Consider the following 72,089-nt stretch of genomic DNA (forward strand, 5'->3'; position numbering starts at 1 on the left):
AATCAGACTAAATAGAGATGCACTCTGCAATTCTGCAAAGTGTGGACAATAGGTTTCTTGTAACATATTATCCTAGTTTGTAGGATAACGAATAAATATTATAAATAAAGAAATAATTGTGTGCTTGTTTACTTCGAGTTGTCAGTGTCATGCCTCACGAGCAATTAAAATATTATGATTATGGTATCGAAAAATCGATATCATGGTGTCCTCAGAAAATAACCATAGGTTTTAACTAGTTAAGCCAGTTGACTTACATTGTGAATTACTGTTTGCTTTCCCCGTTCCATAGCGCTGGAAGACTTCAGATCGAAAAACATCCAGGAAATGCAATGAACCAACACACGATTCTTCTTCCAGTTCTACAGAATCCATCTCCAAGGCACATGAGAATTTTGCTAATGATTATCTTGACTCTGAGTTTTGTAATAAACATACTCCAGCCACATGCAGGACGAGATGCTGTGAGAGGTTAAAACTTCATCACATAACTGGCCCAGAGGTAAATGGAAAAGTGAGGTACAGAGCCAGCCTTGCTAGTCTCCGGTGTGTGTGTGTGTGTGTGTGTGTGTGTGTGTGTGTGTGTGTGTGTGTGTGTGTGTGTGTGTGTGTGTGTGTGTGTGTGTGTGTGTGTGTGTGTGTGTGTGTGCGTGTGTGTGCGCGCGCACTTTTGTAGAGCGCTTGGGTGTGTAAATCCTCGTCATGCATACACATGCCCTCATAATTAAATAATACTTAAATATGGGAGGAATATTTTCCTTTTTGATATTAATCTAACTCGACTATAAGACCTATTTCAGCTTGCAAGAAACAAAGACTTAATGAACATTGAGCCCTGTCCATGGTACCAATATTTTACTCTTCTAGGGTTTCTTAGTACTGGCCCAGTAGTACCTTGAGACAGTAATGCGACCGGAAAATGTATTTTATGAGGGTTGCTCTATTATGCCTTTTACAATCTAATTTATTTCAACCACCATTACTGAAGACATGTAGGCTATAACTTTGCTCAGCAATTTATAAAGAAAGACTTCTCTATCCGGCCTGTAGACTGTAGTGAACGGGGTCACGCTTAGTGACGTAGTCAGTCTTATTTGCTAAATGCAGCCATATTTAGATACAAGACGCAGTAAATTAGTGAATCACATTAGGCAATGCAGATGATAACATGATAACATTAAACCCCAAACCGGGATGTGTTATGAATGTTGATCGAGCTTTTTGTGTTGTGGTTGTTTTCAATTTTGTATTTTTTATTTTTTATTTTTAAGGTTTACGAGCATGTGCTTTGACGCATGCATATTTAAATGAAGAAGATCATCACATAATAATGCTAATACAATGTTTCGATTCCATGTAAATTAATGAATTCACCAAACATGCTGTAACATTTTGCCTAAACGATTTAGGTTATAGTATATATATATATATATATATATATATATATATATATATATATATATATATATATATATATATATATATATATATATATATATATATACATATATATATATATATATATATATATATACACACGAGATTACAGGTATATATATATATATATATAAACTAGTTTTGTGTTTCTGTTTTCTATGGATATCATAAATATTTGACCAACTTTTCCGCATGCCTCATACCTGTAATCTCGTGTTCAGTAGTGATTTTGCTCTATGTGGGCCTGTAGTACTTGCCCTGTTGCTTTCCGCCAGACAGCCGGAGAAAAGCTTATGCGCTCGAGCCTTTTTGTGTGAAACTGATAGAAGAAAACAGGTTTGCTATTAATTAGTGTTTCTTGTTATAGCACGCAGGTATTGTTAAAAGTATGAATAATAACGCTGTGTTTATATTGTTAGATGAGAGAAATGGAAAAACGTTACACGTATTATTAAGAACAGTTTCTGACCGTTATTTCCTGTTAAAATATACTAGAGGCAAGATACATTCATTTAATTATTAGATTTTAATTCAATACGTTCCGAGTTAATATTAGACTTTGTTATAAATTAACTCTTCAGTTGTAGAAAGAAATGATAAAATGCACCCACACACCTGCGCGAGAAAACATCCATTAACCCTCCCTACAAACAGGTGCATTCCAAAGTCTTAAATACTTAAATACCTGGGCTGTAAGAACTGCATAATTTGTAAGACAATATTTTGAATATTGTAAGCTCATAGTCCTTTGTATTCTCAATTAGCTAATAACTGAATGCCCGTGTGTTTAAATCTAGAGTGTTTCTTATCATGTTATATCATTTTTGACTAACGTAAGCCTACACAAATCTAGATATGTCGCTTGCAATACTATTAAATAATATGAAATAAAACAAAGTATATTTAAGATAGTAATGGAAGGTTGCGAAGAATACATTTCAAGAAGATGAGTAGTACGGATAAGGTATAATGTATTGTAATAATGGTGACGTATATGGTGGCGCCTTCAGGTGCTGACTCGCCAACAGCTGGAACGCAGGAACTGTTTCAACTGTCTCAAGTAAGTAAGAGATTAAAGTTGGCAACGTATTTGCGGCTTCTGATTCGTTTGGCTTCTTTATTTATAACATCTTTTTCGCTTATGAAGGCTTGACTGATACGTAGTAGACCTGGTTTTACGATAGTGATTAAACGGTTTGCTACCCTTCTTGCTCAGTTTTAAAACATTGTTTGTAGACTGTGAAATAAAACATTTTAATTTGACCATTCTATATCCACACATTTTACACACAATCTAGCTAAACTCTGTTCTTGATAAGTGGCGTGTTGCCTGACGATGGTGACATCTAGTGGTAAAATATATCCCATACCCCATGAGACAACCCTATAAGGGAAACAAAAAATAATAACTCTATAATCTCGGGCGAAATAAAGAAAAGGCAAAGCTTTCATTTTAATTTGAATAGTGTAGCCTAAATTAGCCACAAGAAGCTAAACGGACATGCGCGTCAGATTTAAAAGCGAAAATTCTTAGACTTTGCAGTACTACTGAAAATTGAAACTTAAGTGGAAAAAGTTTATCGAACAGCATGGAAAAGAGCGGGAGAATTATAAATACACTATTTTCTTTTCAGGATAAAATTGGCTATTTTTTAGTAAAGGTCTATATCGACCTATAGTTTTCATATTAATGTTTATTTTTTGATCAGTGAAAGACTTCAGTGTTTCTGAAATACTAGAGTACAATTTAGGTTAGCTAAAACTGAATTAGTTTACATAAGTAATCAAAAGATTTTCGTGATTACTTACTGGAAATTCTTTATACAAATTCATTTTAATGTCAAACATAACTTTCAAACTGGGGCCCCAATATCTTGAAAATGTTTGGCTATAAACACAGAATTATTTTCAATGTCCCTCCACTCTGAAATACTCTAAAAATGAAACCACACAGATTTAAATTACTGTGTATAATTTATAATCACATTTACTATATAAAGGAAGGCACTTAAATATTATTTTTTAATGACTTGTTTTTGTATTGCCATTTAACATCACATTAACACTACATGCTTCAAAAAGGATTTTGTAGTATATAGAGTTTGTAGTATGTACACTGAATTGGTCATGAGGCCAGAAGTATTTTTGTCCATCATTCGTTTTTAGGTTAGGGTTACAGCACAACACTCTCATTCTACCTCACAAATATACTACCATGCACACAATTTGTCACAATTTGTCCTTCTATATATACATACAGATACTTCAATAATTTAGGGACTGCTTGGAGAAATATTCCCACAGTTGTACAATAAAAAGACACTACAATAAATAAAAACAAAAATGGCAACAAAAAATCTCAAGAACAGCTTGGTAAATTGTTTATATGGCTTTATTATTGGAGCTCATATGGCTTTACCTCTTTGTTCAACATTGGCAAAGCTTAAAATCACATTCTGGCTCATATGGTCAACAGGTTGCAACAAATGCTCTGCATTTCTTATGAAAATATAAGCAAAATGTATTGTACATCTTTTCCACCGGGGAGAGGCAATACATGACCCAGAGTACTTTTAAGTTGTTAATATGGCCCTTTGAACTAAATATTGACAACATTTACAATAGTTGTATAATAAAATGACTTTTTTCCTATTACTTGAAACTGATTAAGGTCCTTTGCACTGGGTCCTGGGGATCTAGTCTTTAAAAGTTGTGTGATATCTGTCCCTCCTTTGTGTAAATAATTCTGCAAATCCTGGCAGGTTATTTACCCCAATCTCAAAACCTTCTATTTACATAAATAGGTTGAACCTGCAACACAACAATATCCGTGACAACATGTATTGAACACTACTGAACGTTGATATGTGAGTCGCCCCGCCCCGGTCTCTACATGTACATTATTTGTACAATTCTAAGCCCTGAGACACATCAATGCGTGCTTTAATAGTTTAATTATGCATAATATATTACTGAACTAAAATTTAGCTTTTACCAAACAGAAGTACCAGGAAACTTCTCTTTTGTCCTGTATGCTTGTATAAATACAAACACACATGTATAAATGTGTGTGTATATACTTATTTACCCCTACACACAGCACAAGCAATGCATGCCCCCCCCCCCCCACAACCCTCCCTCCTCAGAAATGCACTCCTGTGTCTCTTATACCACTTTAATACTTTATGTAGCACTCACACTCAAGAAAAGAAAAATAATACTAAAAGTGAAATCTCCACAATAGAAAATCCCTCCATAAGGCCCGCGGCAGTGGCGTGCGCGATCATGAGGCCCAGCCCTCGGCCAGACGCACGCGTTTCACGGAAGGGCTGTCATGCTCCTCGTGCGAGGGCGGCCGCAACAGTCCCAGCGGTGAGTGAAAATCGCCGCGCTGCTCATCGCGCTCGCTACCCTCGTATGAGCTGCCGCAGCTGCTCAGGCTGTCGCCTGGCGAGCGGCCTGGGTCTTGCCGGAGCAGGGCGGGCACCGGCAGCGGGGGCGGGGCCGGGGGCGGGGCCGGCTGCTGCTGGGGAGGAGGGTTTGGATGCTGGCCGTAGGGAGCACTCCCAGTCCGGTCTCTAGGGGGCGAAACGGGTTCAGACTTGATGTGCAGGCTCTGAGCCGAGGGCAGCGAGAGAGTGGAGCTTGGGCATAACTGAGTGCTACTGCAGTTTCTGTGGAAGGAACGGAATGGTGGTTACCATAGGAGTGATTCACACTTGGGATGCTGGGGATGCTGTAGACAGGTCTCTACCACTTTCTGAAATGGCTGTTTTTGTCCCCACCATTTTTCAAAAGTGAAAATATTAGTGTTTCATCTACAAGCTGTCTTTGCTGCATTCATTCAATAATAATTAGTAATGATTAACTTATTTAGTTTAAAAAAAAACAAATATTTTATTCCCCTAATGACAGAAACATAAAATGTTTGTGCTTGTATTTTGTCACATGATGCCAAGATAACACCGCACGACTGACACTTCATGAAGTGAAACTATTTTTTAAATCAAAATAAATAGAAAACAATTTTAGCCTACTACATATATATTTTAAATCGGATTGCTGATATGTAGTTAGTGCTGATAGGCTTGACAAATGCTACCATAAAGCCTTCCCATGAATTCCTTCCTTTCAGTCCCCGTGCTGATTTCTTTGCATTGAGCGCACGTGCCCGACAACTTGAATTCTCAAAGGAAGTGTGAATATGAGCAGCAACTGAACTGACTGCAACACCTGTTGCACCTTCTTGTCACGCCCATCATGAGTACGCACACAACCACAAACAGTCACACACACAAACTAATGCCAGAAGTTATATTTTGAGGATATATTGTAATTAAAGTTGCTTTAATAGATTTTATAGTTCTTGATCATTTCTCATAGATGTAGAGACCAAAAGGACTAGCCCTATGCTTCAATCCCATACCCTACACTGAAAACATTGTTCTATATCTGTACTGGGAAATGTGACAGACAGAGAGGACCTCTCTCTTGTAGCAAAGTTTCTTTATTAGTTATTAAGCTTGTCTGTAATAAATGTTTAGTTTGACCTTTTTCTCAAAGGAGCTATATTAATAATGATTTAATGATAATATAAAGAAGTGTTTAACCTAACTATTCTTAAAAATCTGTTCACAAGATATTAAAATTCCCATTCAAACTACAACATATACCATATGCTAGCCCCATTCAAACTAGAACATATATCATATGCTAGCCCCATTCAAACTAGAACAATAACATCCCATTACTTACAACAGGCCTACAAGCTTAAAGGTTTCATTCCATCAGGTAGGATGTGTGTGGAGCTCACCCCAGGTGCCCGAGGGCCGGCTGCTGCATGTTTGGAAGATGCTGTTGTTGCCAGCCTGTCATGGAACCCAGGTGGAGAGAGCTGGAGCTGCTGAAACCTGACAGAGAGGTCAGGTCTGCACTGCTGAGAGAATACTCTGCAGACAGAGAGAGAGCCAATAAGTTTTATTGGAGTCACTGGCAGGAACAAGTTACTATTACTAGTTTCAACCCAATGGTGCCCTCCTGTGGTGACAGCTAGTGCCAAGTGCTTTAGCTGAGCATGTTTGCAAGATCTAATCACTTGCTCACTTTGCCCATTGTATTTATATATATCTTTTGCAGATATTCTAAAGGATAACATATTTTTGTAAATGCATAGAATTAGACTTCAAATTAACAGAGTTAGTCATCAATATTATTAAGATTCAATAACAGTGATTGTTGGGCATATTACTGTGTTGACAACATAAACTCCATCCTCACCTGTACCATATGAGGCAGAGATGGCTGAAGGGTATCCTCCCATGCCCTGCCCAGGCAGGGTTGGGGTTGCTACAGACACCACTGGGGTGGTCAAAGACTGTGCGGACTGCGAGTTGGTTATTCTCTGATTCTGTGGAACAACACATGAGTTTAGGCATAAAAAGAACACTGAAGATATACAAGTGCATGTGCAAACAGAACCACAGACATCCCTTCCTAAATACCTAATAGACAACATGATGCAAATAGCTACTAATTATTACTCTACTGTGTGATCATGTACCATCCGACCAACTCTATCATCTGCCACCCACTCAGAGGTCTCATTGTTACCATGGGAACACCTAAAGCAGTCCCCTTAGCAATAGAGTGAAAATGAGGTTGCTTCAGGACATAAAGGGTAGCAGAAATTTTACACTTTTGTCTAATAAAATGAATAGTGACTCCCATTACAATGCATTTTCAGAATCACTGATACTTATCACAATGTTCAGTTTGCCCCAAAATTTACTGACAAGTTGCAATAGACAAAACATTATATATAAAACTATAACAATCTCTCTCTCTCTTTCTCTCTCTCTCTCTCTCTCTCTCTCTCTCTAGAGATATATATATATATATATATATATATATATAAACAAAAGATGTTACAGTGAACTAACATCTCATTAGTATTAGCACGACAACACCGATAGTTTACACAATAATAATGACATCTTATTATGTCACCCTACAGCTGGCTGCATTCTGCTGAAAGATGCAGCCAAAACCACCACAACTAAGTAGGTAGATGCAATCTTTTAAAGGTAAAACGTAATGTACATGTCTATTTTTGGTGAAGTATCACTTTAAAAACAGGGCCTCAGTCCAACTAGCGATAGACTGGTTTGTGAGATCCACTGGTAAAGAGAAGCACTGGAGTCTGAGACTTTATCTGTGTCATCAGGGAAGTCAATAATTATTCCACAACTTACCAATAACATGTCAACATCCTCTGACTGGCCGCAGTTAAAGGAAAAGGACTATCATTAATGCAGGTGATGTCACAGAACCACTGTACAGCACGTCCACAATGGACTTAACCCTAAACCCTTGACAAGTCCCAAGATGGAATATTTAATGAAACTTCCTTTCCATCAGCCAGTTGAGGAATGTGTGGATGATTCCTTACGATAGAGGGCATGGTGTTCTTGGAGCCAGGAGGGATGAGCACCCGGAGGTCAGGCTTGCGGTTGCTCATGGACATGGGTGGGGGAGACTTGGCCTGCATGCCCTTGCTCATGCTCCCTGGAGAAGCCAGCAGACCAGGGGAGTTGCCATGGTTCCCATATCCATTTCCTAGGGAGCAAGCACAGTGAGGGGGGAAAATGGTCAAATCTACATGAGATGAGTTGGACGAGACTTTAATCACCAATTACCTGAACATATGAGATGTTAGACTGAAATTAAATGAATCTGCTTTCTTTCCACCATGGTATGTGTAGCAAGAGATACAGTCAGTGTATCTTCTGGGAAAGATCTTCACATCCTTCTGCCTTAAATACTCCTTTGTAAAGATTAATTTGTAATTTAAATATTAACAATCTCCAGCATTGTATTAAATTTAATTATTTACTACACTTTACAAAAAAGCATTTAACTATAGTAGTGCAAAGTTCTGCTTGCTGAATATGCTTTGTTTTGCCATTCTAAGGTGTAAATAGAGATGTCAAAAGATTCAGGATATTAGAATTAATTTTAGAATTCTTCTTGAAAAGCATCTTTAAATTTAATGTTTGAGGTCCTTTACCACAATACCTTACACCAGTGTTAAGTAAAGATACAGAGAGGAACTGTATATTGAGATTGCAAACATGCATGTATGGTAATACGCATGGGTCTTACCAGCACTGGTGCCCACGCTACTGGTTAGATCTGGACCCAAGAGGCCACCTGAGGTTAAGACACAGCGGACATTAAACAAAACTGGCATGGAAACACAATTGGTGGACAGCCGCCTCCTTCCTGCTTTGCCCCTTTAAGAAAAATCTAGACAGAGTCATTCAGCACCCGAGTCTCCAGCCTGCCCCTCCTGTGCTATATCTGCTGGAGATGGTGAAAAAACACCTTCCACAGTAAGCCTACCATGCCCACAATCCCTTCCTTGGCCCCATGGAGAGCATAGTACCATCCAAGAAAAACTTTTCAAAGTTGGCGTGGTTTATGGCACCTCAGGTCATGCCAAGACTCATATTTAGTTTCGCTCCTGTAATATGAAGCAAATTGTATGAGCAGGGCCAAGGATAATGACAGGGTCCTCCATGTCTCTGACCAGGGCAGAAAATAGATCTTTTTGACAATAACACCAAGGCTGCATAGAGATTAAACACCCCACACATGTGCCACAGCAGTCTTTCTGTCACTCCCTCGTGCTTCCCTTATATACACACCAGCCCTATGGAAAAGTAAAGGAATACTGTGGTTTGATAGATCCTGAGCTGACCACATTTCCTTTCAATGAGACCAAACTATGAGCAAAATCTAAATAGGCATGAAAAAGAAAAAAAAAGTCATCTTTTTAATTGATTGACTGATTGATTGATTAATAGGTAGCTCCAGTAGAGATTATTCAGCACAGGGGCAACTTTAAAAATTGCACAGTGCACAGTGTTTGAATTAAACCTCACTTCCACATGTAATTACACACAGTGTAATTACATGTGGTAATTACACACAACACAGTAATAATTACAACTGTCCATTTGAGCAACTTGCGGTGGTACATACATACATTTGAGCAACTTGTATTGGTACGCACCTGTGTTCCCAGCACTGGGAGGCCTGTGCGTGACTCCGGGAGACATGCTGTTCCTCTGGAGGGAGGGGTGGGCCAGTGGTAGCAGGTTGGGGTTCCCCAGAGAGCCCCCTGGGTGGCTGTAGATCATGTTGTTGGGGTTGCTTACTGGGATGGACACTGGTATATCATAGTTGGAAGGCGGGATGGTCTGCAGGTAAGTCACAGAGAGGAAACAAACAGGCATATAAGTATGTTTAAGTTGAGACAGACTGGACTATTATGTTTAAAACGGACTGGACCTTTATGTTTGAGATGGACTGGACTGTTATGTGTACATTTACATTTTATGGCATTTAGCTGATGCTTTTAACCAAAAAAAAAATACAACTTACAATTATGACTGAGCACAGCTCAAGCAATTGAGGGTTAAGGGCCTTGACCCAGCAACCTTCTGATGAAAAGTCAAGTACCATATCCACTGAGCTACCACTACATGTTTGACATGGACTGGACTGTTGAGGAATGAGGGATATGCATCCCTAAATAACACAAGCTACTTAGCTAGACTACCCTACTGGTACCTGTCACCATTATGCATGTTAGCCACAAATGTTATCTGACTAGTCACAACTAAGCTAGAATACTAACAAAATACTCTAATTGAGATATGTCTGCCAAGTTATCAAATATTTCTCATCATCTTTACATTGCACATATTCTGCTCAGTATATTCTGCTGAGCAGAAGCATCTCAGGCCGGCACTGCAGACGTGAGTAGTGAGAGCAGCAGACTTACACACAGCCTCTGCCTGCTGATCATGAGATCAATGTCCTCGTTGATTTTGCGATATTTTTCTTCTGACTCTGGACTATGGCCTGAATCATCAGCATCAATATCAGGACTGTCACAGCCATTCAGACCTTTCTTCCTCAGAGTCTGGAACAAAAAATAAACATCAAAATTCTAGGATCTAATACAGAACTGATTTAAGTATGATGGAGTAAAATTGAATGTTAATAAAAGGGCAGGTTTAAATGCACCTCAAATGAAAAGGAAACGCTTGATTTTGGAATGAACGATCTATATCTGGTGTATAAAACAGCACTGAAACTCAAGAGGATCTGGCAGGTAATGTCAATACATTACCCAGCAGCAATGTCCTGTCCTACTACATGAGGGCTATACTGGTGTACAAACACAAGGGCTTGTGTAGCATGAATGTCTGACTCCAGACTAGAGCATTTAGCTTTTGATCAGTCACTTAACCTGGTTTTGTTGTATTTCCGTGTCATAATAAGCAAATATCTTAGATTAACACTGTATTAAGGCATTCATGGAGAAATTTAAGAATCTTCTTAAGAATTTAAGAGGGTAATTTAATGTAATTAAGATTTAATAAGCAGATCGGAATGTGAAAATCTTACTTGTCAGAATAAGAAATGTTAACATTTACAAAACAATCTCTGTGCGTTAACAGCTCTGTGAGCTTTCACTTATATAAGATGCTCCACTAGGGAGCGCACTGAGGCTGCTCTACATATGCGAATGAAGGCTCCCAATGCAAACGACACACCGCAGGGTATAGCTATCCCCGTGGCCTCAGCCCTGTGGGGGTTGCTTGTGGCCATGTTGCTGGCTGACAGCTATCTGACTCATTCAAGACATTCCCATGCACCTGTCAGTGGTTTTGCACCTGTCCTTTCAACCTCACTGGCCTTGACGGGGGAGAGTGCTCAATGGCAGCCAATCGCAGTCTCGGACCACGGGGATGCCCGTAGAAGGTTATTTTTGCCTGCTGGGTGCCACCCAGTGTCCCAGAAACCCTACACCTCATGTCCCTCCTGCCCACATCAACCCCACCGTCATGCCATTTACAGGGCTCCGGCACCACAGCACAAACTCCACTCCATCTTGTCTGCCCTCTTCCATCACCAATACTAACAGACTAAACATCGCAGCTGGCGGAGTGGTCGGTCCAGGCTTCAGGACATGTTCAGCTGAGCATTCATCATCACTCACAGAAGACAAGCAGCAGATGACCAAAGCATGAGAACTGCATCCACTCAACACAGGCCTTGAGTAACTCGCACAGCATGATCAAGACCCATGAGATTTTTAGACAGTTTATATTAGGTTATATAAAAAACAAACTAAGAGAGAAAAAAACCCTCAGAACTACATTTTATCAGCTTCGGCAGATGAGCTAAAAGACAAGACAAGTGCTTGTGTGGTGAGAAATGAGGAAGAGAGAGACAGAGAGACAGCCCTCCGATCCTCCTTTCAGTCCCAGTCGGCTCAATTCCATGGTGGCTTGCTCCTAATTAAACCAGCTCTGTAGCCCTCTCCCACTTGGCACAGACAGCCCCCAGACTGTCAGCATGTAGACACGGCGTCCTATATAGCCTGCTAGCTGGTAACCTTCAGCCGAGAAACTGTTCTGTCCTGCATGTGTACTGGCAGGTGGTAGAGTTGGGGGGACAGCTGAGGCTCTGGCTGCCGGCAGCTGAGTGGGTGCCCGCCTGCCACACCTCATGCAAGCTTCTGCTCCCCCTAATATGCGTGCATGGGTGGTCTCCACACCTCCATCTGACAGCCAGCGTTGTCACGCCGTGTATCAAGGGACACTTTTAACAAGGACACAGCTAGAGTGGCGGGAGTCAGTGTCTTTGTGGCCTGAATGACAGCATGAAGGCATGTGCACAGACATGAAAATGCACAGACACACACACACACATATATACATACAAACACACACACACACACACACACACACATACACAGACGCACGCACAGGCATATACATACACTGATAAACATGCACACAAACATACACATAGGCATATCCACACTCTGATGCACACACAGGCATATATACACACACTGATAAACGTACACACACATACATGCACGCACAAATACACATACACACACAGGCATATACACACACTGTTACACGTACACACACACACACACACACACAGCCATATACGCACAAATACACACATACATATACACACAGAGATGCACATACACAGGCATATACATGTACAGATGCATACATACATACATACATACATACATACACACACACACACACACGCATATGGAGGCATAGCATTCTGGCCTTCTTTGCAGAATGCACCACATCTAAGACGCCCACTTCAAGACCAACATGAGACGCACTGACCACATAGAGACTGAGTTCAAGAGAATGCCACTTCATTGTCTTGTGTGTCAAAAAAAGATATGTTTGTAAGAGTTTATTCCACCACTTATATGCAGCGCTGACACATTTGCTGATGTGGAACATTTTGTGATTTTGACCATAGCCAAAGAGTCTACTGTGAGTCACAACCCAGAGGAGTGTCTGGCAGCCCTTCACCCTGGTACACTATGTTTTCATATGGAAAGAGACCTTTTTCAACACAACACAAGGCAGCTTGGACCACTGTGTATTCTAAAGAAAAAAGCATACTCCCATGAACACAAAAAAGTCAGAGAATGTCAGTGTCAGAGAATGTCAATGTCAGAGAAAACACACAACTTGGGTACAGGGGGTTTGAGGGAGTGGTTTTAAACACTATTGCAGTGGATCTGGGATTGAGTTTCATTAGAAACAGAATGGAGTGGGAGGGGCCACCCAAGCAGGCCAGAGCAGAGTCAGGATCCTATTAGTGTCACGTAGCCAGACACATGGGTGGAGGCCCCCATCCTGAAGGTCACATGACCGTAGCATGGCACACCCTGGCCTGCCTCCAGGGCTCCGTATCCACCCCACCAAGGCTGACCACAGCAGCTGGGCAGCGTCTGTAACTACAGCACCACAGGGGGCTTTTCAGGGTAATTCACCAGACTTTGATGCTCCAAGGCCCCTGTAATAGTAAATCAAAGGCGGTCTCTTCCAGAGCCACAAGCCATGCGCCTCTGTATTAAATGCACTTGAGGATGCAATTATGAGTGTGTAAGGATCCCAGGAGATGGACTCTTCCCAAAGCAGACCCAGTGAATACCCAATCCAGCCACAAAACTATGGATGGGAGCCCAAAAAATTGAGTTAAGCTCACCCAAGGAGAATGCCCTGTATGACCTGAGTGGCATCAACCTGGTTTGACTGTCAGTTGGTGAAAAATGACATTCCTTTCCTGTGCGTGCTTCATTGCTCATCTGATGCAGTTGTCAAACAATTTCTTAACCGTTTTGTAAATCCCACATTCATTCACACTTTGTGAATTTTTAGGAGCCAGCATCAAGTGCCTTCTGGTAAGATATCACACACTGAAAAAGAGCCATGTCCATTTTAATTCTGTGGGCCATTCAACTGCCTATTAAACAGGCCTCTGTGCCTAATTTTTCCATTACAGCTTCTCTAGTGGAGAGGACAGTATGGTTATTCATGTTAAAGTATTACTGATAATGCCTTTCAAATCACAATGTGGCTCACTGTCATCTTGTATAGGGCCCCTAGAACTGGACTTGACTAATCACATAGTTCTTACAGACAACTTTCTCTGTCTGTCTCGCTCTATGTTTCTTTTGGTGTGTCACTTAATAGTTTTTCTCTTGCACTCCTTATCAAGGGCAGTATAGCAGAAAAGAGGTCATGACATATTAATAGCCTAGGCTGTTCACACACTTTTGTTAAACAGAATTGTTTACAATATGATGACTTCATTTTGAAGTTGTGAAGGACATCTGATTCATATAACACATATACATAATAATTAATGGACTCTATAACTAAAACCAACCCTTGTTACTGTTCAGTAGTGTTGTTGGGGGAGGGGCCATATAGGCTGATAAATGCACCAACTCGAAAAACAGGAGTAAGTTTTCTTAACAGTATCTGAAACGTGAGCGTGTAACTGCCAACTCGGGTTTCTCTTCAGTTTTTTTTCAGCTACATAGCTGAGCAGATGGTAGATATGAATAGAGGCAAACAACTTGGAAAAGATGAGGGAGTGAGAGAAGGAGAAAGATCACATGGACAACAGAAGCTTTTATTTCCTCTGTCGAAAGTGTGAAAAAATACACGTCCTAATACACGTCCCTAAGCTGTTGGGTGTTTTATAGCGCTTTTGATCAGCTATAACATTTCTCCAAGGAAGAGTGGGTGGGGGCGAGTGGGTCTCCACACTCCCGCTCCATGCCTGTTCCTCTCCCTTCCCCTTGGCATGACGGCAAGCCAGTTCTATTCTTAGCTGTGCTGCTTTCTATTTTTAGAAAACTACCGGTTTTCAGGCATTTAATGGGGGAGAGACTATGGAAAAAAACACAGACACACATGCAATGGGACTTAGAGAGGAACAGAAGGATGGGCTCATGGGCTGGGCATCTGTGTGTCATTTGTGCGTGTCTCTGTGAGATGTTCGGCTGATCTCTGCCTGAGACAGAGCATGGAAAAGAGGCAAAGGGGAGTAGGCTGAAGAACGCAAAACGTCTTCCATCTTAGAAATACCCATGGGTCCTTGGCCAAGAGCACAAAATACAACAAGCTGTTACCAAGTGCAGCAGTAAACCCCTTTAACCCTCCCACCCCCGTCAAAAAGGAGGGGGGGGAACAAAGATGACTTTCTTTGGTGAAATTCTTGCTGAGCACAACTTTGTAACATACTGCTCTCTTTTCACAGTCATGTAATATTTTACAGTTTATTTTTCCACCGCACTCTCGAATACACACAGGTTTGCTGTCGTCCTTTTGTTTGTTTTATGAGATTATCCTTGACTAACCCTGAACAACATTTTCACAACCATGTTCGATTTTCCATCACCATTACTCTGTGCTGTATGGTTCTCCCAAATCACTTCAAATAAATATTTTATGTATAAAATTTTGAAATGTGATATTTTATTAAACAGATGAATATGAGCTCAGTGGGTATGCTTTCACATAGCAGGCTTTAGTATCGGCAGGATGTAGTGCTCCCTGTCATACTTGCTGTAACAACAATATGACAACGTAAAGGCAGACTGGCAAGCTCAACAAAACTGCATCTTTAATTGTCCATTGACCATCAAGCTACAGGAAAGGAGTAGTGTGTTGAACAGTTACATGAACAACCCACAACTAATAAACTAATACACCACAATTGCTACTAAAATGGCCTACAACTGTAGTAGGAAATTTGAATATGTTGAACACAGTTTGAACACACAGTCTCATCTATTGATTGGAAGAAAAACATTTACTTTTGCATTACATGAGTAGATAAGTCTTTTTGTGGGAGGACTAAGAAGGAAAATATGAAAGTAAAATAACAGAAGTTTCTCACTGCTTAAGAATGTGTTGGCATGCAAGTACATGAAGACAAATTATCTAATTAATGAGAGAGGTAAATAGTTGGAGGCAAATGTGCCTGAAATTCAGCCAGCGCATTAAGCAGGTAAAGGAGTTCATTTGAAATAATATCAATGTGCCAAATGCTTAAGGGAAGGTTTTCCATGGCATATGTGAGTGTTTGACAGCTACACTTGAAGAGCTGGATTCAGTCACCTCCAGAAGCTTCTAGCACATACCAAAACACAAGAGGTCAACCATCATATAAGCAATGAAGCTTTTCTGAATATTATTAGCCAGGCAGGTAGTCATTTACACTGTGACCTTAGGAAATAATTAACAGACCTTTCGCTTTCCCACTGTATCCCACTCTCCTGGGTGTCTGTGTGTGCTGAACATGTAGCACGGCACCAGTTTTAAAGATTAAAAAGAGCATTTTCAGATTACACTAATCGATGAAACAGGATTATCCTGGCCTGTGGAAACTTGACACTGTGAGCGGCACTCAGCATGCCGTGCTGTTTTCTTTAGCAGGTGACCTCACGCCAATCCCTCATTCTTATCAAAAAAAAGAAAAGAAACTAAGTGTGATTACCTCACCCTCAGGGCAGGCAGGGACCACCTTTGTTCATGGCCTATCAAACAGTTAACAACAGCCTGAACAGTTTACCTGTAGTAATTGAGCTGAACTGGCCCAGACAAAGTGCAAAGCAAAATTTAGCATAACTACCACAAATAGATTACTCACTCTAACCCATCTGCATACCTATGTATGTTCATAAAGACAATGTCTCTTAAGCACATACGTATTGGGTTGTCTAGTTGTCTAAAGCATCTACAAGCCACTTTTTCTACTTTAGAGCCTTAGGCTATTGGAAGGGTATGGCAATTCTCTTCACCAACATCTAATGTTCATCTGTAGTAGAAAAGGCTGGTTTTCCTAAAACCTCTACTCGGGTTACTCTTAAGATGCACTGAGAACCTGGGCGTTCTTTCTTATTCAAGAAAGAAAAAGCCTGCCAGGTCTGACAGGTGTTCATAGAAGTCGACTTCTCTTGCAGACCAGTTTTTCAGTATTTTGTAAAGTTGTAGCAAACTCAGAGAGGGAAACAGCAAGCTCTTTGTCAACCTGACCCCCAACCTGTGACCTTTACAAGAGCTCATATGTCACAAAAAGCAGCAGTAATGAGTGAGGGATAATAAATCCCATTGCAGACTACGTTGTTTGGGTGGTGGACCCTGCTTGTCCCCTTAAACCTGTTACATAAGAAGGCTGTGAAGGAATCAAAGTCTTCCTGCCATCCTTTAATGAGCCTTGAGCCCAGCTAATTCACCAGGCTGCTACGAGCCACACTTCTTCTGCAAGGCCCATATTACAACAACTCCCACCAGATTCAAGCTAAGCAGATGAGAAGCCCACCAGCCAGCAGCTTATGTTCATTGGCTGTACTTTTAAAAAAGCAATTAGACAAAATGCTAACCTAGTCTACAAGACCTTTCTGAATATACCTATGTGCTGAAAAGGCATTTTAAATTGTGGTGACTGTGCTCTCAGTTCAATAAACACGCAATCTCAAACTTTTCAGCACTATAAGACCTCATACAAGTGGCCAGCACTCCGAGAGCTCAACTAGCAGGGGAACCCACCTCCACGATGTCTGAATTGGTCCGACTCTCATGGGGCTCGTTGTACTCGGTGTATTTCAGCAGAACCTTGTCCATGTCGGTGCTGGCGTATTGGAACAGCTTGTTGGTGCTGTTGAAAATGATCAGGGCGATCTCGCAGTCACACAGCACACTCAGCTCGTAGGCTTTTTTCATCAGGCCAAACTTCCTCTTCGTGAAAGTAACCTGAAGGAAAAGGTGCAACTGCTGGGTTACATTATGTAACTTACCACTCCATAAATGTCATTCACAGGTACTAAAATCAACAAGGTGACCAAATTCAGTCAAATTATACACATGACTGAAATTCTACTCCAAACTAGCACCATTTTACTTTGTGTTTGCATCATCTTAAACAAAGCATTTGACAACAGGCTGTAGTTAACTAAAGCTATCAATGCATCACATGCCGTGCTAAATATAGCACGGTGAGTCCAAGGTGAAATTCTGCCCAGCAGCCTTCATAAATTGACTGCCCCTGGGTGGCAGGGTTCATAGGACAGTACTGGACAATGATAACATCACCCAGGCACACAGACAGCCGAGAGCTTCTATTTACATACTGTAGCACAATTACAAAAAGGTGCATCTCTGACCTTCATTCTTCCTTGTAAGGTATGTGGGCTTTTTTGAGAAGGCACCCTATTACTGAGAATATGCTGTCAAAAGCTTCTCTCTCTTGGGTAAAGAAGATATTGATTATGTGAATACATATAAATAATTTAATTATTTCAATGTATCTACTGTGTGCGTGTGTCCACACCAATGACACATGGTTTTAGTGACTGAGCTGTGATGCAGGCTCTTTGGCTCTTTGGCGGATCAGCAAATAAAGTGTGTGTGTGCGTGTGTGTGTGTGTGTGTGTGTGTGTGTGTGTGTGTGTGTTTAGGTTCTTGATCCCCATGTGTGGACGTCACTGCCTCTGTCACAAACTCCAGCAGGGTGATCTTCACACTCCTACAGCTCTGCTCTCACACACTCTCACCTCCACATGATTTAGATTACAGACACACACCACGCCAGGCCCCAAACACACACGCACTGGGAACGACAGATGACTTACACACGCACACTTGACACATGCCCACACACAGACACACACATAGATTCAGTACAACATGAGGTTTCATGAACTACCATCAACACTTCTTAAAGGCTCAGAAAATGTGATCCGGCTGTCTGGCTACTCAGTTTCTCAAGCATTTTTAATATTTTACACCCAGATAGGTCAGATTTTTTAAAACTTGCTTTGTTTTCAGGGACTTACAAACAATTGGCCATTTAATGTGCTGACACAAACACAAACAGCCCCAAAACCTTTGTTCAGTCATCTGAGTCAAACACACTATAAACTTTTTTCATTCCGCCTCCTTTACTTTTTGGCCCTTTAGTGTTTTACTTTTAAAATCCTCAAACAACGTCTTACATTAGACATACAACTTCACCCACAGACAGTACCATGAGGTCACATGATGGGGTCCGCAAAGGCTGGAAGGCGGTAGACACACTTCACAATCCGTAAGACCACTCATAGCCCTACATTCCCCCCATCAATAAAATGAATAAATCTGTGGGACAAAAAAGAGTGAAGCACAGAGGAGAAAAAACTGAAAAGTTCAGAAACACTGCTCCTGCTCCTTCACTGGGGCTGGTGGGGTTTGGGGGCAGGAAGCACATTTCAGTGCATTTCCTGTCATAACAGGAAGGCTCCAATGCCCCCCTCCCCCCTGCATAATGTATTTGCTTCTGCTTCCGGGTGTGGAGATAGGGAGGGGGAAGGAAAGGTGGAAATGTGCCTGATAGGCACCAATTTACCCTTTCTGGCCTGAGCTGCTGCCATCTTGAACACTGGGGCATTGTTCTGATCCAAATGGCAGCTTCTCGGACCACAGTGTGCTCTGAAGAGCACTTACTTTACGCTTGAATTCTTCATTCAACATGGGTACGAGCATGCTTGTTAAACTGTAAGCACATTGTATTAATATACATACATGCAAACACACACAAAAAGACCTCATGAATTTAGATCTGATTTAAAAGAAGAAATTTATCTCAGGAACAGCAGACAAACATGGTTATCTGATTAGTTAGAATTTATGTTGTCATAGGATGGTAACGTGTGCCATTATGTACAAAAAAGTTTAAAATTATACTTCCATTTGTGGCTTGGCAAATCATGCAACAAGTGAATTTTTCTTTCTCTTTCTCTTTGGTCACAAAGTCTATGACATTTAGAGCCAGATTTCCATTAACCGTGTCTGTCTAAGAAACTCAAAAAGAAGGCAATTACCAAAAGCACAAAAACATGTCTTTACATGTTTGTGTGTGTTACAGTAATACATGAAAAATGTCTTAATAACTGCACACACAGTGTCATCATCTGCCCATAAAATGAAAAAAACTCTGACCTGAATGAAATACAACCCATATGATAGACAATAAATATCTTCAGGCAGAAGCAGAGGCCAAACGCAAAGTTGTGTGTGCTTCCTGCACTGCTCCTCCTTCACATTAATTATTCAAGTTCTCTGGATCAAACCCGGGGACACACATTCCAACTGCTATTAAATCATGGCTCTTCCAAATGCGTAAGAGCATAGCCTAGAGTCATTCACCTATGGATGACAATTACCCTAATATCATTCAGAACACACAAACACAAACAAACACACACATACACATGTACACACATACACACATGCACACTCTAACACATATAGGCAAGCAAGAAACAGCTCTTGCCCAGCATGTGAGAGTCTTGTGACATGGTGACGTCAGCTGTTGGCACTTCCCTACGTGATGCATGTAAAGTGAGTGTCAGTGAAAATGTGGGGGGGGGGGTGAGTTTGTGTGCATGTGTGAGGGACAGAGAATATGTTTGAGTTAGTGTAATAGACAGATAAATAGAGATTGAAACCTCAGCATACTTGGGAATAAGCATGCTCTGTGAGTGTAACTGGCATATATTCATGTTGATGTATTTATGCTATAATCATGTAACCCGCTATCCTTTTTACCTGTCTGTTGCGTTCATCCATAATTCGTGCAATCTGAATTTTCTTCCTCCCCATTGTTCCACTCTGATGGTCGTTCTTTTTGCCCAAGTAAATGCTTTCGTCCTTCTTCCTTCTCACTTTCCACTCCTTAGTCCAGTTCTCCTGCTACTGTAGCTCCTCTCAGTTCAAAGACTCCACCACACACTCCTAAATAGACACAAAAAGAAAGACAAATCACATCAGATAAGAAGTCTGAAAACATGACCCTACTGTGTCAAAAAATGAAAGCAGCAGCTATCCACACAGATGATATGGACCCATGTTGAATTACCTATACCAGATCTGTATTCACCAACTTCTCTAACATTAATTTCTTACTTGTCTGAAAAAAATGTTTTTATTCAAATCATGCAAAGAACATTTTACTTCTTATGGAACTTCTGATACGCAGAATCTGCATTATAACTAAAAACCACAGTGGAGGACCCCAGAGTAACTATTTAAATGCGTTTGGTCATTGCATGAAGTTGCCTGCAACCTGTAAGCTAACAGAGCTATTTGCTGTGAGAACCCCCTCCCCAAGAGCCTGTGTTATTGGCTGTGAGAGCCCCCCCGAGAGCCTGTGATATCAGCTGTGAGAGCCCCCTGACAGCCTATGATATTGGCTGTGAGAGCCCCTCCAAGATCCGATGCTATTGGCTGTGAGAGCCCTTCTGAGACCCTGTGCTATTGGCTGTGAGAGTCCCTCCAAGACCCTGTGCTATTGGCTGTGAGAGCCCCCTGAGAGCCTGGATATTGGCTGTGAGAGCCCCTCCAAGATCCGATGCTACTGGCTGAGATAGCCCCCCCGAGACCCTGTGTCATTGGCTGTGAGAGGCCCTACGAGACCCTGTGCTATTGGCTATGAGAGCCCCTCCAAAACCCTGTGTTATTAGCTGTGAGAACCCCTCCAAGACCCAGTGCTATTGGCTGTGAGAGCCCCTCCAAGACCCTGTGTTATTGGCTATGTGAGCCCCTCCGAGACCCTGTGCTATTGGCTGTGAGAGCTCCCTGAGAGCCTGTGATATTGGCTGTAAAGTACAGCAACATGAGAGGAAAGAGGCTGCAGGAAAGCCTCCGGTGCAAATGCACTGGGGAGATGGTCAGTGGAGATGGGTTGTCCTCCAGTCAGAACAAAGGCAGCGACAAAAAACCCCCAAAAAGTGCTTCTTTTACACATATTGACTGAATCAGTTGTTGTTGGTGCCGGTGCGTACATTTCCACCCTTTAGCCCCCTCTTTGCCCACTTTGAATCAACTCCAAATTGTCTCAAATATGTAAAGGATTTGTAAACAGGAGCCTCATCATGTAGCAGCAATGCCGCTACTGCTAACAAAGTTACAGGAATGTTTTGGCCACAGTTAAGCATTCGAATTTGAAAGGCAATCCGAAATCTATCGGCTTATGAACAGAGTAGATCGGCCAAGCAAGGCTAATAAACACAGTATAGCAAATTCAAGTCGACATACAGCAATTTCAGAATGTTTAATAACTATTTAGGGATATTTGGGGTTTCTAGATTTATATTTTTTTTAGTCCGCATATAGTACTTGATATATATGTAGAAGCTTTACCTACTTAGGAAATTTTGGTACATTTAATTTCAGTACCTTTCAAAAACTTCTTCTCTGCTGGTACATTTGCCTTGTACACCTTCGATAATACCCTACATGGCTGTGACTGAGCAATGTCTTATGTAACTCTAAGCAGCTCAACACAGCTTTTAATTCACTAAATCCAGACTCAGTTTATTCTCTTTAGCTACTGCCTTCATAAGAAACTTAAAGCACTACCGTGGTCCCCCACATAGACCCTGCATGTCCAGCTGAGTACACTAAGCCATAAATTACTTTGACTTTTAGCTGAGAACTCAGGCAGTTATTGTTATTTTCAAAGTTCAATCATTTTATGTAGCTAGAGAGCAAAGTCCCATGAGAATAATGTTTTTGTTAGCTGAAACAGGAGAAATCATCACAGAGTGGTGAGTGCAAGTCTGCGGTGATTTTAATTCACAGTAGCACTCAAGGTACCATTAAAAGTGTTATTGGGAAGGTGTAGGACAGAGGTGTAGAGGTAAATGTTAAGGAGCACTTCACAGTCACAGGTTTTATGAGTTCTTATGCACTAGCATGTTTATTCATAAGATAGACTTACAGACTGGGGGAAACTTGGAGAGTGTTGGCGACTTCTCTGAGTAACGTGTTGGTCAGAATGAAGAAATAAACATAAAAAGGCAGGGCTCAGGAATAGTTCACCCAAAGATGTACCTAAGACCACATAAAATATACTAATGATGGTCAGCAAGGAGGTCTGCCATTTAGGATTAAGAGTCAAACTTTCCTTTGAATCATTTGTTAATTAATGTCTCTACCAGTCGCAGGACAGAAAAGATCTTTCCTGGTGTTGTGAGCAGCACAACAGTTCATTCATGTTAAGATAGTAGCAAGATAACAGTTAGGGCGTTTTAACACTTGTCCCAAATAGTTGAGTCTGAACCCAGGACCGATTCTGGGCTCGTTTGAGGGAGGGGCTCATTATCGCCGGTTTGCTTTCACACACAAGAACTCTATGTGAACCGTGGGTTGATTGTGCAATTCCACATATCACTTTACTGCATGCAGGTTACCAAAATATTAGGAAGAACTTCATCCATTGGCTGTTTTTTAAATTATTTTGCTTGTATACAAATACTCAAGTGGAGAGGAACAGCACTTCTGGGATGCATGGAATTTTCATTTTTGTTGCGTCTATAGATTCCTTTTTTCCTGTAAAATGTACTTGTAGTGCGGTACAAAAATGTTAGGTACCTGAGAAAAATGAATGTAAAATGTTTATCTAGATAATAAGCATTTATTTACAGAAAATACATGAAAATTGAAAAGGGAGTAATACAAGTCAGTGCAGTCACCTTATAGTATGAACCACTCACAAGCGGTGGGTCTTCCACATCTGCTGCAGACCACACCAGAGCCCATTAGAAGCAAACCCCAGACCACTGATTTCACCAAAGATAGTTACACTGGACCGCTGCCGGAATCGAAAACAGCTTTCACACTTGATCAAACATACCGAACTCGCCAAGCAATCGGACATGGGTTCAGAAAAAGCTCTAGTGTGAAAACATCCTTACACAGCACTGACACTGTTTCCTGAGATGAGCCATCAGGTCTCAGATAACTCTCTGTAGGAACTGAAAAGATCTCTTTGCTCCTTCATTATACGCCTGCTGAGAAAAAGAAACAGCATGGGGGTTCTTGACATAAAAATAATTGCAAGCCTTAAACAATGGCCTTCAAAAGTAACTGATTGAGTTTTTATAAGTTTTTAAGCTCTTAAGCAAAAACATATAACCTGGGCATTCTAAAGTATGTGGATTTTAATGTTCATAAATCCTTCAAGTCTGAAGAGACAGACTATGACATTATTTGTTCAAGTCTGCCAACAGCTTTGAGGCTGAGGCATATAACCTCATTAACACCATCTTTCAGGGCATTCAACATACTAAAAAGCCTTGCCAGGCTGAAGAGGACCTTGTCAGTGCATGTTGGAGCACCTCGTCAGGGCTCGAGGCATACCCCAGAGTTGCCAGACGGTGGACTCTCAAACAAGGAAGTGTGTCATCACAAACAACACCCAGCAGTTCACAGAGAGACAAAATGACAGGAAACTTTTGCAGAGATGCTCATGGACGGAAGTGACATCAGAGAGGAAAGACAATAAAAGATCTAAAAGGTGCTTCCTCCCACAAACTGCTTCAAGCTTAAGAATACGAGAGTGTCCACTAAAAATGATGATTGCCCTCAAATCAAATGCTGTTTATGCAGATAACCCAAATTTATCCTTGTATAATAAAGACCAAGGACATTGAGCTTGATTACCTTTTAACTTTATTAAAACTTAATTTCATGTCTCAAAAGTTTGTCAAAGTATATATTGTGACAGAAATAAATGTCATAATTTCTAAACTGTGACTGTGAAGATGCAAAATTTCAAACAAACCTAACTTCTCTTTACATATTAATAAGTTACACTGTTGAAGTGTAACCACAAATTTAAATATGTACCTTTTCTTAATAGGGTATCCTGATATAGCATGACTAAGACTGTTGGCAAACAATGAGGTAATTACTGTATATCTCTTCAAATATTTGTTCATAAATGTGGATAAACAGTGGAGGAGCTTTTATTTCTGTCTTGGGTAAATTCATAATTTTGGTTTCCAACAGTCTAACTAAGTGATCATTTTCTTATGTATCCTCATATTCCCCATGTTATGTATATTTCCCCATGTTCCCCCCTTTCCTTCCTTTGCCATTTCTCACAGTAAATACTTTGAGGTCTCTGTGCTGTCTATCTAGAGGAAAAGCTAGCAGTGGCAGCCAAGAGTCTGTATCAATCACAGGCAGAAGACCCCACCCTCCCCCCACCCCATTGACCTGAAACTTTCCAAGGACAGAAGGAGATGGGCACATATCTCGTCCTTGTCTCAAAGAAAGTGCACATGCTACAAAAGGTGGTCGAGCTGCAGAACAAGCGCAGCTTCTGAGACATTCCCATACCTGGCACCTCTCTCAGCACAATGTGGAGCATCAGTACAGAGCAGGACCATGCATTGTTTGAGGAACTTTCTGCACAGCAGCAGGTTTGCAGGACCTTGGTTATTCCTACAGAAGGTGTGTCCCTGTAACCAATTTGGTGCAGGAGCAATGAGCATGTAAACATTCAAACATATGACTGCTCCCACAGACCAGTGGCAGATTCCATGTACTCAACTCGACTGCTTCTCTATCAGCTGATGAATCAGCAGATGCCTTCGACTGAGCCCAGGTTCATGCCGGACTTTTACTCCTTAACTGCAAATCTAAAATACACATCACAACCCATCAGGAAGCAAGCTTCAACATGGCAGCAGCTCTCTAACTATTTTCCTGCACATTCAACTTCTCAGATCTTTTCTTGGGAGCCTGCCTGTGACTTTGGCACCATGCAGTTTTGGGCATTAATTTGCATAACTTCCTTTTTGCTGTAGAGCTCTGTGTGGCAGCTGCAGTCTCACTGTGTGGGCTGCGTATGTGCTCCACCACTAACCAACATGCCCTGCCAACTGACACTCTGCGGCCGCCCGAAGCCACATGCAAAGACATCATTGCTTGTGTTTGTGTGATTATTTTAGGTGCAGTCAAATAATGAACCTGCATGTGTAACCAACATTTGCAACCTTACTAGCTACCGAATGGAAGAAGCATTAGATTATCAGGGCAGTACTTTTCTCCCTCCACTTGATCCCGTTATAATCATAGGAATTTGAGTATATGTATAAGGATTATGAGTATATGTATAAGGATTATATGTACAAGAATTATGCATATTTGAGTATATGTATACGGATTATGCATATATGTATAAGCATTATGAATATATGTATAAGGATTATGCATATATGAGTATATGTATAAGGATTATGAGTACATGTATAAAGATTATGAGTACATGTATAAAGATTATGTGTATATGAGTATATGTATAAGGATTATGAGTATATGTATAAAGATTATGTGTATAGGAGTATATGTATAAGGATTATGAGTATACGTATACTATGGCTACTATGCATACTTTCCCAGTTTTTCCAGATTGCATCTTTGTTTTGAATCTGTGCTTGATATCCTTAAGCACTCTTGACTCCCTTCTCAAGGTGAAGAACTGATTTCCCTGTTGGTTGGCTCAGAGATCTGTGTGTGGCACGTGCAGCAGGCTGTTCTCCAGCCCCTCCACACTTGGCTCCCAAAGCAGCCAGAGGCGTGTTGGACACAGTGCAGGCCTCTCATATCCACACTCTCACTCAGCATGGACCTGCACCTCATCCCTGCACATGTTCCCACCTTTTTAGCCTCTAATGTGGATGCCTGAACACACTTAATTTTCTGGTATTTGAATACTAAAATAGTCAAAAGTGCAGAACAACAGAAAGTGCAGAACAACAGAAAGTTCTGTGGAGAGATGCAGGTTCAAATGTAAGGCAAATAATAACACATTTTTGGATTTTGGTTAAATGTGGGCAGGGCTATGTGAGCATGGATGTGGCTATATGAGAGGAGTGGGCATGGGTCTCTGAGCATAGGCGTGTCTCTCTGTTTGTGTCTGTGGTCTTCTGAGGGTGGATGTGGATCTCTGAGTGTGGGAGTTTTCCCAGTGTGGTAAACCAAAAGTGCATGACGTCAGGTATCCACCCTGTTCCTCCTTCGAACTCCACACTCCCTCTCACGGACAATTAAGCAGGTGCTAAAACAAAATAACAAATGGTTTGTTCCAAACTACCTGGATCATTTAACTGGACATACAAAGAACCCAGATTCTATACCCGGATTCATTTACTCATTAAAGATAAATACACAAGTATACAAAATGATATATTTTAAGGATCCCACAGACTTCATTTTATCAGATAATGAGATAAATCTGCTCAAGGATTATACTGATGTCTTTTGCACATATTGCTGCACACTTCTTTTTCTTTAAAACAATTTATGAATGTGTCTTTTTTTTCTCCCAGGTGCTAATAAGAAACAAATCCAAAGCATGGACAGCTTTTTAAAGATTTTAAACAATGTACTGATTAAGTTTTCAAACATATCAGAGGGCAATGTCATACCTATGAATGAATGTTTCAACAGCTATGACATAAAACCTCAACTAATATTTTCATTTCACCCTTGTTTGTGAGCCAAGTACTTTAATAGTTTTTTTAAGTATGACTGATTACCTTTTATTGTATTATAAAGAATTCCTATGGGGTTTTTTTTCTGTTCATTTTGAGTATTTTCCCAAAACACAAATTATATGAAAAGCATTGGATAACATGATGAAATCCCATTAAATTAATTACTGATTAGTGACAAAAAGTTATTTTCTATTCTGCTTTCATCAGTAATTCCTAAACATTGTTATATAATTCACCTTAGATAAGATTTTTTTATATATAAACCTAAGTGTTAATTTACAAAGATAAAACTATATAAAATATTACAAACTAAGAAAAAGTGGCTAGATCAGATATCTGTCACATATCTATCAGGTATCTATCACATGACAGCAGTGCCAAACTCCAATAATGTACATGTAGCTTGCCACTCCATCTTTTTCACCTAGTAACCATGGAAAATTATTGACATCTACTAGGAGACAAACTGTTTGGCTGAATCATAGACATTGCCTATAGACATTTATAACCCTACAGCCAACAACAAACTATAAAACTTGCAGAGGGTAATTATAATCATAGTAAAATCCATCCAAATCTTAGGTCACAAGCAATTGATAGTGAAATCTTATGTGAAATGTTGAACATGTCCACTCAGATCACAACGATTAGATCCAATCAGCAGGTGCCTAAATGACTTCGGCAGGTCAAATTGTCCGTCTGGGCTTTGCGGGACACCGGTCTTAAAATCCAACAGCAGAGATTCTCTGAACATTGTCAGCTTTCTGCCTCAACTGTATTTTCTCTGCAAAAAATTTCTTCAGGACAGACAGCAGTAAACAAACCATCATCTAATTGTAAAATCTAGTGTAGGGTCAAAGCCCACAGATGCTTATGCTCCATACTGCTCACACTTTCTAGAATGTCTGCATTCTTTGACCTTAAAGTTATAAACTCAAATTTGAGATCACCTCGCTCCAAACTATAAGCACATGACCCACTAAAAATATACCCTATAATGGCTGCTTTGGGCAGAGGGAGCTCGCTGATTAACGTTACATACGAACGATGCACAAAGAGTCCTCTGTGCAAAGCGTTCTCAGTGGACCAGTGCAATACGCTAAAGTAAGTATTTCACACTAGTGACAAAGATAGATTACATTTAGTGAAAAATATCTCTTGGGGGCTTGGGCAATGTTAGTTTGGGCTGTACGAAATGAGAAGCTTTGCAGACAAGATCAGCAAATGTCCAAAGCTGTGGAGGTCATGTTTCATCTGTATGTTTATCTAGGGTTAAATATGGGGTTAAGTGTGTGTGATAGATATGTGCTGTTTGCCCTTATTTACAAGTACTAAATGTATGTGATTTGAGTCATATGAAGAAAATGCACACTACTTTTCCTTATTTGATAAAGAAAGTAGGCCACTTTAGGTCAATGGGCGACAGCGTAAAAAAACCTATTATTAAACTTTTGCAAGGTCCTAAAACTTTGATGACTCATTTGCCTGGGTAACCTAAGATCATTTATGCATAATGGCATTTAATAGGCTTTAATTCAGTCTTTGTTAAGATGATCTGGTCACCATGGCTGTCTTTAAAGTGATGTGTGTCACACTGTTGTCATCCAGCTGCGTGGGTTTCTTAAGTATCTAATGGAGAAAGGTGATCTCAGCCTGTTTATTAGTTTTTATTACTGCATAAATAATTCCTATATTCCTTGTTTATGTTAAGTTGCTTCCCCAAAAACAACTAAAGAAAGTTTTGGATAATGTGATGAAGAACCATCATACTAATAATTGTTAATCAACATTTAATTAAATACAAACTGACTAGTGGTGAAAAAGTCAGAGGCTGAGTTACTTTTCCCATTCAGTCTTCAGTGATAAATATCAAAGTTGGATAAGAAAAGAAAATATAAACTTGTGGCTTTAAAATGTGTAATGTAAAAACATAACTTCAGCTAAACCAGACAAAAATTATCAGTTTTGCAAAGCTCTAAAATATCAAATTTATTTAATCTGAGTAGGTTTAACTAAAGCAATATTAATGCTTATGTAGAAATGTTTTCCCATATTAAACATTATATAACACATTACAGTTAATATAACATATGATGCTTTTAAATGTCCCTAGATATGTCCCATAATGCGCTTTGTAAGTGCACTATCTAGTCTTCATTCTTCCAGTCAGAAGTAGCTCAGAACATGCAGTACAAGTGGGCTTGTTAAATAAATCCCAAGGATGTTTGGATCCATTTTTGATTCTCTGGAACATATCTAAATAAACCTAATGTATAATCATCACTGAATGAGAGGAATACTCTAAACTTCTTTGATTATGTTAGCCATGTTACTCATAACACATTCTGTCTGCCAACTGGGATTTTGCAAATCCATAAATGAATATAAGCATGTCTTATATAAGTATAACTACAAAATCTACAGGTTTTTCAATAATCATCTAATAGATATAGGTAAGAACTCAGAGGGTGCCAAATCGCCATTGTACTTTGTAAGACACATTTCCTGCTTTAATCTGTTTGTGCTCTTACTAATAACGTGAGCTATATTCACCAGCACAGCCCCACAACAAACTTCTCAGCCAAGTACATATAAGATAAATGTCTTTCTAGCCTTTTCCAACTAAATCATGATTAGCAACACAAGTTCCAGTATTATCAGTAACGATAAAAGTCAGTTTAAAACTGCGTATAACCGATATGATGATGTGAAAAGGAGTTGCTTTCTTTTCAAGTTGAACATCTCATCTTGTGTTTCGCCCGTTACAGTAATAATCTCCCAAATGTTCCATCATTCTCTACTGCACAGCGCAACTTTTGTAATACTACTGGAGTCTCACCATTATAGGATATTATAAGAGATTAAATCATAATTCACTAATCCACTACCCACTACTATATTACACTGGAAAAAAATCCGAGAAGTTTTAGCTACTTAATACATTTTAATATCAAGAATTTTGCATCTCGAAATGTGGCACACAGCAGAACGGTTAGATTTTACTTACTTCGTTAGGCATGAGTATGATCACTCGAAAGCGTGACAGCGGAAATTTGTGTCTTGGTCAAATTGGTCCACCAAATGTGCCGAGCACAGGACCACGCGAGGTCTTCTCAAGTGCTCTGTGAATCCGGAGCAGCTGCAGAACACTTCACGAGCGACAGTGAGGCAGGAAAAGATCACATAAGTCCACGTCCCGGTGGTTTCAGCACAGCGATGAAGCGTCAGCGTGACTTCAGAGATCACTTTGTTCTTCTGACGATCTACCTAGACTTCCAAAGAGTACTAACCGCGATGCTGCTTCCCTTGGATGTTGTTTGGGACTTCTCTAATTCACCGTCACCGTCGTACCCTCCGCGCGTAAGAGGAGAGACTCTTTTCGTCCTCTAAAGGGGCGGACTCCGATCGCCATGTACAGTACACAGATGAAAGCTGAGAAGCAGACGCCTCAACGTGACTTTGACCAATTAGATGTAGTTTTCTTTGCCTTGCACGCGAATGAACGGCGTATTTCAATTAAGAGTTGATTAAAACATTATGCATACGATGGTTTTATTTATTTATTTGTTGTTTAAAAGTCGTAATGTGTTTACTGCAATAGACCTGTTACTGTCATCTGCTGATTAAGCACTGTAAAGAGCTGAGGTAATTAATAATTAAAATGATGATGATGATGGTGTTGATGATGATGATGATAACTCTTACCTATTACTTGCATGTATCCTTTTGTCACTTATCTCTCTGATCCTTCTGCTCTAATCTTCAGTGCTTTTGTGTCTCCATCAGATTGCTTTTTGTAGCATCCAGGCCTGTATTTTGGCACCTGAGGGAGTACAATGTATATAAATGAAAGATTAAAAATTCAGTTGGTTAGTTAGTAGTTAAATATGCAAATAAATGTATGCATATAAGTATACATGTGTACCTAAACAAACAAATAAATACATACATACATACATAAATATATAAATACATAAATAAATAAGCTATCCAAAATTATGCATTTTAACACCTAGTGACTGTGAAGACTGTGAAGATAGAGCATAGCAGCTCATCAGTGCAGAACAGTGGCAGCTGTGCATATTACACTTGGTTCTGGTTTAAAAAGTCAGCCCCTCCATATGGACTTTAGTATGAATGCGAAGACGATCACTGTTCAGCTAATGTTTTCAACTGAAATGCGAGTTAATAAATTTACTCAGAATGAAAGCAAGAGTGAAAAATTAAATCTACAAGCCTGCTCACGGTTGTGTGTGCAAGGAAGGCTTAGATGCCGGTGCCCTTCTCCTTCTGTGACTGCAGCACGTAGAGTCACACTCATAGAGAATGATGGTTCTCTCCTAACATGGGCATGATTTCCTGTGCCAAATTTCTATCATACAGAAACACATTTTGGAGAGTTTTTGAGGAAACTGTGAAGCTGCATAGGTTTTTGAACTGTTATATTTTCTATGCTATTTGCATTCTGTATTTTTTTAGTAATATAAGTACTGTTGCTACCTGTTCAGGCAGATAGATCAATCCAAACCATACATTGTGCTCTCACATAAGTATAAAGAATAGGCATAAAATGATAGAAAAAGCTGGATCATGCACTCGAGACACAGTCAGCAGGAAACATTGACTAGGCTTTTGGCTAACTGCCAGAACAGTTTCTGAGTAAATGATAATCAATAAATGTATTAAAGTGTTTTTAGAAAATTCATAGTAATTGATTCTGATTATGTCATGTCATGACTTGTTGATTTATAGATATATGCACAAAAAAAAGTGCATAATGAAATATACACTACATAAGGGAAAGCACATGAACAATTTGAACTCCAAATGATTTTGATTCCAAATAATCTAGATGGTTCGCACAGCACTTTAGAGAGCGTAGTGTGAGCATGATGCCATGGACATGTTATTGAGAATTCTGCCTACTGAGAACGCTTGGTCATAATGGCTCCATGATGTTAGCTTGTCTCAAAGACCTTATTTTACTTATTGACACGTGCTGTTGAGCAAATCACCTGGAACATAATACCTGCGATACATAATAGATTAGGCTGAATACTGAAAACATGCTATCCTTTGTTGTATGCCTTGCTCCTGTTTCAGCCATGGAGTTGCACTATGGAAAACTCCCTTCGAAATGCGCTGCATTACCAAGCTCACCTGACAAGTTCTTGGTCATTGTTACGGGAGGTAGCCTAAATGTCACCTAACTTGCCTTACAGGCCAGCCATGTTGGAGGGGCTTATGAAATATGTAACACTCTTTTATCATACTTCATATGCAGGACACTAAAGAAACCACTAGCAATGGAGATATTTCTTTGAAATAAGATGCAAATAAGAACATATTCAAAACTTGTAAGTAAAGAGAAATTATGGAATTTTTATGATCCCATGACCAGAAAATATAATAAGGGAGAAAGGCACAAAACTGAAAAACTTTAATCCAAGAAAATCCAATTCTACAGGAAGAGCTAAACAGTCAAGAATCAAACACAACTCAACACAATCACCAGAATTCACTGGCTAATTCATCTGATGACTTTACAAGATTTCACTTTCTGAACTGTTCAGATATTTTCTGTATATTATGGTCATAGAAAACCAAATAGAGCTGAAAATCTTTTGTGACTGTTTATTAAAGTAAAAATAATGTAAAACTTCACAAGACAAATAACAAAAAATCTATACTGGAGAAACTGAACATGCTAAATTCCAATACTGTGTTCACTTCACTCTACTTCTGGAGCTAAAAATGGGGTCATTCTGTAAACGTTGATTCAACCTTTGAGTGCAGCTCATTAAAGTAGGGTACAGAAAAGACTGCTAGCCAACACAGTCAAAGAATGCATCAGAGAATCAGAGAAATCAGAGAAAGGTTTCTATACATGAGGTGACCTTAAAAAGTGTGCCACTTTTTTTTTTTTTTTGTTTTGAAACTGAAGCTAGAAATGAGGAAGGTTGCTGCGGTTGTGGCTGTTTTGTGGGCTTTCCCAAATGCCCTTGATATGCCTTTCATTATCTCTGCCACTCCTGATTGATTCCCTGCAGCTGTGGCCTCCATAGTCGTGAGGCAAGACAGCAGCAGAAATGAGAGCTGAAGCAGTCGCCTGATTTAACTTGAGGTGCAGCTCTGAGTAGGACACCCAATTTCCTCATTGTTTTACATCCTTGAGTATGCCGTGACTTTTCCATATCAACACATCTACTAGAATAAACCAAATGCACAGACATCAGAAACATGATTTGGAAAATGATTTAAAAGTTTCTCATATCAGTGTCAGCAAAATTAGCATGCAGGCTTGAACCTCCTGACCTTACCTGGCTATGTATGTACATTGTTCTGACAATATTATTTCAGAGGTCCACCCAAAACAACCCTGACAATATTAGCCAATGATGACATGTACTCTGTTTCAGGACAAACATATCTATTTGCCAAGCCAACTACGTTCCCAAAAAAACAGTGCTCCTCTCTAAATTTGTATCTTTCTATTTCTATTCCTAGGTCTGCATATATCCCAAAGGAGATGCATTGAATCACTGTGTCACTCAAGCTCACACACTTTTCTGCTCATTGGAGGCATTTCTCCCATGTCCAGCAACACTCCTTGTGCCAGATTCTGACATAATTACTGCAAACTTACCAGTCCTTTCAGTATTCTTCTCCAGGAAGCCCTACCCTCCAGCACCTGCTGTGGGTCAGATTATAAAAAATCTTTGAAAAAAAGGAAAGAACTGTGAGAAATAAAAATTTTAAAAAGAAATAAAGCCAGACCAGCTGGCTTTGAAGAGAAACCCAAAATTGGGTTGCGTTTAGTTCAGATCTCGATCCACAGTGGAGAGAGATGGTATCCTAGCCCCAACCACACCCAGAAAGAACACACACACACACACACACACTGTATGCTTGATCATTCAGTGCAAGTGTCTGGCAGAATCTCACCTGCTGCTGTCAGTTTGTGATATATTTAGATGTAAAGTATCAGTGACATGCAGGCTTTTGTCGGCCTTGGCACAAGTGTCCAGAATTACTGCCCCTTCAAGCAGATATTAATGTTCTCTGCAAGTGAGACGAATTAAATTGGTAATAGAAACAGTACCAGGTAATATAGTTATTAGAAGAGGTATCACATGATTTCAGAAAATAATTAAATCATTGCACCTACTGAAAAAATTTGTCAAAATCTTTTGACTAATCTAACTGAATTAAACATACTTATCATTATTATTTCCATGCCAATCTTCCTCTAAGAGATAAAGAATGACTTTGAGTGATTCATATAGAAATAATCACTCAGTTACTGAGTTAATGTCTTTTCACATTACCTCAGACTGGTGCCTTCAAATGAGACTTCAACCCACTGAAATAAAATTTCTCTTTTTCTAATAAAACAAAATTACAAATGTGTTTTGATGGAAGAACGTGTAAATTATGAAAAAAAAGATAAAGAAATGATTACCTCTTCAAGAAATAAGATTAAAATAAAAAAAGACTTATTTGTACAGCTGATTCCCAAATAGCACTTTGGCAACCTTAGCTAAGGGCTGGATCTGTAAACGTATGTGGTGAGCAAGAAACACTGGGGGTGCTGGAGACAGTCACATGACTCTTGTAGAACATGTCCCTGGCCTCTCATTGCAATAATGGGAGGGACCTGCTGGTCTGTTCTGGTATGCGTTTTTGACCAGCCCAGGGACACACTGCACCTCCAACTGAAACCAAAGATAACAAACATTTGCCTGTGCCGTGTCCGTTTCAGCACGGATGGGTGAAATCATATAAACCATCTGCAAAGCTTTTGGGAAATTACACTTTTCAAGTGCACCTTAGAATGTTTGCATTGCCTTCTCGACATTGTTGACTGTGTGGTAAAACTTGCTTATTACAGTTTACTGAAATTACTAGAATTTAAGGGAAAATGTGTGGATGAGGATGAATCAATGCGCTGTTAACTTGACGAACATTATAACTGTTGAATTGAAACATGCACATTGTCCATGCCTAAAACTTGTTGTGAAACCCCAGGAACATTTGAAGCAGTCAAACTCTAAATGAACAGTCAACTATTTTCTTCAATAAACTCAGACTAAATTTTCACATTTAGGGTCAGGCCCCAGCTCTAAAGTTCACTGTTTATAATGAACCGCAGTAAAACGAGCAGCTATTATCTTCCTCTGCAACAGCAGTTCCAGTAAAATGAGGTTTGGCTGGTTAGTTGGGCAGGTCGGTGCCATGTTGGCGTGAGCTGGGCGGCTGCTAGTGTGTGCCCCTGGCATCTCCCTCCACACTGTCCTGCTCCTGGAGGAACATGTGGCACCAGACGCAAGGCTTAATGACAGACCACGAGTGCCAGAGAGAGCTGTGGGCAGACCGTGTCCGGCACACCCAGGAGGGGCTCCACCAGCGTGACACATTTGAGTGGAAGCCGTTTCCAACACAAAACTTTCTGTTCATTTATGTCATTGCCGTTGGCGGCGGTGCTGGTGGTTACACATCAGTGAGGATGTCCGTCAGCACCACAGTGCCTGGGCACATGCAGAGAGGGTGGGTATGGCTAGCCATCCCAGACCGAGGCACCCATGAGCCACTTGTTGGAGAATACACCTGAATTTCTGTTTTGTCGCAGAAGAGGATGAAAAAGACCAACGTGGCCAAGTCATCAGTCCAGAGAGCTCACCGACAGATTTACATGTGTGTTTTGTCAGCATCCTCTCTGCTACTAGTAACATAAAAATATTGTGATATAAGAGACTCAGTCTACTTTTATTCAAAAAAGCCCTGAGGTTTCTACCCTTTCTGTCTTTCTGTTTTGTTTTTTATTTTGTTTTGTTTTTGCTCTTTGATTTTCCATAGGAGTTCTCTGGCAAAAGATCCACCGTGCTGTGGAACACCTCACTAGGAGAGTTCAGCACAGCCGCTGCAATGAAACACATACTCACAATCATCACCATGGCCCTAACTTACTTCTCAAACCAGGGGAAAGGTCGGTGAAAATGGTTAATGCTGAAAGAACAGTACAGGGAATGAATAGGCAAGTCTTGTTTCGTGCGGCTGAGAGTGACTTTCACCTCTAGATAATATTTTCAGATTATTGTATGTTCATACATACAAGCAAGTGTACAGTAGGTTCTGTGAACAGTATTCAAGTACCGAGCCATGCTAATACAGATCATTTGGAGCCTACCCTTTTTACTTTAATAAATAATCCTTAAAAGATATCCACAATAAAATACACTTCCTGTTTAGTGTGGAACATTTATCAAATACAACCAACACTTGATTTTGCCTAATCAGTGGCCTTGTTGGCATGCCTGGTTGTAACATATTAAATTTCAAAAAGATGCATGCATACCTGCAGTGAGAAAATCAAAATGTAAATGTAAATCCAGATCTGCTTTTAGATTTTTATGAAAAGTCAGTGGAAAAAAATTAGGAAAAACTTTTGTTGGTTTTCAATTGCTGTTTGTTCCAAATCTAGACAGAGACAGTGCCTGAATTCTCACCTTCATGACTGCTCAGGTGTTGCAAGTCCCTTTCTGAATCCAGATATCTAGTTCTTTTCTCTTCTTATCTCCATTTGCACAAGTGAACGTTGCAGAACTGGTATTAAAAGGTTATGTGCTTTCCTTGGAGATTTCACATATTCCATTTGGAGCAACTTGGTTAATGGATTTTTCACAGAACTACTACAGCATCTCTGTATTCAAACAACAAATACAGCCATGCAAAACATGTTTTTTTATAGTATATATTAGAAAGTCCAATGTAAATATCCACTCTGACCCTTCTCTTTTGGAACAAGTGGTTTTGATGGGAACTCCCACATATGGATGGTGTGTGAAGCACTTGCGTTTCTTTGTTTAGACTGTTATCTAAAGTTAAAGTCAAAAACAATTACACATTTGATATAGCAAATACAGAATCACCATTCTTTTGTAATATAGAAAGTGCTGATGGGCAATAAATAAACCTAAAAAATCTCTATTTAAAATCTCTATTTAAAACCTCCATGTACTGTGAAACAGAATGTTCTGATTGCAGTTCAATGCTTTTTGTATTACTTAGTTATGATCAGTAAATCTAGTTGTGCAGTGTAGTGAGGGCAGTGTGGCAGTAGATGGCTTTTCCTAGGAAGAGCAGAGAGGAGGAGGTCATGCTGGGTAATGCCTAGGGCCCTGCTGGGCAGCCACTATTATGGGTCCGAGGGATAACAGCTCAGGACTGTGGTGTGCAGCTGTGGTCTGGCCCTCCCCAGAGGAGTGAGGCTACAGAGTGACAGGAGGAAGTGGTGGTTAATATGTTACTGATTGGAGTTCCAGTCTCTAAACCCCACTGTTTGGTTATCTGTACAAGAAAAATGGATGAGTGTGATATTATTTTTCAAGTTAGTATAAATAAATTAATACATAAATATTGCTGCTGCGGCAATGTATAACTTCGAAATGTATACAATCAGAGGATCTGAAGAGCTAGCAATGGAGCAGATATGGCAAGAGCTGCCTTCCTGCAGCCTGGAAGCCAGCTCAACCACGTGCTGGGTAGGGTTACTGTCAAATCCATGATGAGAGGGTAAAGTAATCTCTCTGTAGAGCTGCCACACATGCTTGGACTTCATGGCATGTCTCCAGTGAGCTTTCTCTGAGACCAGAAGGCTCACCTGCCTCCTGTGAGATGCCACAAAGACTAAAGCAAAATATGGTTGTTCATTTCTATTCCCAGCAAACCCACTCTAAACAATATACTCATTAGTAATCTCCTTTGAATTTTATGGTGATACTGTTTTTGAAGAAAATTTAAATGGAATTAGAATGGAACTAACAACTGCTAAGCTGTGTACTAAAACATGTTGACTAAGCAGTTTTCATCTCCATTTCCATTTGTGGACATCACTGGTGATGGTTCTGCACTGGAGAAGAGACAACAATTTTATCTTCATTACTTTAGGGCATATAAGACTGTACAGAAGGTGTATGGAAAAGATGCATGTGTAACCTCAGGTTCCACTTCATTGCCAATACCAAGGAAAACTGTGGTCAGAAGAGTACTGCTGTATGTCACCTGAGACTAGAATCATCTGAAACTGAGAAACCACAGCCAGAGATGATCATACTGGATGTCTGCAATGTGAAAATCTTATAGCCTGGATGTCTACAGCAAAAGAATCTTATAGCCTGCTTCTCAATCTGCTTCCCCTCTTTGCTCCATTTGCTTATTCATCTGCATGCTACAGACAAGTCAGCTGTTTCTAAGCAATGAATGTTTTCACACTTTTGTACACAGGTTTCCCATGTCTCACTGCACTGAATAAGACCATGAGGAACACAATTATTCCATCATATGACATACAGTAAGAATGACAAAGCAGAACCCGAAAATTGCTCATTCCCAAACCAGTCCAGAGCAATGCTGCACCCAGATGTCTGGGAGGTCTGGCATACAACCTCAGGCTAACTGACAGAGACACAGGAAGACAGAGAGAGAGGTGGTTGGATAGTGTCACGTGTTTGCAGGACACCCATTAAGAAGACCACACAGGCCTCCAGACACATCCAAAGGCAGATAAACATTATCAGGCTGAGTGACAGGTGCTAGGACCAGTCTCCCATCTCATTCCCTGATATTCTTCAAGGAACAAGCTCTCTGACACATTCCAACTGTTTATCATCCTGTTTCCTATTACGCAGTACAGATGCCACACGTGTTCTTCTACGGCAAGGCTTCTCTCAAAGACACATCACACCACCAGTATGACACCAAGCCATACTAAAACTTTGCTAAACCTAAATTCAAATTCCAGTATTTTTTAATCTAAATGTTATTTAATTTTATAATAATGTGATCACTATGTGTAACTAAAGACATGTAGATAATTTAACTGAGGTTTTATTTAGAGATTTTCTATTATAGGATGTATTCCCAGGATCCTTATACTGGAGGTGCACATTACCCATAAATATAACGCTACAGTTGTGCCACAAGGAGTATGTTCAGCAATACTGAAATTCAAAAATTAGCAGGTTGCCATTTAATTCTGAACAAACCATAAGGATTGTAAAGAATCAAGTGGCTTCCAGAAAACAAAATTGGGAGAAATGTTTCTTGAAATTAACGTGTATTTGGCATGTTATAACCTTCCATAACTTCAAAATGAAAGTGCCAATCAACTTTAAAAGATATTAAGTGGACTAGTGATGGAATATTTATGAATAATATTTATGAATTGAAAGAACAATGCTCACCACAGTTCTGATTCCATGCAGAAAATAAAGCAAAATTGTAGAACATTTCCTTACCATATGTGTACCACTGCTGATCTGTTTAACCATATCTCATAAGGGGGTTTTTTTGTAGATGAAACTTTTACTTGCACACCAAACAGATAATTCAATATTAACAATACTTCTTAAATAGTTCTTAAGAGTATTTTGTTTATATTTAATGAGTCCTATAATCCAGCATAGTAAAACTATTATCCAAACCATCATACCATCCACTGCTAAAAGCTTGTGCTTGGATTACAGTCATGGCGGTAAGAATAGGATGGTATTCCAACAATGGTGTTTAGGACTTTGTAGTGTGTTTATTGCTCTGTGGTGTTATACCTGGGTCAGAGTAAACGATACATAGCACAACAAGCCTTAGAAACAGCTGTCCAAGAAATTCTTAAAGGACCATGAGTAGGTAACATATGAATCTTGCTCTGGGACTCCACACATTTACTTGCTAGATGATGTTCAACCATAATACCATGCCTGAAATATTTCAGAAAGAGTAATAATCTTTTTAAAGTAGGACAAGTTTTCTCTACAGTATCTTAAATCAAGTCTGTAAAATTACTGGACAATCAGTCACTTTAGAAATGTACAGAAGCTGATCTGTCAGTTACTGCTATCACACACTGCTGTGTGAACATGCAGGTTGGGTGTCTGCCTGCTGCTACTCCCATAACACAGAGTATAAGAGCAACGTAGAGTGCTGACACTCTGGGCTGAACAAATGCCTGCGATTGAGATGTCAGGAGGGCAAGTGGTCTCATATGGTCTCATAGCTGAGGTAATAGCTGACAGGCCTCAACAGTGACAGATCACTGACCTTGCACCCATGGAGATGTAGGGAGAAAACCTCCACTTTGTAAACAGGAACTGGAGTTCCTCTTCCTGCTTAACTCTGGAGACTCAGAGATAAGAATTTAGCTTGTTATGATGAAGTCCGTGGTCATCTTTGACAAATTACACATAGCATTGTAACATTAAAGGACTTACACAGTCTTAACTAAATGTGAATCATTTTTGTGTTAAGTAATGATTTAATTCTAGTTGATATAATCAGTGGTTAGTTTGAACCTGCAAAAAAACCTGCCACATGTCAGTGTCACATTGTGATACTGTATCACCTGCGAGAAATCTTCCACATCTATGATACCTAAGAAGGTTGGGGCGCTGACTGTGAATTGAATGTATTAACCTTATCTTGAGTGACTGTTTGCATTAGATAAGGTATGGCAAAAGACTCCCACGGTGATAACTACAAGCTGTGAGTGTTTTGATAGGGAACCTTAACACATCTTAAGAAGGCTAATCACAAGAGTAAATTAATAAGATGAGCTTTCAGGCTTTCTGTGGGGGTGTGTGAGAGAGAAGCTTTCTAAAGTGTGAAGGGTGGGTTTCTCTGTAAAATGCAGCAAAAATGGTGAAAGAGCATTTACAGGCCCTACAAATCTTTATCTCTATTTATATATCCGACTAATAATTTGGGCCTATGCTGTATGTTTTTGATGGGTGTCCTTTGGCTGTATCTGTGTATCAGCATCACATCCTTTAGACTGTAATGCAAATAAAATTATGCTTAAAGGATCCTGAATGGAAGGAACACATGGATGGATCAAAGGTTCTGTTGAAACAGCAGTTCAGAAGATTCGACTGCTTGTGCCAAATGCAAAGTGTTTTGCACTGAATGTTCCCCTTGTGAAAGTAATTATCCTACAAAATTGGGCTATTTTATGTAATTATTTTTTAAGATTTCAATGTTTTACTGTGCTGCAAAGAACATTGAAAATGGATTAGAAGTGTATTATTCTGCTTGTTTGCATAATTTCTATATCACCTTGAAAATGCAGTTAACCTTTCCTCTGTTCACCCTTAAAGTGCACAAATTTAAGTCATTTTTATTTTCTGGGATTTATATACTCAATTATGGATATCAGTACATGTCCTTCCAAACTGATATTTATACACTGATTAGACAGCACTGTAACAGAATTATTCACTAAAGCCTTTACGTTTTTGGGGCCCAAAGACATATGCACCTTTCTCACTGAAAACTGTTGGCTGTTTTTATGATAAAGGTTAGCTCCAGTTTTGTTTGGAAGAGAACAGAAATTACTGAAAAATGTGAATAGCCTTGGATATGCAAACCTTGGGTATGCAAACTAATCCTTCCTTCTGTAAGGAAATGACCAAGTGACCTTTATACTTAATTTAATAGGGCTGATCTACCGTTGAGGGACAAACTAGATTACTGAAGTCAAATCCAGTCCACTTGAGCAGAAGCCAAACTGGGATATAATCAGGCATCACAACTAGACCTGAGGCATCAACTCACACCAAGCAAGTCCCTCACACACTTCACATTGTTTGAATATGATGAAATAAAACAAGATATTTTTTTGTTTTTATTATGAGTAAGAAGCAGAGTATATCTGATTTGTAAAAACAGTGTCTTGCATTTGAATTTTTCATCTCAGCAGAACTTTTTGTGGAATTTTCAGCCAATTATGTGTTCCATGAACTATATTTCACATTTCCATTGTGTGGGAGTATTATTGTGATGGCAGGACAAGTTTGAGAAATCCAACCCACTTCTTTGGCTCCATGGAGGCTTCTCACAGCAGGACAGCAGTCTATAGTGGGCTGCAATTGTTCTGAGGACAATGCTGCTCTTTAAAGTATGCCACTGTGCTGGTAAATATATATCTGGCAAACTGGCACTCTGGCTCAGCAAAATCAAACAAGTCAGACTGTCTTACCACAATCACAAAGTTGGCGCCACAATCTTTTAGAAAAGTTCTTCTCCTCCACTTCAGGATGGACACCTCATAAATGTATACTATATTATGGGTGTATCTATCACAAAAATATAGGTACTGCAGAACTATCAGCACAATTCCTAATGAATCATTAGCATTAATTCTCCTCTGCTTTGACAAACAACTAATTAAGAATGACCCCCCTCAAATGCAGAGACCCAGAGTATGAATTATTCAAGGGAAAAGTGTTTTCTTTTTTTGGTCAGTTCAGTCATTGTTAATTTTACATGTGAAAAAATAATATATGCTATGACCATGCATCTAGACTACCAGCTTGGACACACCTGAGTGAATGTATGTTTTTCATCACCTTAAAGGCATTTTGATCTAATGGTTTTGCTTACATTAATTTGGTAGATACATATATTAATAGTTAAAGTTGATAACACTACATGAACTGTTCTAAAACAAACTCATTTTTAAAAATTTTGTATTCATGTATTCATTTCAAATGTCTCAGCATTTTATTTATAACTTTAGTCCTTCATCCTACAAGTGCTCAGCATATGTGAGAATTTTGTGGACTGTTGGAAAAGCATCATAGATGGCTGCCTCATGAACACCAAGAGCATGCAAAGCAATCATGAAAGTAAAGGCTGGCTATATGCATAATCACATATGTTTTATTTAATTGTACTGATACTTTTACTGTTTTCCTACAACGCAAAAACATAGTAAAAATAAACAAAGAGTAGGTATGTCCAAATTTTAGACTGGTACTGTAAATCATAAATGGATATCTGTTCCGTTCAGAAATTGGCTACCCCTGAATCAGGTATTGCCTGGTCAGTAGTTACAAAATTCTACAAAAATTATATGTGTCATTGAATCAGTGCCTCCCCTTTAAGGTCCAACAAGACCATTAGCCTCACATACTCTCAGCACCCTGAAAAGAAACCACATGAGGGTGTGGACTGGACTGTCGCTGGGGGAGAAAAGGGAGGCTGTTTATTTCTGGTGCATCTCTACTGAATGACTCACATGTTGGCTGGAAAATTGGACCAGTCTCCAACAGCTGAGCATGTGCCAACTTAAAGGCATATAACTGTGCATTGCCCACCCACTCAGTTTTATACCCTTCACAACACTCGTCATACACCTATTTTCTCCTGTGCTTAATCCTCCAATCGTCTGATGCAGGTTTTATAATTGACATCGGAACATTAGCTCTGACCTTGTGCAGGTCTTGGTAAAGCCTACAGACATTTATGCATGGGAACTTGACAGAAGGGAAAGATGGCTCAGAAGCAGCCATATGAAATTAGATTACTTTGGATAACAGCACAGAAATTCAAGCTCTTTAAAATGTACCTTAAAATGAAACTTGAAGAGTTCCTTGTAAGCTCCAGTTTGCTTCTGAGAACATTTAATACAGATTTAGTTTTTGATCATTAAAAGTGAGTGATGCTTTTAATACTAGGTATGCACAACACATGCATTTTGAAGCAACATAGCTACCTACTTTGAACATGCTGGTTTGTGCCTCTTAAACCTGCAGATGGGCGGAAGCTAGTACAACTGACACTTTTACAGCTTGCAGTTGTTCACTTAAGCCAGTTTATACTTTCGCTGCTAAGATTCGCAAAGGGCTTCTGACGAGAGCACATATGCATCTGTAGTAGCGCTTTCATCCAAGACGCATTCTCCAAAACTTCAGGTGACGGTGCAACAACATACCCCTGGAAAAGCAGTAAAAGTGACTAAAGGTCTGCCAACCTTCACATATGGCTGCCCACAGTACTGGAAAGCTTCTTAATAATGAGGAATAACTGTTGTTTTTATGTCTGCTAAGCAGACAAAAAAGGCCAAAGAGAAGATGGTGTGTTTGTCTGTTTTTGTTGATTTCCAGGCCTTACGACAAACTGCCTCTTTTTCCCCATAAAAGTCCATGTATTTTGAGCCATTACACAATCTCTGTCATACCTCATCTATGTTCCCTCATAGAGAGATCATATAAATGCCAACTAGTCTCCCTCCAAATTCGTCCATTTTTATGATCTGCCACGCGTGTGGCTAATGCCAGATTAGAACATTGGAGAGGTGAACAAGCATGCACCACCAGGATGGGCCAACACGCAGAACCAGAAACGCAGCAATTGCGACGTTTTGCCATGCACTCTCGCACCAGTGACGACGCGTCAAGTACCAACCTAGCTTTAATTAGATCGGTATACCAACCACCCACATATCATTAAGTAAAAGAAACATACCTGCCTGGGCGATATGTGTGGCCACACCTAACGCTGCAGCCAATTCTATGGGTTCATTTGGTACTGATCAATTGAAATTACACAGCAAGCCTATTTTGTCCAATCTGACTTTATGTATGTAATTTATTTGTATTTTTCATATAGTTTCATATTGGAAAGAGAATAAAGTTTATAGTACTTTCTATTGAAAGCAAATGTATCTAATACATTCCTTCCATAATTCTCATTTGAAAAACATTTCTTGATCAGTAAATCTGTGTCAAACAGCACCTCACACTGCTGAGCAAAGATGCCCACCACTCCAGGAAAACAGAAAAGGTGCCAAGTGACGAAGACATCAAAGGTTCTCTCTAGCTAGTGGATTAATATGATGGAGCCTTTTGCAATGGCCGCAGCAAAGCAGTAAGTGGGAATGTAAGCCGAGTCTGCAGCAGCACTGTGGGAGATAGAGCTAGACCAATGGCTCGTTGGGATGTCTCGGGCCCTACATGACCCCTGGTGCGTTTTTTGCCCTGTCGCACTATAACAGTTCCTAGTTTCTGGTCAGTAACATTATGTCTGACCTATGCTGGCAACTCCTGAATGCCAGACTCTACTAGTGATGCCATGCAACTGAAAATGTTTACCAAGCCTTACAAAACAACACAAAATTGATTCAGTCCTGGAGACACTGAAGGGTACAAACAAAACAAGCCACTTATTAATCAAAACTAAATAATCATTTAGTTCAAAGTCCAGTAGCAGCATGACAATAGCCTGCCTTAACATCTTCAGAACTTTGTAGAGAGTTAATATCTTAAAAAGTTTCAAAGTTGCTAGAAAATTGGCAGAATGTGTGATATACTGTGAAACCACTCCCAGAAAAAGATACTGAAAAGGGTCTAATTTGCAAAAAGCTTCATAACAGAAAAATCAACCTTATCAGAAGAGGAAGTATCACCCTGAACACCATTTTTCACATTTAAGTTGATCTTAACACTACAATGCTTTAAGGAAAACAGTGGCCTAGTTCTGAACAGATTCCACAGATTTTCTGCCTGAAAGAGCACAGCATTAGACTCCAGGTTTATCTACGTATCTCTAGCTCCACCCAGGCATCTCTCACTGACAGACTCATTAGCACCTGTACATATGTTCACCATGCTTTTGGAAGTTCTACAATTCTCAAGCATTCTCAAGAATTCTCATGTTCAATTCTAAGCCTTCCTGTTCTGTTTTTGAACCTAGTGAGATTTTTTGATTATGGATTTGCCTGCACCTATGTTGTCTGTTTTTGACTCTCCTGCCTGTTCTCCAAACCCCTTGTGGAGTTGCCCAAATAAATTCACTCTGAGCATGCAGCTTACTTGTGTATCCTGTTTGGCACAAGTGGCATTAACATTGTGCATGGACATGAGAAACACTCATGTGCAACTGGGGGGTATTCTCCCTAAACCACTATGTAGGTGTTTAGTCAAATCTTGAACTATATCAATATACTGTATATTGTATAGAGGAAGAATTGTCTGACATGCCATTGTAGTAGCAAAACGTCACTGGTCATAGTTACTAGCTGTATCTTACTGGACGAAAATATTAGTAGCTGACAAGCAAACATATTTGCCCATGTGCAATTCAGAAATGAGACAAAATACTCATAAAAAGCCAAATTTTGATTACAGTTGGAATGCATGTTATGGTATATATTCACTACTCCACAATATGATTTCCAAATGAACCCATTCAAAACAAGATGGAAAAAGTATTAAGATGGAAAAAGTGTAATATCATATAAAATATACTTCACAAACAATTCCTTCACAAACTTCCAGAAGTCCTAGAGAACAAAGCATTGATCATTTAAAGGCCTTTATTTATAAGGCTTTTGTTTCTGCGTGCCCTGGGTCTTCCAGTAATGTGACCTATACTGCATTTCATTGGCTCTGTACTTGTACTCTGCACAATGACAATAAAGATTAATTGAATCTAATCTATATGAACACTACATTAGTTCTGGTTCTGCCTCCAGCCGGATGGCCATGGTAGTAAAATTCTAGTAATACTGGCACACTTAACACATTCTCCCAATGGTGAATTGTTTTATTCTATATTGTTTAATTTCACTGGTGCCTCCTTTGATATGTACTTTAACATGCAGGGTCTTATATTTTTTATACTGAGTGGAAAGAATGTGTAAAAAACCTGCCTTCTCACTAACATTTCACAAATAACTACAACTGGCAACAGTGACTCTCTTCTTCTTCTTCTGAAGCACTGCAGCAGCCACCGGTTTTCTAAAACACTGGAGTAATGACTGGTCTTCTAAAACACTGGAGTAATGACTGGTCTTCTAAAACACTGGAGTAATGACTGCTCTTCTAAAACACTGGAGTAATGACTGCTCTTCTAACACACTGGAGTAATGACTGCTCTTCTAAAACACTGGAGTAATGACTGGTCTTCTAAAGCACTGGAGCAGCCACTGGTCTTTGAGGTAGGTGAGCCCAGATCGAGTAACTATGGATGTGGTCAAGGACTGACTGTATTTCAACATAAAATTTCTGCAAAAATAAGAGGTTTCTATGCAATTATCAGATGTATGCCTATATAAATTACAACTGAATCTTCTTTGGACTGAACATTTTGTCTCTGAATTGACTGTCCTAAAGAAATCAGAGCTAATTTTGCATTTAAGAGAGACTTATCCTTAATGGAGATACTTGTCCATTTGTCCACTGAAAGATATACTATCAAATTCCACAATGAGGATAAAGGAGATGCTTGTAAGTACTGCAGGTCTACTGTTTGAAGCTGGAACTACTCTAGTTAGATACAATAAAAAAAGACCATCTAATACTTATTATAGGTAAGGCCAGAATCTCATAAAGACTGTTTGATATTCTGCCCTCAGCACTGAAAGTGACAGCAGGAAACTTTGACTGAGGTCAGGGACTAGACTGCATTCATAAGTATTGTCTATAAGCTTCATAATGCATCTGTCAGATTTGAGTGCATTATTCAAATGAGCTCAAACCAAGAAAATGACATTTTTGTGTATTTGAAACAGATTTGGAATTGATCAAACTACTTTGAAAGAAGTGGTTTATGTTACAGATGTCTTAAACTACAGCCCTAGACATTGTCACTTCTTTCAAAGGCAGGTTGAAAGAGAAGGCTGCAACCTAGATATGTAAACCCTCTAGAAATGCTAGAAGACAGAAATACTCTGTGTAAAAGTACATTTTCTGCATCTGTCCTGAATTAAGATCAGATCTGCTCAAAATGCTAATTGAAAAGCAGGTTCATTACTGTGGTTCACTTCTTCAGCAAACTCTCAGAAGCCACATCTATAATGAAATGTGAACAGGGCCATTTGTGCAGCTGAATACTTCATAACAAGCATGAATTGGGTGAGCCACACTTGCTCTGGCTACAGAAGAGGAGCTTTTGTGTAAATTCTTCTCTTACATTGTATCTCTTGCTCTTAGCATGTTCAAAGCAGCACCCAAGTTTTTACTTGAAAAAAAAAAACGTCAGTTGACTAGTATTGCTTAGTAACAATTGATTTAAATCAGATTCTTAAGCAAGCAAATATGTTGCTTTGTAATTCACATTAACCACTAAGGTAAACCAATGATAATCAATTTAGATTTTTTTTGTTTTAATTATTGAATTTCTGATCACTCTTAACTTGGAAATCATGGATGTCTTTGAGGCTAACTAGAAGCAGTTTCAATTTCATCCAATACGGAGACAAACACCTTCAGTTTTCTTCTCTTTTTTCTTTTAAAACTGAATTTTGAGAACAGAGAATTTATAAAACCATGGACAACTCAAGTTGGGTACAGAGAACTTCAAATTCTATGCTTGATGTTTTGGGACTTTTGAACTTTTAATTAACAATTCATTAATTGTGAATTATAACTGTCATTGTCTTATGGTCAAATATTTACATTCTCTGTATATACACTGATGATGATTTTGAGTCACACCTATATTATTTAAGACTAATTGTAATTCAGCTCTTTTTATTAACTTCCACATATGTATAGTCTGGAGCATAAGTAGAATAACAAACAATTGCTATGACTTTACATTGAGATTTGCCAAGTATAATAGATGTGAGTTTTGGTGATTTTAACATATAATTAGTAAAACCACACTTGAGACATATGAATCTCTGCACTCCTATTTGCAGTTCACTCAGAATTCACTTAGTCATACAAATTTCAGTGATGTCACCTCTCCAAGGCCCTTTCTCTAGAAAACCTCGAGTTTGTGGAAATGACCAAGATAAGAGATCCTGGAATCACTTCCCAGCCCAGGGACAACTGTAGTCAAAACCCATGCCACAGTCTCCACCCCGCCAAATACACACACACACCTCCTGGCCTATAAGAAGAGAGCTCACCTTCCTGTTTACTCTAAGTTGACACAGGACAAACATAAGACTGCATTTTTATTGGATCCTCTGTTGATGAGTCACTGTGAACGCACTTGGTTTCATTCTCTCTTAATGCCCTTTGAAATATTTATATTAGCAATTCATTTGGCTTACCTATCCTAGTAAAGAGAGTGTGGTTCGTTTGGCTTATCTATCTGAGTAAAGAGTGTGGTTCCTCTGCCCACAGCAGAAACACAGAATGGTGACAAGTGAACTGATGCCCCTTTTCTAACCAAAAACATCCTCAGGGCATCCTCCATGAGCAGCAGTCTGAGCCTTTGCTGGAAGTGGATACATTCAAATACTTTTAAAACTGGTTCCAGATACACTAAAGAATGCTAGAACTGGCATCCAAGCATCTAAGCATCCAAAATACATAGGCTTTTATTCTTTGTGCATGTGCTGGAACAAATGTCTTGGATAAATATATCTTAAAATGGATGGATACAACAGACTTTTTAACAAACAGTTTTATCCAACTTAAATTACTATGTGTAAGGCAATGTCTGAAGCACATCAGGAGGCTAAGATTGAGCGGTTTCAACTAAAGATACACCAAAGCAAACCATACGCCTAATTACAGCTACTCTGGGACCCTCAAACCCTAAATTAGAGGGAGGAAACCCATGCAGCATTATTGACTTCTTTATTGAGTGATTGCTGTGTATAATTACCAAAGTAAACTAAGTAATCCATCTTAAAGATCTTAAGACACTTAAGAGTGTCCTGCCACTGATGTAAATGAAGCCTCAATCAATCTCTGTATTTAACCAGTAATTTTGTCAGAATAGGTTTGCTCTACCATCTTGAGACAATTTCAGTCAGTTTTAAAAGTGATCTCATTCACCAACAGGCTTAATATCTGAACCTTAAACATTTAAGAAAAAGTAACTTTAAACTCTGCTTACTCCTCTGTGGAGAATGAATATTAAGGACAATTTGCCTCCATTTTAGGGTCAAATGATTTTAACTTTAAAACTTTAACCTCTATTAACACTTCATTCTTCAGGATTCATGATTACCTTGCTTATTTGCAGGCAGTGATAGCGCAGTGGTTAAGGTACTTGACTCATACTCAGAAGGTTGCTGGTTTAAGCCCGTACTCATGAGTCTACTTAAGAATAATGAAAAAAGAAACTGATCTTTACTATCAAAAGTTCAGCCCCATTAGAACATTTTGTTAAGATATTTAGAACACATTAACCTTTAGAAATTTTATATTTAGGAGATTATAAAGAAAATAATTCAATATCTAGCAAGCTCTCTGGAGCAAGAAGTGGGAAAATTAATAATTCTCATATTACCTTTTTAAACAAGGGTCCTTGAAAGCCTTCATGAGACAAATAGCTCAGCAAAAGTAACACTGAGCAAAGGAAACAAAAAACAAAACAAACCCAGCTAGAAAACATCCAAAAATGTACATTCATTAAAAAAAAATCTACTTAATAAACATGCAAATTTATTAACCTTTTTCAAAATGTGTAAATTAATTTGGTCAGCGTACAAAATTATTCTTGAAATTGTGCTGTTGAGACCTACCTGTATGGTTTTTGGTACTGTTACTGTGACAGCTAATATTTTATCTTACTAATCAATGTCTTTGGATTTAAAACGAAAAATTTAATAAATACGAAATAAACATGAGACCTATCCATGTACAGAGACATTCAAGGACAGTTGCCCTCTAGTGGCAAAATATAAAATAACTACTGTAACAATACGACAAACTGTTTATTGGAAAACAGTTATAACCTACTTCACTTTTAGTCACAGAACGACTGAATACCTCTAGGCACTGTTTCATGACACACTATGTCAACTAAATGTAACAAAAACAGCACAAGAAACTACAGGTTAATAAAATATTGCTAACATTTCTTCAATAAGAGAAGACAAATTACTATAAATCAATGTTGCCTAATCTTGCTCCTGGTGACCCACAAAACTGCTCATTTTCCCTTATCAGACATGGCCTGTTCAATCAGGAGTGGTAGAAGGGTGACATCTAAAATGTCCAGTGTTGGCAGTCCTCAGGAGAGAGGACTGGGATACACTGCTGTAAATAATACATCCCAAATGTTCTACAATACACAAAATACCATCTATTTCTGCATTCTGTGTATTAAAGCAACACAGTTATAACTGGACAAATATAGTCTTATGTATGTGCATTTTCCCTACACAATGTATGCAAACACCAGTTATGAGGGTTACACTGTAGTACCATAAATCCTTGTTTAAAGCACAATTCCACCAAAATATATTGTTTACTTTACATAATTAAATTACTGCAAAGTAAACAAAAATTTTGTAGTGGAGTGGCAAAACTGGAGTTGAAATTCTCTGTACTAGAATTGGAGAAAATCTAAATTCTGCAGTGCTGTAGCCTGAAGCTAGTTGTGACATCTTACATGTAACTATTTGCTTGTATTGGAGGTGTAGTCAAGCTGTGACCCATGCTAGTTACTTACTGGTAATTAAACAGAAATAATGCAGAGAGTGGTTATAACACATCACTACAAAAAATAAATCTGTAATGTATTCCTACTTGAGCGTCTTTGCTAATGCATATCAAAACACTTTAATGAAGCTAATGATGTGTGATATGAACACAACGGAACAAAGTGAAAACAGCTCACAATTTCTATTCAGTTCATCATGGGGAAATTATTACTATAATTCAGCACTGTAGCAGTCATATCAGGCTTTATATATTGGTTAGGCATCACATTACATTCTTTTCTGACCACTAGACCCTTATCGGTGCTGGCCATAAGCTCAGATTTATTTGGTGACGAGACCCAAGAAGACTGTGGCTCTCATGAGTCTCCAGTCATAATTGAGATGAATTCTTCTTGATTAACTGAAAAGAGACAGACATTCTTACGTTAGAGCAACTGAATTTATCCACTGCAAAAGACACAGATAGAATTCAACAATAAAGCTACCATCCTTACTCTGCTACTAAAAAATGTTTTGCTTAGAGTAATATTTTCTTGCATCATTATTTGCTATCTAACTATTTTTTCAGTCCGCAAGTAAATTAATAAAGATTTTAAAAGTACCCTAAGAATAAATTACACACTGACACACACCTGAACTGTGCAACAATTTTTTTTTACATTATTCGAAACAATTTAGACATGGGAAGAAACTTGCAACCTACATTAATATAATATTCCACCTATCCTTGAGTCACTTTGTACAAACAGAATTAATAAAATGGTGTTCTTGACCAAATATTATACACTTACTCTCTCCATCTCCATCAGTGTCAAACTCATCAATCATGGCCCTTAGCTCATCATCATTGACATCTTCGCCCAGCTCTCTGGCTACACGTCGCAGATTTCTTAGGCTGATCCTCCCAGAGTCATCATCATCAAACAGCTTAAACGCCTTGAGAATTTCTTCTTTTGGGTCCCGATCTAATATCCTGTCAGACACTTACAAAAGCAGACACAATGTCTCCTACAGATGCAACATGCTAAAGCGTCAAAAGTGTTGAGTTCTAGCAAAACATTAGCTGTAATCCAAAAATAACAGTGAAAAAGTGTTTTAAGCCCAAGATAAATTTTAGGTTAACTTACCAACTTCTTTGAAATCTTCATACGTTATTTTCCCTGTCCCGTCTTTGTCGTAGTCTTTTAAGATCTTCAACACATCTACTTTCTTCACCTCAAAACCGAGAGCTCTCATTGCTACCTAGACAAACATATCTGGATACTTAACCTAGGTTACAGGTGAGAGGGAGAGAGAGAAGAAATACACTGAAGGGAAGATGGGGAAATAGATTACCTTTAGTTCATGATAATCTATTGCTTTATCCTTGTCGGTGTCGAACAGCTCAAACGCTTCCTTTATCTCATCCTTTTGTTCATCAGTTAGCTCCCTCTTCTTCTTCCTTTTATTCTTATCAGCTGAAGGCTCGTTTCTAGGAGCAACAGGACAACAGCTTTCAGGGAAAATCACTTTTAACTGCTCGCTTGTCGCGTCTCCATAGCAACTACCCACGGCTAACGCACGCGCGCCAACAAAACATAGACATTTATCTACTTTAACGCTAATTACCTAAATCATCATAACATCCCACCTGCTTTTTCCTGTTTCTAGCAAATTCTTTCAGGTAAGGGTCGCATTTAATCAAAATATACAGCTAGGCTAACTAGAAGCTGAACTAAAGCAGTGCCTAGACCTTAGCTAGACAGTTGAGTGGTAAGACGTTATGTTCGCTAACGCTAGCTAGCTAATGGTACCATCCCAAGCTTAGTTTTAATTAGAGTTATCTAGGAAGTCCTTAAAAGACTAATATCCAGTTTAACAACTAGCTAGCTAGGTAGCAAGGCCTAACGGTTATATAAGCTAGCTGAACTAACCAGTTAACTCGGCTAAAGCAGCTAAATTATTGACAAGCTAATAGTACAGATACCCAGTCAGCTATGATGTAACTGTGAAGTTTTTTAGCTACCGTTACCTTAACGACAGACTCATTTTTGGAGTTTCATGAATCAAAATAAATGAAAATGTACACTGCTGTAGCTAGGCTTCTAATGTCTATCAGCTATATTTTCACCGGTATCTTCTAGTTTTTTTTTGTGGCTGCCTAAGTCTGGCGCACTTCACCATTTAACACTGTTTGCTCAGACCTGGGTTGAATTTCCTCATAGGTTGCAAACATTATACGTAATTAACAATTCGCTTTGTTATTGGTCTTTTTTCACGTCATTAACAGGTTGCTTTGTGATTGGTCGCGTTAGCACAACAATAACGTCTTTAAACGTCTACAGAGAAGTGGGGTTAGTTCACACAGTAACTAGTTATATTTTTAGATTTTACTTGTTCATCAAATTTGGAGGTATATGCAATGTACTTTCCCTGTTAATACGAAGTTAATTCTAAGTTAATACGAAGTTATGACATTTTACAGCTTCTGATGTAAACGGTCTACCGACACTACTTTTGTACACTGAACACCTAAAGAGGCGCGGATATATCTTTTCTCAGTTGTGTTTCCTGAAAGCATCGTAACACAAAGATCATCGTTAAATGGTTAGAACATTTCTCTCATTTAAGATGATCTTAACACCGTGTTGCTTTTGAGAAACAGGTTCATGTTTGGAGACCAAAACGTTCTCACTACTGAAGACCGCGCAGAAAGAACCCTCTTCTATGCGTTGCCAATACATCACCAGTAGAGGGTGGTCTGTACCTGTGAAACGCAGTTTCGAAATGTCCTGCAAACCCGTCGTTACACATTGCAATGACACTGTGCACACTGCAAGCTTAATTTATATGATTGAAACAAAAGTGTTCTGTTCTTGAATACAGTTTCAGATAGTTGATGTTCTCAAATATTCAGATGCTGGTCAAAAGTCCATCTTTAAGCACAGGGCTGCATTCAAAACCACAGAGTACATAATACATGCTACAAATTTCTCTGCAGAGGTACTGGTAGCACAAATATGTACTGTTATATAAGCAAGTATTAAATAAATACGTCACACATCAGGTGTAAAATGTGTGAGGTTAAATGGCATAGCCTGGCAGGAGATGCATAAACAGCCTTTGTTTGTACCCATCATAATAAGGACAATGCTCAAGAGTAGACTGTGCTGATTACATGTTAGGGCATTAATTTCATTAGCATGCACTATAGACTGTATCAGTGTGAAAGCTCCATAACTGAAGCTACACTTCAGACCAACACAACCATTTGTGTTTATGTTTGACAAGTGAGATTGGAGGTTTATATGGGATAAACCGCCACAACCGCTCCACTGATGATGCGATTGCACATCTGCTCCACACTACACTGACTCACCTGGACGAAGGGAGGGGAAATTATGTTAAAATGCTATTTGTCGACTACAGTTCAGCATTTAACACTATCATTCCCTCCCTACTCACTACTAAGTTGGGAGATCTAGGACTGCATACATCCCTGTGCGACTGGATCTCCAACTTCCTAACAGACAGACCACAATCAGTACGGGTGGGCAACTGCGCCTCATCCACCCTCACCCTCAGCACTGGAGCTCCTCAGGGTTGTGTCCTAAGCCCCCTGCTCTACTCACTGTACACCTACGACTGCACAGCCACTTCCAGCTCTAACATCATTGTCAAGTTTGCTGATGACACCGTTGTCGTGGGTCTGATCTCGGACAACGACGAGAGGGCCTACCTGGAGGAGATTAAACACCTGGAAAACTGGTGCCAGGAAAATAATCTCCTCCTAAACGTCAGTAAGACAAAGGAGCTGATCGTGGATTGCAGCAAGAAGCAGGAGCGGCACTACCAACCTGTGAGGATCAGTGGAACCAAGGTGGAGAGAGTAGATAGTTTCAGGTACCTTGGTGTTCACATCTCGCAGGACCTGTCCTGGTCCCGCCATACCAGCTCCCTGGCAAAGAAGGCTCGTCAGCGTCTTTACCACCTCAGACGCCTAAGGGACTTCAGACTGCCCTCCAAGGTACTGCGGAACTTCTACACCTGCACTATCGAGAGCATCCTCACGGGGAACATCACAGTCTGGTTTGGAAATAGCACCAAGCAGGACAGACAAGCACTCCAAAGGGTAGTGCGTTCAGCAGAGCGCATCACTCGGAACTTCCTGACCTGCAGACCACCTACTACAAGCGGTGCCAAACCAAGGCCAGGAAAATTGTGAAGGACCCCACCCATCCCAACAATAGACTCTTCTCTCTGTTGAGGTCAGGGAGGCGCTTCCGCTCCCTGAAGGCCAAGACAGAGAGGCTGAAGAGGAGCTTCTTCCCACAGGCCATTCGAGCCCTGAATCAGGGAAACTGATAAACTGTGGGGACCACCACCACTCCACGTAACATGACTGTATATCTGTACATCTGTATATATAGATTTAGATTTGTACTCAATTAACCTGTTACAACAACTGTAGATATGGTACTATACAATGGATCTGTACATTCTGTAGATTGTGTACATATATACTCAACCATATACATTGTACATTGTGTATATAATCATAATATACATATATTGTACATACATTGTTAATATATTTTTGTACATACATAGAATATATATATTTATCTGTATATATATTTTTTTCTCTATGCACCCCTGGTTCTCTTCCTCAGTTTGGACAGAGCACTCTCCACCATTTCACTGCGTGTTGTACTGTGTATGACTATGTATGTGACAAATAAACCGAACTTGAACTTGAACTTGAACTTGATAGTGTACAATATATTGCTTCAATTTTATTTTTAAAGTCTCTAAAGGCATATAATTAGAGCAAAATTTAGGAGTTTTGACTTTTGCTGTTTGAGGTTAAATGTGTGATAAATGCTCCAGCTCAGGCAGGCTCATAAAGAACAAAAGTGGTGCTGAGGACAGAACTGTCTTGTTCACACCAGCTAGAACTCTGTTGCTTATGGGTGGAGGGATTTGCTGATGCCTGCCTGGTTAATTTCGGGTAAGACAGCCAGAAGGGTCTTGAGTGAATGTGATAGTCCTGTGTATTACTTTACGATTGCTTTTGCTTTGAGGATTAGTCACTGAGGCAATCTGTTCAGAAATTAACACATTGCTTTGATTGGATGCTGGAACAACAGAGGAAAATCCTCTAATCGACAATGAAGACCTACATTTAGAATTCTATTACCCATATTCACCTACTTGTTAGTAAATTAAAGTGGTCACTATTCAAAAAATACATGATCTGTTTTCCTCATTTCTTCTTGAATTAAACACATTTCTTTGTGTTACCTGTATACTAATGTTAGCCTTAGTTCTAGTCTCACCCCAGGCATATCCTTTTGGACCATAATGCTATTTGGTGAACAGTGCTCACAGATTCTAAGGGGTTGTCGACACTGATGATCACAGGAAGGGGACAACTGACAAGGTGTGTGAGTGCCCTGTCAGATGGTGTGATGTGTATGAAAAAAAGTAATCTACATATATATTACCAATATATAGTTATATTGCTGATTTGTATTATTCCTTCCCGCAGTGCCATATAAACCATACCACTCACCTTAACTGACCATCTGTCCCAAGTGTATCAACCTCTTATTGCTTTAAAATAATACAAAAACATACCATATAGAATGTAATGTATAGAATGTAGAATATAAAGACTATACCATTCACATGTGTATATAAATCTGCATTACTATCAAGTTAACTTACAGGGTTACTAGTGTTGGAGTAAGATCTGGGATGGGAAGTTTGGAGTGTTCTCTCACATTTGTGGTCTAGGTGGAAGGGGGTCTAGTTGATTTTCATAAAGGCGCCTTTCACTCCTGCCTACGGAAGCCTTGGTGAATGCTGGTACATTTACAGTTACATTAATACGGTTAAATAAAATGTGGTTCATGTTATAAGAATATGCAATGTTATTTCTCAGGTAGAACTGTCAAAAAAGGCCAAGAGTAGCGGTCTGGCCATCAGCCATATTGTCTAATTAAATCTGCAAATATTATCATGATTTTATACAACAGCCAGCCTCTTGTAACAGGCAAAAACAAAAATGGTATTGATTCTCCCATGGCTTTTAAAAAAGAGCTACATATACACAAAGCCTTTGGGATACTGACTCTTTCCAAATGATCTTTTGCTAAAATACATATCTAACTTATTGTATGTACTGAAAGGATTAGCACCCAGAACAAATCACCCAACCAGAGAACATTCATTTTGTTATAACAGGTTCAATAATTAGCTTTTACCATTAGATGTGAGTATTGCTATCAGTATAAGAAACTCAAGTTTATGGATGTGAAGAACAATAGCTCACCAGGTAGTGCAGTTCACAAAAGGCACTAACAACACCAAGGTTATGGGTTTGATTCCCAGGGAGCACACCTGCTGTCTTACTGCTAAATATATAAGTCATTCTGGGTAATGTTGTCTGCCAAATGTAATGAATGTATCTTACTAGACCTCTCAAAGGGAGAGACTTATCAAGAATTAAATGTCTATATGATTTCAATCATCCTGAAAAATATACTAAATTTGAAGCCTTATGCTGTAAATAAAATAAATATATTATAAATTTGAACCCAAGACTTTCTATGGCATAATAATATGACGTAAAGAAGTTAGCTGTAACAACACAGTATGCAACTGCAAATTGAAATAATGGGTACCTTCTTCTGACAGCTTCTTACACTTTGCAGAGAGAGAGGAGGGAATTTTCTGTCATATGCTGTCTTCAGATTTCAGATGGGAAGAGAATTCAATGCATTATGGATTATTGCATGCAATTATTTTTAGGTAGATTTTTAAAATGAACACACTGAATAAGAAGCTGTACTGAAATACAGGGCCAGACACCTAAGCACAGCGAGAGCAACAGTAGTAAAGTACACTAGAGGCTGTAGTGCTAGGCCTTCTCCAGAGGACATGCTTTTCTAGTGTCAAAGATCACATGTGTTCTAGCTTGTGTTTTCTTGCTGGGAGAAAGCTGATTGGTTATGTAAACACCAAAAGAACTGGTTCAGCTGGAGGAACTCCACTGTCCCCTGAGGATTTAGTTCCTGAATAGTGTGAATGATAAAGACATGTGTCATGTGATTAAGATGTATGCTAATTCCAGCATTTCCAGTAGTTTTTTCTATAATAATGGATTATAATTAATGGATAATTTGAAGGCCATTGTAATGTTAAGCCTAGTTTAGATTTCTAGACCTTCTGTACTTCCAACATTGGCGTTATCCTCTCTATATTTCTGAATTACTTACTTACACCACTCCATTCAAAATGGAGTGATAAGGGGAGCAGGTGATAAGGGGAGCAGGTTGAGGGAGCAGGTCAATCTAGGTAAGTGGGATAGAATGTCAGGGCAGAGAGAGACTTATTTTAAAGGATTAGATAAGGGTTTGAAAACAATTATTATTGCTGGACAAATAAATCAATAATGTGGGCTGATGATGTTCAAAAGATTTGAATATGGAAAATGACAAATGTGATATACAGAATTAATATTAATGTGCTTTGATATTGGTTTAAAGTGGTGGTTTGTTCAGTATTGGTTATGCAAAACAGTATCTCTTCAGTATATTTTCTTTTCCCTATATGTTTATTGAGTCTCCTTCACAAAGCCCTGTTCCACCTCCAGAGCTTTGCAGGGCTGTTAAACATGAACAAGTGTCATCTACACAGAGGCCAAACTGATGTTCGATGCCTTTTATAAAATGGATTTTGATTGTCATTACCAAGGGTTCAAGGGTTTCAGAACAATAAAAAAGGGTTAAAGACCATTTCCTGGCTCGTCCCACAATACAAAGCAAAAATGTTTTCCTATTAAATTGTGACTACTTCCATTTTTGTTTTACATTATAAGGTCCTAATTCATTGATAATTTCCTCAACATACTAAATTGGCAGCACAAGAACAATTAAAGCCACTCCAGCCGATATTTTCTCAGTATTAGATCTTTTTGTCCCCATTCATTTCATGATTCATATTAAGAAAGGATTATAGCTGAGTGATACTGAGCAGTGACTTGCTGTCATAAGCTTAAGATGATCACATACACTGTTGTCAGTTGATAGTTTATTCTACACACCCATCCAGCTAGTTTTGTGTCTCACTTCATTTGGTCTTCAGAACAGCATGAATCTTCCTGGGCATGGATTTGCCATTATTCTGGGTTAGTTGTGCAGGAATTCTACACCAGGTGAAAATTACTGTCAGCTGCTGTAAATAATCAGTTCCAAATAATTCCAAAAATACTCAGTAGTGTTGAGCAATATAATCTTGACATTGTTTTTCCCAGAACCATTCAGTGATGATGATATCTACCTTATGTCATAGTGCATTTTCATACTAGAAATGTCCAACAAAGTGTTGATAAACTATAACTAAAGAGAAGAACTCAGACAGTGATAATGTCTAGATATACTGGACTGTTCAGATGTTCTTCAGGGCAATTCATCGCACCATTACACTGCCACCACCAGCCTGTACCACCAAATATGATGGCTCCAGAAGCTTATGTTTTTTGCTGTGAATTCTGATCCTTTCATTAGCATGATTAAAACCAGAATTCATCACATATTTTCCCAGCTGTTGATACAGATTCAAGACAAAGTCTGATAACTGTGTTTCGATATTGATATTCTGCGCACTTTTGAATTCAGATATAACTGGTTTGGTTGTGGCCTATCTGTTTGCATTCATAGTTCCTGCCAGTGTCCTTCGACCCCTCTGATTCACATGCAGTTTTCAGCAACAGGATCGCTGGCTATTGGTAGGTTTTTTTGTAATGTTTTTTATTTTATTTGTTTGTTTCTTTTTGTTTTTTCCTAGGAAAAAAACATTCCCAGGAAAGCCTTGATATTGTTGTGTGAGAAGAACTGATTTGGGAGATACTATAATCTTTACACCTAGTATCTGCTATTATGACAATACATTCAAAGCCATACATTTTGCCCTTTTCAAAGCTGAACACCAGCTGGAGCTACTAAGGCTAGTCTGCCAGATTTATCTAATGAACAAGTAACTCTGTGTCTGCAAATCCATTATTATATGAAAAGGATATAAGGAATAGAAAGTTTGAATTTGAAAAATAGGAAAATAGAAAAAAAATTTAAAACGAGAATAAGAAATGTTGCTGTCAAAATAGTATTGAGACTTTCTAGGCATTTGCATTTCCAAGTGTCACAACAGTCCAAACCTTTTATTAACTTGGAGGTTTATTCTGCTACTTTCTTCATTGTCAGCTTTCTCATCAGTTCCTGGTTCCTGTGATTAACCAGATTCATTACCTGCAAACATTCTCCTCAAGTGATCAGCTCACTGCTCCATCTTTAAGCAGATTAGTGGAAGTTTTCATCATCAAGCTCAGTAAGGACATTTTATTTATGCAGAAAAACGAAGGCAAATGCTGTATGACCTGAAACAAGTGATTAAGTTGCCATGATACCTACAATGATAAGATGCATGATAGGATCCGCTTTGCTCTCTGTCCAGCACAGAGTTTACCCTCCATGTTGCAAATTAAACTGCAAATACCCCAATAACCTTTTAAAGTAATAGCCTACTTCATTTCAAAATGCAATGTCTCCTAATAATGACGATTTAATTTGCCAATTAAATGCATTCCCCATTTTGCACTTTGAAAAAATAGCACATGGCTCATGCACATGGGGAAAAAACATGTAATGGGTTTGCTAATAACAATCAAGCAAAAATTCACTTTCAAATAGCAACAGCATTCCTGTCTTAAACATATTGCACAAAATATACCTTGGGTTTAACAAGCTGCATACTGGAGCAGTCTTGTAATTCATTGTTGAGTACATATCTTGTGTCATGCTATTCTCTTTGCAATTATGGTAAGCAATTATGTAGGAAATCTTATGAGAAAGTCACAGCAGGTAAGATTTGACACTGGATAAATGTACAGACTGTTCAGCATGCCTTACAATTTCTCTGTTGAACTACCCAACTATCAGTGGCAGTAGAACTGAAATCATCATCATCAGGCAACAGATGAAGGCAGCTCCTCCCTGCAACACACCAATACCTCTGTAAAACCACTGTCTGACATCCTCAGATGTGAACAGAATGTTTTTTGCACGCTTAATGTAGTAGATCTAGAACTGCTCGTCATGTTTGACATCAATCAAGTGTTCTTGTTCGTGCAGTGTAGAAGATTGAAATTTTGCAGGGCTCACTTTAAAGTGAGTGTTAAAGCTCACTTGTAAGGGTGCGTTTAGGAGACCTATGCAGTGTTGAATACAAAAAAGTCTCATTACAGAAAAATGCAGGCTGAGTGTTAGAAACTACCCTGAGTTTGACATATTGAAACACTAGTGCCTACTTTGACAATTTGCACAAAACACTCTGCACAAAATAGTGCATAGTGTAATGTCACCTATATATTACAGAATGAGTTGTAAAATTCCGTTTCAACCTTCTTAGACCATTGCTGTGTGAAACTCAGTAGGCATTTACAGGCATCTACCACACAAATGTAAAAGGAACTCTTGCAGCAGTTGTCTGGGTTTCAGGAGAACTCCCAGAAAAGAGGAAATAGTAGGTACACAAACAAAACAGCAGACTTAGAAGGCCACTGATACACTTCATCTACACTTTTTACTTCTGGGTAGATATTTATCAGTTTTCATCCAAATTAAGTAATTAGAGACTATAATTATCCCTGTTCAAGAAAACTGCTAGTCATTGATAAAAAAAAATACATAATATAAGCAATGAGAATAAATGTTGCGTTACTGCAAAGAAGTAGAGAACCAGGTTCTGCATTTGGTACTTTAAATCCCTCTAAACTGTAATACTAAATTTATTTATTTTATTTTTAAAAGGTCTATGATATAATGATGATCATGTTTGTTGAAAAGATTAGGTAGTAATGTTTGATGTAATTTTTGTTTTTTGTAACTGTTCATTTCACCTTGCTAAAAGGCTGATTTAAAATTTTTCGATGCAGTAACTGAAGACAATTTATTGAAATCACACACTTAACAATAAAAACCATCACTCAGGTCACCCAGTCCAGGGTGACACACTGGCCACTTGACTATGACAAATGGCTTGTTTAGCACAAAGGTTCAAGACAGGATTTGGTGATTTCATTAGTGCAGGTTGGTATTGCTGTGACATCTTTGTTATGTTCTTGGAGACATTTCTTACTTGGGTGGCACTTTTTGCAATCCAGCGCTGAAAGCAAACTGCTGACTTCCCTTTGTTGGAACTAAGGGGCTCAAACTGGTGCACCTATGCAGACCTCAACAGTGAAGCTTGCTCCATCTTTCTCTTTACTCACAGTCGAGTGACAGTTCTGGATTTCCCGTCATTGCAGCAGACATGGGTAAAGCTGGCACTGAGACATCCATTTGCAGATTCATTCCCACAAGCAATCCAAGTCAAAGTCAAAGGCACAGGCAAGACATCAAAAGAGGAAAACCAACAGGACCAAAAACACACAGAGCATAAACCAAAAAGCAATGTCAAGCAGAGTGCAAAAAAAAAGCCTCTTGAGAGACTACCACATTTGTGAGACTACAATGTCTCACAAATGCATACCTGAGTTGGCAAGACTTCATAAATATAGCTTGCAAACAGGTGTTGAGGAAACCAGTCAGTATTCCAGGGATGATGACCTCTGAGGGTGAGAGCTGGAAGTGCACCTGGATGCTTGCACAGGGCACACCTGACCGCATGCTGATACCAATGGTAGACACTTCTGATGATAAGGTGTAAATAGTTTGGCATTGATCCTTCTGGTAGAGGATTTGGGGCTTTTATTAAGTTATTATGCCAGTCTTTTTATGTGACTGTTTTTATGTGACTACACATTTCTACTTACATGATTTAGGCTCAGACCGGATGGGCCCCCTGCTCCCTGCACTTTATCCAAGACCATATATGCTCCTGAATTCTGGGACTCCTGTGACAGATTCAACCTGTCATGTACAAGAAGGAAGAGTCTTAAGAATACTTTTATTCTACTTTTCATTGGTTACTAATGTATTCAGAATGAGTACAGAAGTAAATCTCACTTCTGTTAACCACACCCTTAACCTATTGTTTTTTAGGAATGAAAGACTAATATTTTATCTACTAGTGTAACCACATATTAATTTATATATGTATATGAATGTGGGTGTGTATGTGGCCTGTGATCTTTTACCCTGTTTGTGATATTTAGTTGTTAGTGAAGTAGTGAATAATAGGTGAGCGAATAGTAATGAATACCTTTTTGCCTTGTTTTGATGGGAGGGTTTTGGTGTTTTTTGGTGTTTGTTTGTTTTTGATAAAGGGCTAAATGATGACAATGATGGAGATGTCACGTGTAGAGCACATGACAGGCTGAGGATATGCAGGGATGATAAACTGAGGTCATGCAGGGGTGATAGCACTACTCTTTACATGCTACTTTGCTACGATGGGGATCATGAAGAGGGTCTCTCTCAGCAGATCGCTTGTACAGTCACAGCATGTCTGTGACTTCACAAAATTGATACTGACTGCAGTATCACTGTTGAAAAATATCACAGATCGAAGTGTTCAACTCGTGTAGGTGGACATAAGAGCAGACTTTAATAACAAGGCAGAGAAATACACAATCACAATTCACAAAATCCACAATAAAGTGCAGGGACAACTCACAAATAGAAATATAGGCAACCAACTGCAAATTCATAAACCCAGACAGAAAAATCCAGAAATGAGCCACAGAATAAGTAGCACATGTGACAGCAGTGCTTAAAGTCTATTCAGGCGAGAGTATAAAATTGTGCTCGAAGTGGGCCAGTACTCACCAGTACTCGTACAGGGGCTTCTACATTTTATTCTTTGGCATGCCCTGACTTTTTCTTCTCACAAACTTCACATACTCTCCACCCCCCCCCCTCCCCACCCCACTCTGGCACTGCATGAGGCACTACATACTACCTCTTCCTGTTCTCTCTACAAGTCTAGTACAAAACAAGTCATGTTAATGCTAAATAACGGTCTTGGTCTGGCTTCAAAGGGGCACAAAGAGTCAAAGACACAACAGAGCTTCAACCAGAACCAGTACTAAATATGGGCCGGGAGGAGAATGCTAATGTTAGCACCATCCTAGCAGCAAGGAGCGTGTTGACGTAGCATCAGCAAAAACACCTGAAGCTACAACTACCACTACTAAATACGACGTTAACAATAAAATCAAAGGGTCAAATGATGTGTCTTTGTACACACACACACACACACTGTAGTATTTACATTTACATATTATTCTGTATTACTGTACATGATAAAAATGAATAGTTTGGCAACTCATTATCAATTTGTGCAAATAAATTAATGTTGCATCAGTGATATGGCCTGCAAACCAAGTTGCCATTTTTAAAATAATGTTTGAAACAGTTTTACTGTTTAAGTATTATTATGTATTATTATGAAATTATATATAGGCAGTCAACATATTGACCACATCAGGAGTTCTGAAGTCCTGTCCTGGAGATCTACTGCTCTGCAGAGTTTAGTTCCAACACTAATCTAATATGTCTGATTCAGTCTAAATGCTGACCTTTTCATTTGGTGATTGTAAAGATGATACCTATAGATGATATGGGGGGGGGGGGGGGGGGGGTTATGCAGGGATGTGGTTCTGTGAATGGGAGTTCATTCACCCTTTCACAGAAACACAGTGATCTGATAGCCACGGACTAAGCAGTGCTACAGCTGCACGTGTCTGGCCCTGATGATCCAAAGCTGAAGATCTAATGAAGCATGAAGATCCAACCCTAATATCTAGCACACCTTACTCCTACGTTAAGATGCTACTGAAGGTCTTGATTATCTGGATCAGGAATGTTAGTTTAGGACTGGAGTTAAACTCTGCTTGGTGGTAGCTCTCTTTGGTATGATTTCAGATACAGACCACTGACATGTGCATACACAGTGGAAGGGTTGGTATAACGCTAAATGAACGTTGTGTTCTGGGAGCATGCAGATGTCATTAGACTCTTGTTGAGTAACTCCTTTATAGATGGATATGAAGTTTAGGATATTATTTGTTATTCAAAATAATGAATTGTAAGCTATTGCCTAAAAGCTTTGCTTTACATCCTCTTCAAGCAGAGCAAGACTGAGCAGTGATGACAGAGGGCTCCAGCTTGCCCCGAGATAAGAGAAGGAGAACAGGTTAGGGATCCATGTTCTCTGGAGTCCACATCTGTTCCACCTGACAGTTGAACCATGGAAACAGGAGGAAAATGTGAGCAGATTAGGCATCTTTTCTTACCATTAAATGAGGGCCCTCAGTTGAAGCCTGTGTATCAATACCCTTGTACAGGAGCACTAGTTGGTCCTTAGGAAGAACACCCTACTACATACTAGAGGAATAGAACAATAACTTCCTCCTCAGGGAACCTCCCAGATTGTATATAAGGATGTATTACTCCCAGCCCTTATCATGAGCCTGGGCATAACTTTGGATAACCAGTTGTCATTCAAACTCATGTTTCATACCTGACCCAGTCTTGCAGATTTCTCTTTTGTAACATACCAAGGATTCGGCCCTTTCTCTCACAGGAAGTTGCCCGGGTGCTTGTGCAGTCTCTTGTGATCTCAAAGCTAGGCTATTGCAACTAACTACTTGCTGGTCTTCCTCTAAGAGTTATCAGACCTCTACAACTTATCCAGAATACAGCAGCATGACTGGTATTCAGTCTTCCAAAGTTCACACCACTGCTGCACTCCATTCATTGGCTTCAAGTAGCTGTCCACATCAGATTTAACGAGTACTTCAAACCTCGATTACAGCTTGGCTTGAAACACCATGCTGTCTCTTGAAAGTTTAGGGCTGGAGCTAAACTCTGCTTGGTGGTAGCTCTCTTTGGTATGATTTCAGATACAGACCACTGACATGTGGATACAGAGTGGAAGGGTTGGTATAATGTTAAATGAACATTGTGTTCTGGGAGCATGCAGATGTCACTAGACTCTTGTTGACTCTTACAGCACTCCCTCCCCATGCTGAGAAGAACTTCCCTCCCTCATCATCTTACATGCGGTATCACTGCTGCTGCCTGCCTCCTGTCTTACACAGAGAAACCCTACTCAACTTCCTTTATATATATATATATGTTAAGACCTAAACATTATATATGGTTAATAAATATTAAAAGATGTTGACAGAAAAGTTCCTGAGATATTTAATTGGCTTGTATGGGTTTAATATGAGAAAACCCACAACCTGTCATCAACTGCTTGAGGTGAGTGATTACAGCTAAGTCTGAAATGTATCTGAAGGCCTGGAACACTCTGACATATGGCTCACTGTCAGGACTACTTAGTCTGTGAGGGTGAGCTTTAAAAAGACACCTGATATTTTATATAGTACAACATGTTCATTCAGAAATAATGTTCAGTGTAATCAACCCCATGGGAAACTCTAGTAAATTTGAAGTCCTACCTAAATGTCATCAGAACACATCATTTAATGTAACAGACTGTATTATGGCATATAAGTGCCCTTCTATGCCTACTTTGACCCAACAAGTTATTATTGTTTTATACTTCAGGAAATATACACAAAAATGATGCATATCTTCTGAAATCTAAGCTCAGTGATTACATAGCCTAAGCTTTTAACACTTCTGCTATATTCTACACTTCAGAGAGTTCACCTGCTCTCGGTTTTACTCTATTATCTGTTACATAACACTTTAGATTGTAATCATAGTGTAAAGCCTGCCATTTATAATAAATTATAATAATAAATAATAATAAGTCCAGACTGAACCGGGGCTGTAGTGATACCAGTCAGGATACAACAAGGGTGACGTCTCATCAGCATTTACTGCATGACATGGTAACGTCCCACGTTGAATCTGCCCTGATAAAATATTTCAAGCTTTCCTAGTATCTATGTCAAGAAGCTCTGCCCACACGGCTACTGGATTTCCTCTCGGGCTGCCTTGCTCCCAGGCTAGTCCAAACCAGTTTTTGTTTATCACGGGAACAGTAGCTCGTCTTGAATAAACAGAAGGAAGGGAGTGTTCTCAATTGGACCTCCAAAACCTCAGCCAAGCCCTGCTAAAATTAAATAAATAAATGATGGATTGTGTGTGGTGTATTTCAGGGTAAGGCACACAAGACAAGCTATTATACCATTCTGCCTGTTCCTTATCTTATCAGTCAGATCCCTTAAAGTTGCATGAGAATAAATACACAAATGACACTAGCTATAAAAATGTAGGAAGCAACACATTTTTGGGGCCATAAGAAATATTGTTATGCACCATTAGTATGAAATTTAAAATTATGAAACTCCCACAGTCCACAAAAGTCCAGCCAAAGACGTCATGCAGAGGCTGATTTGCTTTTGGTTGGGGTGTGACTCTGATGAGGCATGGCTCTGATGAGGCATGGCTCTGAGGAGGTATGAGTCGAAGGTAGTGTGGCTCTGAGGAGGTGTGACTCTCATGGCACACTGACTCATCTGAAAGGTAGACAAGGAGTATCAAGTGCATCAATTTTGTCCCTTTTAATAGCACAGCAATGGACAGGTGTTAAAGGGCTTGAATGGTCAAACCTTGAACGGAATCATGCTCTCCCCTTACTACCCCTCATGCTCCCAGCTAGGGTTATCATTAAGAAAGTGTCCTGGAGCTCCACATCCATTTTTAGATGATTACATAAGCTCAGAAAAGATAATACAATCTCTGTCTGGAACGGTGGCTTAGGGAATATGAAAGATGATATGTCCAATTTTTCTTGCAGTACACTGCTACAAAATTCCACTTACATTTTTCTTTCATGTTTGGATGTTTAAATCAAGTGCATGTTCCTACAGTATACATGCCTACATTCATAAGAACATAATGCAGTTAACATAAACATAAAGACTTCATGAGAATACATATAGTGTGTGGTTTTCTAAGATGAGTGAAATGCTGCATGACATAGAGACACTAGGAACACTTAAACTTATTTAACATGTTTGTTTTAAAAGTAGGGATGACATCCTGGTCTTATCTTTCTTCTTTTGGTCAGCTTCATATATCATAGAAAATACAGGGAGTAACTCCTTTATAGATGGATATGAAGTATAGGATATTATTTGTTATTCAAAATAATGAGTTGTAAGCTATTGCCTAAAAGCTTTGCTTTTACATCCTCTTCAAGCAGAGCAAGACTGAGCAGTGATGACAGAGGGCTCCAGCTTGCCACGAGATAAGAGAAGGAGAACAGGTTAGGGATCCATGCTCTCTAGAGTCCACATCTGTTCCACCTGATAGTTGAACCATGAAAACAGGAGGAAAATGTGAGCAGATTAGGCATCTTTTCTCAGCATTAAATGAGGGCCCTCAGTTGAAGCCTGTGTATTCAAGAACATCAATACCCTTGTACAGGAGCACTAGTTGGTCCTTAGGAAGAACACCCTACTACATACTAGAGGAATAGAACAATAACTTCCTCCTCAGGGAACCTCCCAGATTGTATATAAAGATGTATTACTCCCAGCCCTTATCATGAGCCTGGGTATAACTTTGGATAACCAGTTGTCATTCAAACTCATGTTTCATACCTGACCCAGTCTTGCAGATTTCTCTTTTGTAACATACCAAGGATTCGGCCCTTTCTCTCACAGGAAGTTGCCCAGGTGCTTGTGCAGTCTCTCGTGATCTCAAAGCTAGGCTATTGCAACTAACTACTTGCTAGTCTTCCTCTAAGAGTTATCAGACCTCTACAACTTATCCAGAATGCAGCAGCATGACTGGTATTCAGTCTTCCAAAGTTCACACCACTGCTGCACTCCATTCATTGGCTTCAAGTAGCTGTCCACATCAGATTTAACGAGTACTTCAAACCTCGATTACAGCTTGGCTTGAAACACCATGCTGTCTCTTGAAAGTTTAGGGCTGGAGCTAAACTCTGCTTGGTGGTAGCTCTCTTTGGTATGATTTCAGATACAGACCACTGACATGTGGATACAGAGTGGAAGGGTTGGTATAATGTTAAATGAACATTGTGTTCTGGGAGCATGCAGATGTCACTAGACTCTTGTTGACCCTTACAGCACTCCCTCCCCATGCTGAGAAGAACTTCCCTCCCTCATCATCTTACATGCGGTATCACTGCTGCTGCCTGCCTCCTGTCTTACACAGAGAAACCCTACTCAACTTCCTTATATATATATATATATATATATATATATATATGTTAAGACCTAAACATTATATATGGTTAATAAATATTAAAAGATGTTGACAGAAAAGTTCCTGAGATATTTAATTGGCTTGTATGGGTTTAATATGAGAAAACCCACAACCTGTCATCAACTGCTTGAGGTGAGTGATTACAGCTTGCAAAGTCTGAAATGTATCTGAAGGCCTGGAACACTCTGACATATGGCTCACTGTCAGGACTACTTAGTCTGTGAGGGTGAGCTTTAAAAAGACACCTGATATTTTATATAGTACAACATGTTCATTCAGAAATAATGTTCAGTGTAATCAACCCCATGGGAAACTCTAGTAAATTTGAAGTCCTACCTAAATGTCATCAGAACACATCATTTAATGTAACAGACTGTATTATGGCATATAAGTGCCCTTCTATGCCTACTTTGACCCAACAAGTTATTATTGTTTTATACTTCAGGAAATATACACAAAAATGATGCATATCTTCTGAAATCTAAGCTCAGTGATTACATAGCCTAAGCTTTTAACACTTCTGCTATATTCTACACTTCAGAGAGTTCACCTGCTCTCGGTTTTACTCTATTATCTGTTACATAACACTTTAGATTGTAATCATAGTGTAAAGCCTGCCATTTATAATAAATTATAATAATAAATAATAATAAGTCCAGACTGAACCGGGGCTGTAGTGATACCATTCAGGATACAATAAGGTTGACGTCTCATCAGCATTTACTGCATGACATGGTAATGTCCCACATTGCATCTGCCCTGATAAAATATTTCAAGCTTTCCTAGTATCTATGTATGTGATTTAACGAGTACTTCAAACCTCAATTACAGCTTGACTTGAAACACCATGCTGTCTCTTGAAAACAAGCATGGAGACTCTTCTGTGTCCTGGACAGCTGAGTCCCTTGCAGTCTTCAAACACAGACTGAAGACCTATATATTTGCGTAATATTTAAATGACCATTGATCTTCCACTTATGTTGGGTAACTGAAACTCTAGTACTTATTATAGGGTATTGTTTGTTATTGCTCTTATCATTGTATGAGAGTGTGTATATGTGTTTTGCACTTCTAGGCATCAGCACTGATTCCTGTGTTTCAACAGTTCAATTGTATCTTGAACTCTAATCTACTGTACTGTCCAGGATACATTCTATGAGTAAATGACAAAGCACTTTAGTAATTTTGGAAAAGAGCATCTGCCAAATGCTGTAAATGTAAACGTAGATGTTTTAGGAATTAATCTTGCAAATGATAGACCCCTCCGGTCCCCAACAACAGAAGCAACAGCTTACACAATTAGGCACTTGGAACAGTGACAACAAAACTGGAGCCCAATAAGCAGATACCCCCAATTCATGAAGTTTCTATTTTTGTGAAACTCTAAACTCTTGCCTGATCACTGTTTTTACAGCATTTTCTTAAATCCTTTGTAGAGACTTGTAAGAAACTTATTCATGTATTCATTAGATGTGCTTGGAAAATGTCACCTACCTTTGAGTGTAAATGTATCAAATCAGACAACCGTTAAGCCATTAGAAGAAATAAACAAAACAGTGCCCCATCCACATCCATCAATTTAGTGGAAGAAAAAAAAAAAACATGGAGGGGAAAAAAGAAAAATGCCTTTTTTGTAGAAAACACCTTATTTATTTATCTGTTGAAGACAACAAATAACAAACATTCACTGTGGCATAATATACATATTCTACAAAATCATGATACAAAAGTGAGCAACATGCCAAGATACAAAACTGTAAAAAGACACAAACAAACAAAAATATATTGCACCTTTTATCTAACTTTAGGAGAAGCTTCAGTTAGTTCAGACCCCTCAGTCTGTGAAATCCAACATAAGGTAACATGGAGATGGAAGTCAGAATCGATAGCTATGGACCTGCCAAACTGAAATGCATATCTTACTTCAACACCATCTTTCAGCGGATTGTAATTACCTGGAAGTACATTTAAAAGAATTCGGAAACAAGGAGCAATACTTATGCAACTGAACACTAACTCATCTTGATCAAACACAACTGCAAAATAAAGGACACTCATTTTGGTGTACATTTAACACCGCATAACATTCCCTTCTCAACCAGGTAAATACAAGCACACAGTGTATGAAAATAAATGTGGAAATATCATGAAAACTGCTATAACAAAATGAATGTTGATCATTTTTACCAAGGCCACAGAACTATGTTCTATCACTCAGAATAAATAAGCATTGGGAGTTCCCTCATTGGGAGTTCCCTCATCCCTCATATGCAGTACATCTGTAAACGTCTTTGCATACAATTTGTCCAACTTCTTTTTTCTGCTTTTTCCACCATCATAACTGCTAATTTATTAAAATCGATTATGTTGCTTTGCTCTTTAAACCTCAATTGTCATTCACTGAAAAGTGCTACTTGTAATTAGGCCAATCATACTAAAACAGGCCATCAAAATTAAATGAGTTTGAAAACAAATGTGACACTCATTTAAATTGTTATAAGTTAAACTGACAAAAGAG

At 39.2% G+C, this 72,089-nt stretch overlaps 4 protein-coding genes across 17 annotated transcripts in view; all 4 read right to left on the reverse strand.

Annotated features, from left to right (window-relative positions):
* Window positions 1–657, reverse strand: part of edil3b (EGF like and discoidin domains 3b) — a 62,414-nt gene extending 61,757 nt beyond the window's left edge. For all 8 annotated transcript variants that reach the window (XM_081702431.1, XM_081702430.1, XM_081702429.1 and 5 more), the window contains exon 1: window positions 258–657. The gene's annotated coding sequence lies outside the window, so the exon portion shown is untranslated. The remainder of the gene's footprint in view (window positions 1–257) is intronic.
* A 3,154-nt stretch (window positions 658–3,811) lies between these two features.
* Window positions 3,812–34,075, reverse strand: mef2ca (myocyte enhancer factor 2ca). 6 transcript variants are annotated; one of them, XM_081702906.1, is made up of 13 exons: window positions 33,834–34,074; window positions 31,433–31,559; window positions 30,893–31,010; window positions 30,195–30,619; window positions 20,448–20,633; window positions 17,412–17,615; window positions 10,286–10,426; window positions 9,512–9,698; window positions 8,599–8,646; window positions 7,886–8,052; window positions 6,715–6,844; window positions 6,251–6,386; window positions 3,812–5,111 (listed from the first exon to the last, which is right to left on the reverse strand). In XM_081702906.1, exons 5-13 carry the CDS (start codon window positions 20,499–20,501, stop codon window positions 4,721–4,723), a joined length of 1,458 nt encoding a protein of 485 aa, XP_081559032.1. In that variant the 5' UTR covers window positions 20,502–20,633; window positions 30,195–30,619; window positions 30,893–31,010; window positions 31,433–31,559; window positions 33,834–34,074; the 3' UTR covers window positions 3,812–4,720. The 6 variants fall into 6 exon arrangements, with proteins under 6 accessions (XP_081559032.1, XP_035391460.1, XP_035391459.1 ...); XM_035535567.2 differs by lacking the exon at window positions 31,433–31,559; XM_035535566.2 differs by lacking the exon at window positions 30,195–30,619.
* A 16,545-nt stretch (window positions 34,076–50,620) lies between these two features.
* cetn3 (centrin 3) lies at window positions 50,621–53,558 on the reverse strand. The gene is made up of 5 exons (XM_027019436.3): window positions 53,383–53,558; window positions 52,707–52,842; window positions 52,499–52,613; window positions 52,163–52,354; window positions 50,621–51,771 (listed from the first exon to the last, which is right to left on the reverse strand). Exons 1-5 carry the CDS (start codon window positions 53,397–53,399, stop codon window positions 51,728–51,730), a joined length of 504 nt encoding a protein of 167 aa, XP_026875237.1. The 5' UTR covers window positions 53,400–53,558; the 3' UTR covers window positions 50,621–51,727.
* Window positions 53,559–71,198: 17,640 nt separating this feature from the next.
* arrdc3b (arrestin domain containing 3b) overlaps window positions 71,199–72,089 on the reverse strand; it is a 7,396-nt gene continuing 6,505 nt past the window's right edge. For both annotated transcript variants that reach the window (XM_081702608.1, XM_027019434.3), the window contains exon 8: window positions 71,199–72,089. This exon is cut by the window's right edge and continues 897 nt beyond it. The gene's annotated coding sequence lies outside the window, so the exon portion shown is untranslated.

This window comes from Electrophorus electricus, chromosome 19 (genome assembly GCF_041902795.1).
Source record: "Electrophorus electricus isolate QZ-2024a chromosome 19, ASM4190279v1, whole genome shotgun sequence".
NCBI lineage: Eukaryota > Metazoa > Chordata > Actinopteri > Gymnotiformes > Gymnotidae > Electrophorus > Electrophorus electricus.

Coding starts and splice junctions, on each gene's coding strand:
- mef2ca (XM_027019426.3), bottom strand. CDS start 20,501: ATGGGGAGGAAGAAAATTCAGATTGCACGAATTATGGATGAACGCAAC. Junction 17,616..20,447: donor TGGATGAACGCAACAGACAG/GTAAAAAGGATA, acceptor CTTTTCCTTCAG/GTTACTTTCACGAAGAGGAA. Junction 8,647..9,511: donor TCCCAGTGCTGGGAACACAG/GTGCGTACCAAT, acceptor TCTTAACCTCAG/GTGGCCTCTTGGGTCCAGAT.
- cetn3 (XM_027019436.3), bottom strand. Junction 52,355..52,498: donor TGAAGATTTCAAAGAAGTTG/GTAAGTTAACCT, acceptor TGCTTTTGTAAG/TGTCTGACAGGATATTAGAT. Junction 51,772..52,162: donor CACTGATGGAGATGGAGAGA/GTAAGTGTATAA, acceptor GTCTCTTTTCAG/TTAATCAAGAAGAATTCATC.